A 72,089-nucleotide genomic window follows, 5' to 3' on the forward strand; every position below is an offset into this window, starting at 1 on the left:
ACTTGGATCCACCACGCCCGGCCGCCTTTTGTCTCCCCAGTGCCGATGTGAAAACGGCACACCAGTTACTCGTTTTGAGGCTGAGTCCCTCCCTCGCCACTCTCCCTCCCTCGCCACTCTCCTTCCCTCACGACTCTGTAGAGGACGTGAAACGTTTATGAATTTACCTTAGATTCGCGTGGTGGGTGTCGAGGCCTAGCACCGTGCAGAGCCTACCGCCTCGCCTGATTTTCCCACCCGGCTGACGCTGGGTACGGGTGCCGGTCCCCCCCCCTAGCGCTCGAACAATACTGAGTAATGGCTATTATTTAATTATTTACGGAGCCTATGAAAGTGGCGAAGGCGTGGCTAGCCGTTGGCAGGGGTGAACCGCCGTCCAATGAAACTGCAGCCCTTGGCGAAGGCGTCGCTAGCCGTTGCCAGGTCCAATGAAAGCGGCGAAGGCGTCGCTAGCCGTTGCCAGGGGCAACCGCCGTCCAATGAAAGTGCGTATGGTCCGAAATCCACACACAGACAGACAGACATTCACGATTTTATATATATAGATGTCCTCTCGGGCGTGTTCCCTTCCTCGGTTGCCACTTTACCGAAAGTCATTTCTACAAAGATTATGCGAACATGTTGGCCCTGATGTGGTTGTGGCTTTGCTTGATCCAGCCCCAGTCTTGCATCCGTACATCGATCCTGGCCCTTGCCTGCGAGCTGGGCGACACTGTTTGCTGCTGTCCCAGCTGCCCACGGAGTGGCTGGTGGCTCCTCCGTCTCCTCCCAGCGCAGGCGGCCGCTCCCCTCTCCTCCCAAGCGCTGCCCTCGACTCCCTCCCCTGAGACGCGGGGCAGAGGCAACAACAGAGACAGCGACACTCGCTGTTTGAGACCTCGCACTCCTGACCAACGATATCAAGCATTGCCCTTCACCACCAATAATGTAAACGTACATGAGGTAAAGGGGTAGCCCTCACAAGTACTTGTCCACTGCTAGCAGACAGCTCCTCTAGAGAGTAAATTGGCCGCCGGTTTTGTTTTCGTGCCATTTCTTAATGTTTTAAAATAATTTCTTTATGTGTTTTGCTTGGTAGTTGGGGTTTCATTTGCTTGGTACTGGCTGTATATGGGATTTGGTCCTCATATATATAATTAATGTACAGCGTTATGTGATGCTATTAGCATGAATGAGGCTTTATAACATTTAAGTATTATTATTACTCTTTCACGATGGCCAGATGTCCCACGCTTTAGCTCACCCCATGTGACCGATTGACTGTTGTGTAACCATTTACATTGCTGGGTGGACCAAGGGGATATTTTAAAACGTCTTCATTATTTACACTCGAACGCTGACGGTTTGAAACCGGCGAGCTCTTGATTGCAAGTCATGTAAAAACACTACACAAGGGTAGAATGCACGTTTGGCAAGACTTACAGGGTGATTGCAGTTTGACGCTTGTTTGACCGAGATCTTCAAATGGTGAGATATCTTGATGTACTCGCATGTATACGTACACAAACACTTGTCAGTACACTGCAGGATGAGGGCCACTATCACAGGTAACCTGGTGCCTCAGAGATCAGAGTTTTGAGCCGGCACCGCCAAGATCCTGAGTGAATATTTACGTTGCGGCTGCCCATGACTATATCGGCCACTTTATTAATATGCACACTTCAGTGACTTCTGTCACTGCACGGGGACATAAAAGGGACAGAAGTGAATGAGTGTGGTAATAATATAAACACAAGTTTTGCCAGGTTGAAATTAATTCCTTGAAGTACCAAATTAGAGTGGCTAAGATGCGTACAGTCACAATAAATATTGTTGGGCAGTTTCCAAGCAGAAGGCCTGATATGGCCTTGTGTCGCATCAAATTAAGTTGCGGGCTGGGTCGTAGGTTCCTCATCCCTTGCCCAAATGAAGACTTAAGCTCAACACTGGAACTCTTATTGCACGCATGCTTGTAAACAAACACCTTTACAAACTGTACCTTCAGATATCTCCATTTTGATGTTGTGAGCCATGCCATTGTGTTAAACCATTGGCCTGTTCCACAAATAAGCATTTCAAACAAATAAATAGAAAATTACCATTGTGTTAAACCATTGGCTTGTTCCACAAATAAGCATTTCAAACAAAATTAATGACCTTCAAAATTATACTCCAGTATATACTATGAATTGTCACTGCGAGGTTTGCTACTTGCAGAATTGCCCATCTGGTGAAAAGATTGCGCTGTGCCAGACAGGCGGTTGTAGTCGTATTCACCATAGTTTTCCATTTGTGTTGGCGAGCAGTGTTCAGCGTTGGTAAACACGTTGGTGGCATCTAAAGCAATAGCACAAAATCCACCGTGAACCCAAATTAATTGTATGATTTTGAAAACAGGTGTATGGGGAATTATTGCAAATGGTAGGGGAACTGTATTGTTCCGTTCAATACCAACACGAACACTTGCAGGGCAGGGTACGGAGACTTCTTTTTTTACTTCAGCCTCTTCTTCCCCCACCAATATTTATCTTTTTGTGTTTCACCCAATTCCCTAATCCCCCTTATCGCGCGTTTCTTTAACCACGTCTCTGGGCGTGATCCATTGTCCCTTGCGTGACTTGGCCGTGTCCCCAGATGACCTCTACACATTTACACGTTCCATATCATATTTTATCATTTTAATAAGGCATTGTAAATTCAAAATATATTAACTGTGGTGGGGTGGGGGCATGAACTTAAGAAAACTAAGCAAAAAAACACGTTTTTGTAATGAAAAGATGTGTTTAGAGGGACGTCACAAGGTGACTTGCATGGTATTCAGCTCACATTTTCAACAAATGAAACAGTACAGTATTTGCATGCAGGTACTACATTCCAGGTTGGCCACTAGTCTAGCTTCATACCTTGTCACGCAACAGTGGAAGGAAGCTGCAGAGGACCTGCGTTGCAATGTTTCTTGTTTAATGATTGCTATTAGTCTATAAACCTGCAGAGTAAGTTTATCTCAGACTACATGTACTTGTACTTTTGATAGACAGCGACAATGTTTAAGAGTTAAGTGTTTTACACTCATGGCCACGGGTGGTCCAGCTGGGGGTTTTCTGTACAAATGTTCAACGGCCACAAGGCATATGCGCTTTATTTTACAGTGACGTTCTCTTAAGCAACGCTGCATAACAGCGATATTCATCGTTAGGTTCGTGCTCCAGTAACACCATTTTGACACCAAGCTTGTAACGATGCAGCCAAAGCAAGTGACAGCAATGGCGCTGATCTCTGGCATCATCTTTCTTACGTTCATCTCAATGGTAAGTGTGTAATACAGTTTATACCCACTACGAGAAGACGCTTTCTGCTCCTCAGCTGCTCCTAATCTCTTTTGTTATCAAACATTGCCTCCCATCATCTCTCCAAGCCTCCGATCACCATTGACATAAATCCGATTGCAAGTGTCGCTATTTCCCTTCTGCTGCCCAAATGGTATTTTCTCTCTCAACTACCCGTGATTGTTCTCTATTGCTTCTCAGTGGCGCTCAGAAAATGGGAGGTTGCCACTTATATAAATATCAAAAAAATACACGATGTGAGGTCTTTCATTCTCGTTGGATGCTCCTTCAGTTTCGGCTAGCCTGTTTCTTGCCGTTAATGTTACAGATGTTTTAACTATTTAAGAACTAAATATTTCTATCTTCACTATTGTGTTTAATTGCATTACACATCTCTTTCACTGTCCATATGAATACTCTTAAGATATCATCCTAACCCGTGGGGCTCCGCAATCATCACAATGCAGGGCAAAACATAAATCTTGAGATAACACAGAATCTGAATATTTATTTATCTTGGAGGAATCCGATGAGCAATGAAGCTCTTTTTCACACATGTCCAGTACCTATAAGGCAGGTAACACGATCGAGAGTTAAATAAAATGTCTATGACTGATATAACATACGTAAAAAAAACGTAACAATAACTTTTAAAACCTAACAAAACCATAGAATCACAAACATTAGGATATTACATTGCTTTTGTATGTCAATGCTACATAGCAGGCTGTCGCACACCCTTTCAAGAAGCGGCAGCAAATCCATCGACAATGGAGCATATGAGTTTGTTTACGAGTGTCAAGATAGAACATCTGTCAAGCACAACTGGACATCATGTATCACTGACGTGTGTTAGGATATATATTGTGGAAAAGTCCAATAATGTTATTGTGCTTTATTCACAAAGCAGTCTTTCAACAACTGCCCTAATATTTGAGTTTGAGCTCCTCACATAGCCACGCTTTCGGCATTAACTTCTAGAGTTTGGCTTTTTTAGGTCCTTGGCTCTCTGATTTGGAACGTTGTGCCTGAAAACCTACTCTACCTGACCACTGAGATTCTCCCATTTCTAAAGAAACTAAAAACCTCCTTATTTCCTATGATGTGTTAATAAACTCGAGATATATTTTTCTGCAGCGCTCTGAAGCCCTTTGTTAAAACTGGTGCGGCTTAGAAAACGTCAAATAATAATCAACATAGAGTAATACCTCTGCTAATGAAAAAAATTAGTTCCATGACGTCACTTCCTTATCAGAAACTTTGTTACCAGAGGTAGATATAACAAAGGATGCATTGGGATGCGTTCCAAGACTTCAGAGAAGGCGGTACAATAGGATAACATGGCCGCACAATCGGCTTTACTTTGTCTGCTTGGTTTTAAAATGATCATTAAGGTGGACTGCGCTAGCCCTAACGAACGCACCTCCTTATGATCTGCATTTTCGTTTCCAAGGAGAGGGATTTACGTTGTACTTTTTGCCAAGTAAGGCAACTTGCATTCAACCAGGGGTCAACAACTTTTCAAGTAAGAAGAATAGCCATTCCTTTGGTTTTTGTCTTTGACCAAAATTGTTCGAGAGCCGCATCCCATGCAGAGCTACTTATACACAAACATAGCAGGTGACAAATTCTGACAAACAAAATATGATGGAATAAACTGCGTCTATTTAGTATGTGTCCCCCTGAGTTACTCTTTAACAATACTGGACATTTTGTCGTCACCAAGACATTCTATAGTGACGCATTCCCTGTCGTATTTAATACATCGCTAATTATCTTTGCATTAAATTACGTTTAAGATTTACTTTTTTTGTCAATAAACGGCTGCCCGCAAAGGGGCAGCCAAAGAGTTACAAGAGAGAAGCCAAAGAGCCGCATGTGGGCCCGGAGCCTCAGGTTACCGACCCCCTGCGCTAGATGGTCATTTGGATGATTTAATGTGGTAGTAATAAAATATTTTTGCCACTAGAAAAAAACGATCCAATTTTATCAACACGAGGACCTCGAGCTGTGGCGGGCCGGAGAGGGAGACTCTCGTAACTCTTTGTTGATTGGCTACTGATAATGTCATCAAACCCCACTCGGTTGAGTTCACAGGGCGCGATTGAAATGTCACTCTTTTGAATTGCTTTGCATGATTTCAGAATATATATTTGTTAATCTTTTTGCAAAAATATGGCGGTGAAGGGTCCCTCGACAGCCGACTTCGTTATAAAGGATCTTCGTTCCCAGAGGAGTCGTGAACAGATGTATTACTGTATACACTTTTCTATAAGGAAGTAATTGTGTTACACTTAATTAGATCTGTATAAAATATTAACACGTTGCATAATGCATGGTACAGTAATATATCATTGGTAGCAACATCATCAAATCAACATGAATATCAATATTAACATGATCGATATCATCCTCATCAACATTAGTTGGCCTATGGTCATAGCTGCAGCATTCACTTTTTGCTGCAGAGCCAAAACCCATGATCTGAATAATAGAGGTTTTTTGGGTTAGATCGTGTAAATATATGTGTCGTTAAACGCACCACCACCCGACACAGCCAAATAGTAAGGATTGTCACGTAAACAGAACATGCTAATTCGTCACTAGTGTAGAGGTGTAATTGCGCATGGCTACGAATGTTGTCGTGTGATTATGCATGGCCACGGATGGCCAACAAACACAAGGGGCGGGGTTACGGCCGTACACAAGGGTGGCGCTCGCACCGACGTCCGCATGTGCATCCCCCACGGGCCCCCCCTCGGGGGCGAGTCCTATAAAAGGTGATGAGCCAAAGGGCTCAGGAGTCGGGACTCAGCTTTAACCAGAGAAGAAGGAAGACCTGCTAGTATAGGCCCCGGAGCTCCCCTGGCTCGCTGTCCTTCTAAGGGCCGACCAGGGCAAGCCGGTGGCGTGGCCCCGAGAGCCCAGACGAAGCTGGTCTGGTGACTCAGGGAGCCGGGATCCCAGCTTAACCAAGCTGGGACAGATAGCCTCCCCTAGTCCCGTAGTGGAGGAGTTGGTATAGGTTAGAGGGGTTAGCTGTCGAGAAGTCCCTGTAGCCAAGTGACCTGTAATAACTGTGTTGGTGTAATAAATAAGTGTGCCTCCGATCCTGTCGTCAAAGCCTCCATATATACTTACTACATCTGGTGTCAGAAGTAAAACGTCCAACGATGGACACACGAGGGACGACACGTACCAGGGAGTCAGAGATGGAAGACGCCGGGGCCGAATCACCACCGGAGATGGCCGGGGTCGAATCGGAGCAGCCGGGGCCGAGTACGCCCGCGCCGCTACGACAGGAGGAGGGGGATGCGTCGGCCGAAGGACTCCAGCTGGCCCACTCCCGCCTGGCGGACCTGCTCTACGCCGCGGTCGCCGCGTTGGAGGAGATCACGCGGCTGGGGGCTGGAGGAGCAGCGCGGGTCGACGACGGCAGCCGACGCGGGGCGACGTTTCCCGCCACCCCGACGCGGCTCGCGGTCAAATTTCCCGCCATCTCTACAGTACGAGCGGTGGGCGGGGCCGGCCCGCGTCACGTGTCTGCTGAGCGCCAAGCACAAGCCGTGACATCATCAACGCCGGCCGGCGCGTCAACATCAGAGCGACCGGCGATGCCATGCTCACAGCCCGCCCACACTGTATCATCGGCGGGGAGCGACGGAGAGCGTTCTGCAGCCACGGACGCCGCCTTACAGCAGCGTCTGCCGCCTCTTAAAGAATTCGTCGGCGCTGACAGAGACTGGGGCGGCTTCAAGAGGCGGTTCATCGCTCATCAAGAGATGGCGAACTGGTCGGACGCCGAGGCTCTACGCGCGCTGCCAGCGATGCTGGACAACGACGCCCTGGCTACCCTCACCTCGGCGCCGAGGGAAAAGCGCGCCACTCTACACCTGGCGTTGCAGCTGCTGTCAGCCGTCTATGGGCCGCCTTCGGACTGCAGGCAGCTGTTCCACGATCGGCGTCGGGGCGCCAACGAATCACCCCTGGCCTTCCGGACGGCTCTCCTGGCCCTGGCGAAGGCTGCTTTTCCAAGGATGGACGAGGAAGGAGTGGATGCCATGGTGGCTGAGAAGCTGCTGCTACTCGCTGATGAGCTGGACGTCAACGTCCTGGCTCAGGACGACGCGGAGATGTCGTCCCTGCTGGTCGCGCGCCACATCCACGGGGGCTTGCGGTCCCTGCGCCGAAAGGCGGCAAAGGGGGCGGCCGGCCATGCCATGGCGGCCACCGCCCTCCCATCGGAGGAGGTCTGCGGGGTGGAGCGGCGAGGGGAATGGAGATCGGCGGCACCGCAGGCTCGGAATGGACCGAGCCGCCAGGAGCAGCCCAGGACATCTGGGGCGCTCACACGCTGCTACAACTGTGGCCTGCAAGGCCACGTTGCGTCAGGATGCCGGGCTCCCCGTCAGCGCGGGGCGACACCTCGTCAGGACGCCACGCCGTCTCCTCCCAAGCTCCAGCAGAGAAATACGGCGAGTCGCGGCACCTCACACGTTTGGCCCACGCACACATCCGACACACACTCACGCGCTCAACTAAACAGGGCTCCAAATTCCCCGTCCGTCGCGCGCGATTGTTCGGTAATGCGGCGAGCGCTCCAACCGGGTCAGTGGTCGGAGCTCGCCCATCGTGTCGTTGCTGCGTCGGCGGGATCATCGGTCGTGGTCGGTCACATTGATGGGGTAGAGGTGCGGATTTTAATTGACACAGGGGCATCGGCGACCATTATATCTGATTTGATTTATAACATCCTTCCCGTTCAAAGTCGTCCCTTGCTCCCTGTTGACGTGCCGTGCTATGCCGCTAACGGGGGCTCGCTGGGCATTATTGGCCAAATCCGCGCCACTATCTGCATTGGAGACATTAAATTATCCGGGCCTGTTTTGGTTTCCTCCTCACTCGCGGTTCCGTGCCTGTTGGGGACGGATTTTCTGGCCAAAATGCCCATCCGTATCCTGATTGACCAAGGGTGCATTGAGCTCCCATCGGGCCGACGCGTTACATTTTTGTCTTCCCCCACCACGGAGCGTCGGGCATTTGCCACCGTGCAGGCGCTCGTGACAAAAACTGTGCGCGTACCTCCGGGGGCTCAGATGCTCGTCCCTCTTAGGTTGCGTCGGCCGTTTGATGAAGGGGTTGCGGATCGGGGGGTCTTGTTGGGTCCATCTCGGGCCGGGGTCAATGGGCCCGATTTGCTCGCGGCTCAGACCATGGTGAGAGGGGATGGGGACCCCTTCATTGCAGTCCTTAATGTGGGATCGCGAACGGCCGTGGTTCCTCAAGGGACCGTGCTTGCACACGCAACGCCGGTGCCCTATGAGGAACCACTCGTGGGTCAGGTATCCACCGATCCTCCGTCGCGACCGCATTCGGACTGTGATGACGGATGGCTGGATGCGCTTTGCGCGGGTTCAGTGGACCTGTCCGACTCGCAGCGCGCGCAGCTGCGAGTTCTCCTGAGCGAATTTGCTGACGTTTTTAGTCAACACAAATTTGATATTGGTTGTACAAAATTGCTGCGACACCATATTGACACGGGTGACAGCGCGCCAATCCGCCAAAATCCCTTTCGGTTGAGTCCCGCCGAAAAGGATCATGTCAAATCGGCTGTTGATGACATGCTAGCCGCCGATATCATTTCCCCTTCCAACAGCCCGTGGGGCGCGCCGATCGTTTTGGTGAAAAAACATGACGGCTCACTGCGGTTTTGTGTCGACTTTCGGCGTCTCAACAAAATCTCTGTGGCAGATGCGTACCCGCTTCCTCGAATGGATGAGTCGCTCGACGCCTTGGCCGGTGCGCGATTCTTTTCCACTCTCGATTTGCTATCTGGATTCTGGCAGCTTCCTCTGGATGACGAATCGAAACCTAAGACTGCTTTTCGTACACCGCAAGGTCTCTTCCAATTTAACCGCTTGCCGATGGGTTTACATTCTGCGCCGGCAACTTTTCAGCGGTTAATGGAATTGGTCTTGGCAGGTTTGCAATGGGATTTGTGTTTGATTTACTTAGACGATGTCATCGTCTTTAGCAAATCCTTCGAGGAACACCTCCAGAGGTTGCGTGCTGTTTTTCTCAAAATGCGGGCTGCCAATTTGAAATTTAAACCACAGAAGTGCCATTTACTCCGCGAATCGGTGCGATATTTGGGTCACATTGTTGGGCGCTCGGGGATATCCACTGATCCCGCCAAAACGGAATGCATCAGCTCCTGGCCGACTCCCACCTCTGTGGGAGAGGTCAGGAGTTTCATTGGGTTCGCGTCGTATTATCGGCGATTTGTGGCTGACTTCGCTACGATTGCGAAACCATTGCATGCCTTGACGTCCAAGGGAGTCAGGTTTCATTGGGGGCCGGAGGAGGAGGCTGCTTTTCGCGCCCTCCGGAATGCTTTGGTGGGGGCTCCGCCGTTGAATTACCCGGATTTTTCACAACCCTTCTTGCTCGATACAGATGCAAGTAACACGGGCATCGGGGGCGTGCTGTCCCAGCTCATTGGGGGCGTAGAGCATGTGGTGGCTTACGGTAGTCGGGTACTGTCTCCAGCCGAACAGCGGTACTGCGTTACCCGTCGGGAATTATTGGCGATTGTTTATTTCATTCAGCAGTACCGTCCGTATCTGTACGGTCGGCGGTTCACCGTCCGTACAGATCATGCGGCCCTACAATACGCCCTGCGGGTTCAACAACCATCGGGCCAGTTGTCTCGATGGTTGGAGATTCTCCAAGACTATGACTTTGTCACCACATATCGTAAGGGTCTCCGCCACACGAACGCTGACGCCCTGTCGCGATTGCCACCCACTTCGGAGTGCGCGTGCCTCTTGGGTTCGGGGCGTTGTAGGCCTCCGAACGTCACCACCGATTCGGTCCTCGTGGCCGCTGCCGATGCGCCTTCGGTTTCGGGTCCTATCGAGCAAGAAGGGAGGGATTCGTTGCTGGGGTTGTCGGTCGCGGAATGGGGACGCCTCCAAATGGAGGACGCCTCCCTCCTCGCTCTGCGCCGTCGCGCCGGGGGGGTTGGCCAGGGGGTGGAAAACGTTGACTCGTGGGGGTTGTTCCAGGGTCTTTTAATGCACTGGGATGGAAAAACCCGGCGCCAGCGGCTCGTGGTGCCTGCTGCTTTAAGGGGTAAGGTGGTATGGGCTGTTCATGAGCGGCTTCTGCACTTGGGGGTTCACAAGACCTTTGCCACGCTCCAGCTAGATTTCTTCTGGCCGGGCATGGAAAAGGACGTGGGGGATCTCTTGGGGTCATGCACGCAATGCGCGCAGAGGAAGCCACCTGCTAGGGGGTCCAACCCTCCGCTGCAGTCCATAAAGGTTTCCCGGGTTAACGAGCTCGTCGCTCTGGACATACTTGGCCCATTTCCCGCTACGCCCAGGGGCAATAGGTATTTACTAACGGGGGTTGAATACTTCACGAGATGGCCTATGGCCTGGCCCCTGGCGAACCAGTCGGCAGCAGCCATCGCGGAGGCCTTTGTCCAGGGCTATGTCCTCGACAAGGGTGCTCCGGAACGGCTGCTTACTGACCAGGGTAGGAATTTTTCTGGTAAACTCCTACGTGAGGTGTGCGACCTCTTGGGTACGGAGAAGATTCGGACCTCTCCGTATCACCCACAAACTGACGGGATGGTGGAACGGCTGCATCGGACCATCACGTCCATGCTGTCCCAGCAGGTGTCGGTATCCCAGACGGATTGGGACCTCCGTATAGCCGGTGTGTTGCAGGCCTACAGAATGGCTCCCCATGCGGCCACCGGATTTTCCCCTTTCTTTTTAATGTATGGGCGCGAAGTTAACCCCCCTGTGGCGACCCAGCTGAAGCTCTCGGCGCCCCAGGCGAAGTCTAACTTGTCCGAACACGTTAAATTTAACATCGCTCAATTGTCTGAGGCGCGGGAAGCGGCCGTGCAAAATTCTGAACTCCGCCAGAAGGCGAACGAGAGGCTTCGGTTGGGGCGGGTGCAGGTGGTCAAATGGGAACCAGGGGACAGGGCGTGGTTGCACTGTCCTCAGGTGCCGCTGGCAACCTCGTCGAAATTGGTACGGCCGTGGCGGGGGCCAGTGGAGGTCGTGCAGGTTTTGCGGCCGCAATGTGTTCGCGTCAAATGGGGGAGGCGCCGGTGGTATGTGCACCCCTCAAGGTTAAAACCATTCGTCGCGCCGCCCCGTGGTTCACACACACACACGCATGGCCAAACGTGTGAGGGTGTCGCCGACTCCCCGTCGTCGCTGCACTCGCCTAACCTGACGCCAACTGTTCCGTCCCCAGGTGAAACAGGAGTGACGGGCCCACGCCCACCAACCCCTCCCGGAGGGGTCGGGGGTCACTCGGCAGCGACGCCTGACTCTCTTGCACCCGGACCGTCAACAACCGTCACTGAGCGTGCCAGGACGGGCCCTTGTGACGGGCCCGCCGCGAGAATGCGCGCCAAAACGCGCAGACTTTTGTGAGGTCGGCCGTTGGGGGGCCTTGCGGACAATGGGAGGGGTGGCGTCCGGAGTGTATATATATGTTGGTTTTGGGGTGTTTATTCGGGGAGGGTGCGTCGGGTTATTTTTTTTCTCTCTCTCTTCCTCTTGTTGTTCTTGTTAAAGTTCTCTTGTTCTTGTTAAAAATAATTTACGCGAGGCACACACACGGGGGTTCGTGAGGGATACACCTTTATTCTGATTTTTTTTGCAGCCAGGGACGGCTGCGAGCTGTACAGGGGGGGGTGATGTAGAGGTGTAATTGCGCATGGCTACGAATGTTGTCGTGTGATTATGCATGGCCACGGATGGCCAACAAACACAAGGGGCGGGGTTACGGCCGTACACAAGGGGGGCGCTCGCACCGACGTCCGCATGTGCATCCCCCACGGGCCCCCCCTCGGGGGCGAGTCCTATAAAAGGTGATGAGCCAAAGGGCTCAGGAGTCGGGACTCAGCTTTAACCAGAGAAGAAGGAAGACCTGCTAGTATAGGCCCCGGAGCTCCCCTGGCTCGCTGTCCTTCTAAGGGCCGACCAGGGCAAGCCGGTGGCGTGGCCCCGAGAGCCCAGACGAAGCTGGTCTGGTGACTCAGGGAGCCGGGATCCCAGCTTAACCAAGCTGGGACAGATAGCCTCCCCTAGTCCCGTAGTGGAGGAGTTGGTATAGGTTAGAGGGGTTAGCTGTCGAGAAGTCCCTGTAGCCAAGTGACCTGTAATAACTGTGTTGGTGTAATAAATAAGTGTGCCTCCGATCCTGTCGTCAAAGCCTCCATATATACTTACTACACTAGTACAGCACACCGGTGTGTTGGAGACCCAAGCCACAACATTTACAATCTGAGTACGAAGTTTCGCCAGTAATTACAACTAGCTTCATCCGGTGACAGCGACAGCCTGATGAAGTTAGTTGTAATTATTGGCGAAACGTCGTACTCAGGTTTGTAATTTTGTGGGTTGGCTCTCCAACACACCGGCGTGATGTACAAGTGACGAATTGGCATGTTCTGTTTACGTGACACACCTTACTAGTTGGCTGTGTCGGATGGTGGTGGGTTTAACGACACATATTTACGCGACCTAACCCAAAATAACCTCTTATGGATGACATTGGTCGCGAAAGCCTATGTGTTAAACCCATGATCTGAAGTTTAGCTTTTGTCCAGGAAATATGAAGGTCCATAGTAATATTTGCTTGGTCAAATCTTGTCAGTGCCACGGGCTGTGATGCTGGGTGTTCTGTAAAAAGGAACTGCATCATTAACATAGTTGAGATCAGTAAAGAGTCGGTCCCCAACAACCAATAATCAATCATTCATACTTTTTGTACCTAATAGAGCGTTCAACTACTGAGTAAAGGTTTTGGTAAGCCCCTTCTTATTCTCAGGTACAGAATACTGTGAGATTGGGCCTGCCACTTTATTACCTAACTGTAACTCCTCCTCCATCAGCCAGTTTCTTGGGCAGTCTTCTTCACTAATTTTCAGAGGGGGGCCACTTTCGCCGATAAGACATCATCAGTGTGAGGGCCGTCACATATTTTAAACGATTGGGTTTGACAGCACGATGGTGGGAGTTGTTTTCAAAATTGTGTATTGTCGGGGCCGCACGTCAGGGGCCCCACTAAAGGCCACCAGGGGCCACTCGTGGCCCGCTGGCCTTCCAATGAAGAACACTGATACAGGGCGATCTGGACTGGCTATCCAGCACAGTCGTAGCACCTGCACGTGTCAGAGTCCCGAACCTCACCCATCTCCCCTCGGCATCAGGAGAGGGGAATTATGTCATTCCTAAATGTAAACAATGCTCGTATTCTCGATATCAATGTTAACTGGACAGAGCCCAAATTATTATGGGTTTGATGGTCAAGAGTAGGTATTAACAATTAGTCGTTTTTTTTCAATTCTTATGTTTAAAATTTATTTTTCAAGTCGAATGTTTGTATGATTATTAAAGTATTACATTATTTTATTAGTTTTTCCTTCAGGGTAATACAACGAAATGTCACTGAAAAATGTAGGCATACAGTACAGACACGACAGTCAGTACAAGCAAGGCAGTACACATACAAAAGACAGTACAAACGATACATTGTGCGAAGCAGACAGTATATTAGACAGTAGAGACGAGGCTTAACAGGCAAGACAAAAATATATTGAATTGATATTGAATCACAATAATACGTAGAATCGCAGGGGATTTGGAGTAGAGTGAATCGTTACCTGTATTATTGAGGAGTCATTGTCGCATACACGTAGCTGTGTCCTGACTTTTGTTCTACTTTAATTTCATGTTAAGGTTGAGCATAATGAATGTGAAGATAAAGGACAATACAGATCAGTGAAGGGGTTTTGCTGCTACCTCTGTCCTGCAGGTAACCAAGCAAAGCAGTAACACATTGTGACTAACAATGCATCCACTGCGCTATGTGGTCATACGTTAGTTTATAGAGTGTGTGTTTTTCATGTAGACAATATAAGCGATTGATGATTGTATTGGTAAAGAATACCACGTTAAATTACGGCAATGCTTGCAACAGAGCATAAATATAGCTGGGAAGGCCAAAGTTGATCACCATCACCAATGGGCGAGGTTATATTGAATCAGCTGTTCAGTACTCCGCTGTGTGTTAATGCCCATAGAGAGTATTTGGCTGCTATAAATGTCCGTAGGATAAACTATCATTTGTGGCCAGGTCGCTTCTGAAAAATAGCTTAGTGGGCCATACCTAGTAAAAAGCAATACAAATCTGACATGCCTTTTTTCTTTGCTCAAATTAAATACCCTGTGACATTTATTACAGCAGACCATAGTGTCACATTAAAAGGCAGAAATAAATGTTTTGGAATTAATATGATTTGTATTAACATCAATTAGAAATTTCGATTTAAAGCTTTCGTGACTGCAGGGATTCATCTTCTTGGTTCTTTCGGTAAAGTCACGTAGAAGGGAAGTAATAAAATAATAAAAATAAAACATAATAAAACAATTCTCACGACGTTTCGGCCACAACGCAAGCAGCCGTCCTCAGGTGAAAACCAGGTCCGTCGAGGCGACAGAGTCTGAATAAAACAGCACACGAGCTTGGAGCATATATATAAGCTGGGCGCATTGACAAAGGAATTTGCATATCAAAAGGAATTTAGCATATTTATGGGAAATGCAGGAATGTGATTAGTACTGCATATGCATGTGCATTATGCAGGATTAACAGCATCAAAGGGAGCTGCAGTTACTGCTGCTGCAGCAGTTGCTGCTGCTGCTGCAGTTTCTGCTGCTGCTGCAGTTGCTACTGCTGCTGCTGCTGCACTTGCTGCTGCTGCTGCACTTGCTGCTGCTGCTGCACTTGCTGCTGCTGCTGCACTTGCTGCTGCTGCTGCAGTTGCTGCCTTATCCATTTTAATATAACACTATGTATTATTCTACCCACCCTAATGTGTATCATACTGCTATATGTTTACTGTACAATTACGACACCATACATTACTCTGCACACTGCACCATGCCAGTGAGTGGAACGCGGTCTGAAAATCACCGTAAACGTGAACACAATCAGTTAAGATCCGAAATGGTTTATTACGTCCTTCCAATGATTGCTAAGCCAGAATCCATCTTCTCGGTTGAAATTGTCTCTGTGTTTGTATATGTGGATCGCCTCATGAACGAATCTCTCATGATAGCCAGATGGCTTGCAGAGAACCTCTGTCTTGGAGAAGTCAATGTCATGTGAGCCCACTGAATTGTAACAGTGATCTGCCACGGCTGAGGTGTTTGTCCTACCGTGTTTCAGGTCTGCCTTATGTTCACGGATGCGGTCCGAGACATGTCGTTTGGTTTCTCCAATGTAACTGCTACCACAGAGGCAACTTAGTTTGTAGACGCCAGGGTACTGTATGTCTGGAACCACATCTTTTACAGACGGGACCAGATCACGGATTTATGTACTGTGTTGAATCGGACCTGGATCTTGTGTTTAATCAGGATTTTGGAGATCTTTTTTGTGACCCCAGCAATGTAGGGTAAGGTGATGGTCTTGAAAGGCTCCTCAACAGGATCCTTCTTGATGGTTGGAGTGATGGCTTTGCGGATTGTGTAGTCGGAGTAACCATTAGCCTTAAGAGCTTGGCGTACGTGTTTGAGTTCACTGGAAATGTGTTCATGGTCGGAGATGCATTGGGCTCTATGATATAGAGTCTTGATGAGGGAATTCTTCTGGGATGGATGGTGGTGGGAATCCGGTTTTAGATAAGCATCCGTGTGGGTGGCTTTCCTGTAGACAGAGTGGCTCATTGAACCATCAGGTCTCCTTTTGATTAGGACATCCAAAAAGGGTAGCTTGCCATCATTTTCGACTTCCATGGTGAATCTGATGGCTGGGTGTATGGAATTGATGTGGTCGAGAAATTGGTCTAGAGCAGGCCGGCCATGTGGCCAGATTGCCTTTGTCGGCTGAGAGGATGACATTGTCATCCTCTCAGCCGACAAAGGCAATGCCACTGTCATCATGGACAAAATAGAATACAACAACAAAATTCAAGAACTACTCAACGATGGCAGCTATACAAAAATAAAAAGAGACCCCACCAACAGCCTCGTCTCCAAAACCAACAACATCATTTCTGCTTCAACCGCATTAATTGATCAGACCAAACAGTTCTCGTTGAAACCTTCTGCAGCCAGGCCACCAAGATTGTACGGCTTGCCAAAGATACATAAAGAAGATACACCTCTTCGTCCCATTGTCTCTACTATCAACTCCCCCACTTACAAACTGGCTCGTTTTTTGTCCGAAATCCTACGGCCTTTCACTGGAAAAACCACCTCTGCAGTACTAAACTCTACTGACCTGGTATCGACAATCAAGGGGATTGCCCTGTCCCCAGACGACCTGCTTGTCAGTTTTGATGTGGTTTCCTTGTTCACCAAGGTGCCTGTGCCTGACACCATCGCAATCATTGAAGACTTGGTTCATCAAGGACTGAATGCTGGGGTACCCCCCCTGGTGAGACACTGCTTAACCAATACATACTTCACCTGGAATGGAACCTTCTACAAGCAAATTGAGGGCACCCCAATGGGCTCCCCCCTATCTCCGGTTGTAGCCAACATCTTCATGGAGAAATTTGAGACGGACGCCATCCAGACTGCCACTCTACGCCCGACCTTATGGAAGAGGTACGTAGACGACACTTTTGTCATCTGGCCACATGGCCGGCCTGCTCTAGACCAATTTCTCGACCACATCAATTCCATACACCCAGCCATCAGATTCACCATGGAAGTCGAAAATGATGGCAAGCTACCCTTTTTGGATGTCCTAATCAAAAGGAGACCTGATGGTTCAATGAGCCACTCTGTCTACAGGAAAGCCACCCACACGGATGCTTATCTAAAACCGGATTCCCACCACCATCCATCCCAGAAGAATTCCCTCATCAAGACTCTATATCATAGAGCCCAATGCATCTCCGACCATGAACACATTTCCAGTGAACTCAAACACGTACGCCAAGCTCTTAAGGCTAATGGTTACTCCGACTACACAATCCGCAAAGCCATCACTCCAACCATCAAGAAGGATCCTGTTGAGGAGCCTTACAAGACCATCACCTTACCCTACATTGCTGGGGTCACAAAAAAGATCTCCAAAATCCTGATTAAACACAAGATCCAGGTCCGATTCAACACAGTACATAAAATCCGTGATCTGGTCCCGTCTGTAAAAGATGTGGTTCCAGACATACAGTACCCTGGCGTCTACAAACTAAGTTGCCTCTGTGGTAGCAGTTACATTGGAGAAACCAAACGACATGTCTCGGACCGCATCCGTGAACATAAGGCAGACCTGAAACACGGTAGGACAAACACCTCAGCCGTGGCAGATCACTGTTACAATTCAGTGGGCTCACATGACATTGACTTCTCCAAGACAGAGGTTCTCTGCAAGCCATCTGGCTATCATGAGAGATTCGTTCATGAGGCGATCCACATATACAAACACAGAGACAATTTCAACCGAGAAGATGGATTCTGGCTTAGCAATCATTGGAAGGACGTAATAAACCATTTCGGATCTTAACTGATTGTGTTCACGTTTACGGTGACTTTCAGACCGCGTTCCACTCACTGGCATGGTGCAGTGTGCAGAGTAATGTATGGTGTCGTAATTGTACAGTAAACATATAGCAGTATGATACACATTAGGGTGGGTAGAATAATACATAGTGTTATATTAAAATGGATAAGGCAGCAACTGCAGCAGCAGCAGCAAGTGCAGCAGCAGCAGCAAGTGCAGCAGCAGCAGCAAGTGCAGCAGCAGCAGCAGTAGCAACTGCAGCAGCAGCAGAAACTGCAGCAGCAGCAGCAACTGCTGCAGCAGCAGTAACTGCAGCTCCCTTTGATGCTGTTAATCCTGCATAATGCACATGCATATGCAGTACTAATCACATTCCTGCATTTCCCATAAATATGCTAAATTCCTTTTGATATGCAAATTCCTTTGTCAATGCGCCCAGCTTATATATATGCTCCAAGCTCGTGTGCTGTTTCATTCAGACTCTGTCGCCTCGACGGACCTGGTTTTCACCTGAGGACGGCTGCTTGCGTTGTGGCCGAAACGTCGTGAGAATTGTTTTATTATGTTTTATTTTTATTATTTTATTACTTCCCTTCTACGTGACTTTACCGAAAGAACCAAGAAGATCAATTAGAAATGCATATATATTGAATAACGTGTTTATAGTAAAACGTATTGAGATGTAATATTTAATCAAACACGTTCTTTTCGGACCCCATAATTACTTGAACTTGTCCATTTCATAGGAGAGAGGTGGGTTGATGACTGCATTTCCGATGGCGACCAATCTTTCTGCACATCTTGCATGCGAGGGAAGAGCTACATGGAAATTGCAAACCGTGATCCTCAATGCAAAAAGTGCAGCACCTGCAATATTATCTGTAAGAGTTCCACATCAGTAGGTTTTATGTGTGTAAATAGATGTCATCCGAGTGTGTAGATGCATCAAAGGTTAATAAATCAATCTATGTTAATTAAAACACAACTAAATCGATGAGAAAGTGCGTTGGATCACCTTGCAATTCGTTAGGAAGTGGATTGTGGTGGTAAAACATTGTATTAAGAATATAAATATCTGTGAAATCCGAGGTTGGTTGAAGCCATGTTGCTTGATAGGCTGCACCCAAGATTCCATCTGTGAATGGACCATAGATGACAAGGGTCGATTCATGAGAAAGGTGGGCTGAGCAAAAACAATCTGAAGTTATTTTATGGAGTCACAGCACTCCAAGTGGGACTCGCTTTACTCCACAATTGGCTGGGGTTGGAGTTTGAAGAAATGGGCAGACAGTGGGCTCTAATCCTGGAGCTGATCTTTTATCTCAACTTGAGCAGGGTGGTATCCATCTTGTTGCTACATATGACCATCATATCACCAAATTCATGAGAAAGGTCCTCCATCTTAAATAGTAAAAAACATATGTCTGTCAAGATATTAAGTTGCTCGAATGAAGAAGACTGATGATGGCACAGGCAGTTGGAGCTTGCACTCCACGGTTGCACGGCGGGCCAGAATGACGACAAGATGGCCTGTCGAGTTTTACACCAATTGTCTCCAGAAGTTGCAGCAATTGAAAAGGCAATACACAAAGTGTAAATGTATCATAAGTTGGTAATGTAGGATAGTCTAAGAACAGGAACATTCTTTAATAATACGAAATACTAAAATTAAACCATTAAAAAAAGGATTACCGCACACACAGGAATCTTGAGAGAGAAATCATATACACAGATGACATCAGTGAAAGCTCTATCACTTCCTATTTTAGAGTTAAGATTAATATGTCCTGATTATTCACAACTCACTTAAAATGTCCACAATTACACGGTCAATAGGGTCCATGGCAGCATCCACTAAGCCACTATCTCCATTAAAACCATGAAATGCTGGCAGATTACAGGCAATGTCACCCGGATAAATTATTTTTATAGTTATTTTTTCTTATACGCACATCGCCATTTGATGCAGATAAAGTCACCTCATCGCGACTATGTTATTATAATTGCGATTATTGTTTGAGTTGACCTGCGGTGAGGCATGCATTATCGAATGCCATACTACAGGTAAATGTGACCCACTGTGATTATAATGATCAAATAATAACTCCTCTCATCCATACATTAGATGCAGAATCTTTATTTCCACTGAAGGAATCCGATCAGCTTTGAAGCTCCTTTTCATAGATGTCTAGGAGGGGCGGATCAGCAAGTTACAACAACAAACATTCGTTTATCAATTACCCTGTTCTCCACAGCCATCAAAGATTATACAAGTTCCATCGTATTACCAAATTGTAATGTACACTATGCTAAAGTTATGGCTATGTGGGACATGTTGCCAAGACCAACAAGTTTTGTACATTAAACAAACAGTACAGTACTGGAATTAAACTAAGTTTCCTTTTGTTCTCTGATCTGAAGATGAAGATGTTCAACAGGACTGTACTGTCACTAGCGACACTGTGTGTCAGTGTAAGGATGGATACAGTCGGCCTCATCCTTCACAGCCTTGTGGAGTTACATCAAACACAGGTGAGAAATGTCGTATTCGTCTCTAACGCCTCTGATACCAAGATATTCAATTAGGAGCGATTGGCATCAGGAAATGCACAAACTTGCAAATGTTAAAGAATTGAAACATCTTGGACGTCATTGAAATCGTGTCAGTAGGGCTGTTTCGAGTATTTATCAAGGTACCAGGCAGTGCTCCGTACTTGCCCCATCATTATGAATGTATTAACTGACATGCCACAACATATCGGAGAAATGTATCCACACAGATTATGTTTCCCTTACTACACGTGTGAAGTCTAAAATAGGTTATTCCTTCACCAAGGACCTAACCGTGAATATTTCAGACATTGGTAACTCCATACAAGACCATTAGTACAGCATTCCATTGTAACAATTAGCTAGTAATTGCTGAACCAAATGTCTATTTGCAGCAAGGAAGTCTAGAATCAGCCATTCCTAAAATATTTAGGGGGTACTGTTGATCGAAACCAGATCTACCATTGAAGATTAATGAAAAAATGTAAACTTTATCCAGAAACTTACAGACACTAGTTGGAGAGCAGATGTGCTTACACTACACATTCATCTTATACCTGCTTTACATTTGCACATCCGAGTCATGCTGGGGCCATGCCATGGCAGCGTGGTGATTCTCAAGAGGCATGAGTTACTTTTCCACTACACAAGTTGACCCATGCCACTGTTGTCACATGCAATTCTGGATATCAAGACGACGGTTGATGACGCGGTTACACTGAGTTGTTCTGACTGATATCACCCTAGTTGTGAATCAGACATGCACATACAAGTATACTTTACACAACACTCTGCGCTCCTCTTTGGGCTGAGAGGTACCACACCAACGAACATCTTAAACATCACAATGAGGATCGTCACCAGCAAAATAAAGTTAACTATTTTACTCTGGCTCTCTGTGCTATAGAACATGTCTCTTATAGACGTCTGCAAACAGCAAATAAATGTCCATGAATACAGCTGCATTTCATCAATCCTAACCTGCCCATCTAAGAAGCTCAAGAAATATATTAAACTACTGCTTGAGATCGTGCAAGTCAAAGTTTTTATATGTGAGCTTCAGCACATCAGAGAAATGGCAAAAGATTTGTGTGAACACTAATATGATTAAGAATCATTGGATTGCTGATCCCACTAAAAATAGATTTAATCTACCTTAAAAACAATAGTTTACATTTATACTCTTAGGTTTTTTTCGGTAAAGTCACGTAGGTAAAAAATTATAAAATAAAATAATAGTAAATGAAAATACATCAATTAAATCACGACGTTTCGGAGACAAGTCTCCGTCTGCAGCTGGGACCGTCACAGCTAAATTTACTGTATCAAGTGAGGAGAAATGCAAGAGACAAGATCTTAAATACAAGTTAAGGGGAGGGGGGAGGGGCTTATCTAAATGTGGTCGTCAGAGACTGGAACGGTGGGGGGGGAGGGGCGGAACTAGAAGGGAGGGTACAATTGGAGAACCTCAACCGGGGTTACGGCCGATGTTAGCCAATATTTTCATGGAAAAGTTTTAATCAGATGCCATCCAGACGTCCACCCTGCGTCCTTCCCTGTGGAAGAGATATGTGGATGACACTTTCGTCATTTGGCCACATGGCCTCCCAGCATTGAACCATTTCCTGGACCACATCAATTCCAGACACCCATCCATCAGATTCACCATGGAAGTGGAGAAAGATGGCAAACTACCATTCTTGGATGTTTTGTTTGAGAGGAGACCTGATGGATCCTTGGGACAGTCTGTCTACAGGAAGGCCACCCACACAGATTCCTACTTGAAACCTGATTCCCACCACCACCCGGCTCAAAATAATTATCTCATCAAAACACTATACCACAGAGCTCATTGCATCTCTGAACAACACCACGTGTCCAGTGAATTAAAACATGTACATCTGGCCCTCAAGATGAACAGATACTTTGACCGCACTATCCGCCAAGCTGCTTCTCCCACCATACAGAAACAACCACCTGAAACTCCGATCAAAACTATCACGTTGCCATACATAGCAGACGTGACCAAAAAAGATCTCCAAAATTCTGAACAAACATAAGATCCAAGTCCGATTCAGTACAGTACATAAAATCCGTGATCTAATCCCATCTGTGAAAGATGTCATTCCTGACTTGCAATACCCTGGAGTCTATAAACTGAGTTGCATCTGTGGTGATTGTTACATTGGGGAAACGAAACGTCATGTCTCTGATCATGTCCGCGAGCACAAGTCAGATCTGAAACACGGCAAAATTGAGTCTTCCGCCATTGCCGATCATTGTTACAACGCTGTGGGCTCTCATGATATTGTCTTTTCCGAGACCAAGGTGCTCTGCAAACCTTCTGGCTACCATCAAAGGTTAGTCCACGAGGCCATCCAGATATACAAACACAGACATAACTTCAACCGTGATGATGGGTACAAATTGAGCAATCATTGGAAATATGTTATTAACCATGTAAAAAAGATTTAACTACGCATATTTGTACCATCTTTATTGACATCCCCAGCGATTAACAGTACTGCTATTTTGGATTTGGCAGCCAACATCGGCCGTAACCCCGGTTGAGGTTCTCCAATTGTACCCTCCCTTCTAGCCCCGCCCCCCCCGTTCCAGTCCCTGACGACCACATTTAGACCACATTTAGATAAGCCCCCTCCCTCCTCCCCTTAACTTGTATTTAAGATATTTTCTCTTGGATTTCTCCTCACTTGATACAGTAAATTTAGCTGTGATGGTCCCACCTGAAGACGGACACTTGTGTTGCTTCCGAAACGTCGTGATTTAATGAATTTATTTTTATTTATTTATATTTTATTATTTTTTACCTACGTGACTTTACCGAAAAAACCTAAGAGTATGAATCCTTGCAGTCACGAAAGCTTCAAATCTAGTTTACATTTAACCAGAAGAATGTAAATCATGGTGGATCAGCACGACTACTTTCACAAGTAGAAATTGAAGACCATGGCATGCAATTGCAGAAACGTAGATCCATTGACCTCCTAAAATTCAAAACATGCTTTAAAGAAACCCACAAACCCATCAACTGAAGGCTTTTCATGCATAATTAATTTAGACGTAGATTTGTAAGTTGATATTCATTCAGACAGAGGAAAGAGATAGAATCGGAGGACAATTCTTCAGAATGACAACAGGTGGGAAAAATGGTACATCAACCTCGACAAAGATGTCAAGACATTATTTATATTATAACACGCGACTATCTTTTGCGATCAGAATTTCTGAATATTTACTCAAAGACAGCAATGTAGTAAAGCCCTTTGTCAAACGGGTGTTAGATATAGACCCGACCATGCCGTTTCAGTTGTGTGTATTGTTTGACTGTACGTCTCTACGCTGGTTCGTGTGAGTTGGTGAAGAGGGGAGGATCTGGGCAGGACCAGTTCAGATGCCAGTGATGCTAGCCGTGGCTGGTAACAAACTCACATTGCCAAGGTCATGGGACATTGCGCAAACCACTGCACCACCTTTGCACCCCCATTCCTACGTCAATCTACTGTGCTTCAAGTATGAAACTGGTTAATTTTCTTACAAAGTGGTAATGCGATGTTTATGTCATAACAATGAGCCAGCATAGCCGAGATTATGGATTGAATACCCCAAGCGCAAATGGTTGCAGGTGGATGGTTTGGAGGTGATACTAATTCCAACTTGCATTTTGCAGTTCATACAATTCATGCAGTTTCTAAAAACAGCTCAGCGCGAGTAAAACATTCCGAATATTATGGCGACATAGATATGAATTCAATTACTTGACCGTACCATCTGAAAAATCAAATACAGTGTTTTTCACACTGCAAGGCACCACTCTGAAGATCCCATTGGAGTTAAAATCAGGTTATTCTGTGTTTTTGCACAATTGTAAAAATATATGTTAGTATTTGTTTGTGGATTGTATGAAATCATCAAACGAAACCATAATTTTCTTGTACAGTACAAATGTTTGTCAATCCACAGCTGGATGAGGTCCTGTAAAAATTTCTACGACACATTCGACCACTAGTGAGTTGTGACAGCCAACACGGTGGCGTGTAGCATAGTATTGACAAGGCTCGATTATTGTAACTCACTACCCTACGAGACGTCTCGCAAAAACATTACCAAGCTGCATCGTATACACAATTATTTGTCACGTGTCGTGACGGGTACTGCAAGATCCGACCTTGTTCGTCCAGTGCTCGCCAAGCTGCATTCGATTCTGGTTACCGAACGAATAGATTATAAGGTCGCACTCATTACACACAAAGTGCTTGCCACAAATGAACCACAATATCTTGCTGATCTCGTCAAGGAGCATAAACCATCACACAAACCCCGGTCATCCTCACAGTGGCTTTTAGCGAGCCATCGAACAAAAACGGTCACTTCATCACGGGCTTTCAGATGTGCTTGTGCGGCTGTTTGGAATGCTCTTCCTTTCGATATTAGAAGACCACTGGACCTATGCACGTTAAAATGAGATTGAAAACGAATTTCTTTAGAACTGATTTTTGTGCTAAGTTTATTGTCCTTCCCACGCAACTCTTATTAGCACGGTTGGCTATGTACAGTGCGAAAAAAGTTCAACATACATTTATACATATGGATCGTGAGTGTTATTTTGCTAAATTGTACTACTTTAGTGAGCGGGGGTTGCTGAAGAGGGGTTGCATAGATTCACAGGACAACAACGAATCTTGCTACATTGTCCCCTGTTGCCCACCACAGCATGTTAAAAATCAAATATATATACTTTGATCCATCAGGCGTCGTGCATATTTACTTTATGAAGCAGATTCCTACATCAAAGCACATTTAGTGCGACACTGACCAGTTGGAACAATGTTTGTAGATAGCTCTCGTCTACAACATCTGGCTGTCTGGCATTTGTTTAACTGACGACACTGCTGATGAGATTCTGAAAGTATAAACCACCCCCAAGTTTTCTGCTTAAACACATGTTATGAGACAACATTACTCTCAAATGTAAATTGGTTGATACACTGGCGTAAAAGCATCGGCACTGGTGTCGATGTAACATTATTTTAGATGGTGATTTACAAGTCTTGCCATTTAAGTGTATATGTCAAAAAATATGCATGCTAAATGTTTGATGTTATCTGCCATTTTCTACCTGCAGAAAAAAACATTATAATTCCTACTGGAATTGTGATCTTCATTGTTCTGGTGGCAGTGGTGGCCTTATTGATTTATCGGAAGAAGAAATGCTTAGACCCCTCTGGTAAGAAACAGAGCAATTTATGAAATATGCATTGTTTAGTAAAGAGACCAATGTTTCCGATTAATCCATGAGTGGCCCAACTGTAATTCATTCGATAACAAATCATGGCTGTAGATTAATTGGAAGACTTCCCAGTACACATCATGAAAACTTGAAGGAAAATTGCAATGTCCAAGATAAGGCTGTGCAGTAATTCTGCTTATTACAATGTTATTGAGCAGCATTTGAATAATGCAAAATCTTGACTTAAGTTTCTAGTCAACAATTATTAATGTGATGAATCTCCAAATAAACACAACTACGTTTATTTATAATAACTAGGGGGAAGTACCCGGCATTGCCCGGGTCTTAAAAATATTTCAAAACTACTCTTAAAAATCTAACAGCAGTGCATACTGACTGCGGTGGTACCTGCTATGCTTGCAACAGTGCATACTGTGGTGGTACCTGCTATGATTACAGCAGTGCATACTGTGGTGGTACTTTTGCACTGCAGCAGTACATACTGTGTTGGTACCTGCTATGATTACAGCAGTGCATACTGACTGTGGTGGTATCTGCTATGATTACAGCAGTGCATACCTACTGTGGTGGTACCTGCTATCACTACAGTAGTACATGCTGACTCTATAGCAGTATTTATCGACTGTATAGCACAAAGCACTCACCTGATAGAGTGTGGTGAGGCCTAGTCCCGTGCAGAGCCTCCGGCCTCGCCTAGATTGCCGAGGTGGCACCTTGGCAGGCTGGGGCTGGGCTGGTACTCCTGCCCCCCCCCCCCCAGCCACGATCTCCCCGGCCGGTCTGCAGTAATATCTATGGCCTATAGTGGTAGCATCTAGCGACTGTATATAGTAGTAATAACTGAACGCATCGGGGTGGGGGGGACATCACACAGTGAATAATTAACGTCAGCGTTTAGTGTATTTTTATAGCATTTTTAATGCGAAAGAAAATGTCCCCTTCCTTCCCACCGAAGGCGTGTGACTTGGCATGGGCCGTTCCCCCCACCAAAGGCGCGTGAGTTGGTATGGTCGTGCACGCGTAATAAATAAATAAATAACAGGGAAGCGCACAAAAATCGCCCTAAATCGCTAATTAAACTAATTTAAAGTTGACGGATGTGAAAAAGGAATAGCGCTTGCTCACGGTGGGGCTTATGGCGTGGTATCTGGCTATTTTCTTTTTTTAACCTAAACCCCACCGTTGGAGAGCCAATTGCGCGACCACACACAAACCCACACACAAACCCACAAACAAACCCCGCCACAAACCCACACACAATTGTTTACTTTTATATATATAGATTGTATTGTGTTGATTTGTTTCAATATTTTCCTTGTTCATGCTTCACACTACTCATCAAAGTAACTGATGTCAACAAAATGTCACCAGACATCCTCCTAAATATTTAAAAGACACAAAAACATCGCACAACTACATGCTTTATGGCCACGCCAAACTTACCAATTCAAGAGGATCTTCAGAACCTCATAAAGTCTCGATTAAAATCATGCAACCCACTTTGAGATCGAATATAAGCTCTCAAAGTGCCCTCATTCAACCTTGCGTCCCGGGAGAGAGTCACCTGCAACAATGTCAAAGTCCCTAACAAGTCCACAGAAATAACTTACAATTACAATTTGCCTTGCAAATTTGTTTGTATTTAACTAAATCAGAACATCGAATGGCAGATGTGGCTATATTCTGCAATTACAATTTAAGAATAGCACACAGTGTGATTGCAGAAACAAATCTCAAACCTTGGAACAAAGAGTCTGGCACTACCCAATTTTATAATGCCCTGGTAGAATTTCAGATAATCATCAGGCTACTTTTGCAGTCGTTCACTGGTTCAGCAACCTCGACGTAAATGTTGCTGATCAGCTTCTACCCAAAGAAAGAAAATGTGTTACTCTACAATGTAATGTACATTGATAATGTCATCCATACATCTGCTACACATTTAGGACCAGAATTCCATCTCCATGAAACATTTGACACATTACCTTGGAGATTTTCCACATTACTAACGTTTAAACACAAAATCTAACTAAAATAAATATTAGTCAAGATATCAGACACAGTATGTTTTAGTCACAAAATTTGGTTGCTTAAAAGAACTTGCATCATACACAATAGGTTAATTCATATATAAATAAGTAATTGCTGTACAATTGTTTCAGTGGACATCTAATAACTGATAACACCATCATATAATCCCACACCTGTACTGCTACTATGATCACATGCTTTGCAATAATTTTATCATGTTTGTAGTATACTGACAAAGAGAGCAGGTTCACTTGAAGACACACTCCCATTATAGTAATAGCCATTACAGTACAGCACAAAGCATCATTAGCAATGCTTCTAGTAGATGCTACTGAGTGGACATGAGTCATGCTGTCTTCTTGTACAGAAACAAGTGAGGCTTTGCTTCTTCTAAGTGTGGAAGTGCAAAATGATGTCCTTGAGGTAAGTTAAGCAGCATCTGTTGGGGCCTGGCTGCCATAACATTGCATCACAGGAACGTATGTACTTTTGTGGAACTTACCACTGTCTAATTGTGATGTATAGACTATCCCAGAACTATCTTACCGCTACTTTTGGTGTGGTGGTATGGTCTTGTGGGTTGTGGTTTGTGGTGGTTGGGTTAGGTGTTAGTATGGTTAGCCAAAGCTGGCCGTTGTATTTCCCATCAGAAATCTCAGTAGTCTGTATGTTACCCTATTGTACTTGTGGGGGTCACTGTTGATTGTCCCTCTGCCATGGATTTTTATTCAATTCTATTCATCTCTTCTTTTTACTCTCTCGTTGCTCTTTTTTCACTGTTCAGCACTCCACTGTATGATAATTGTTTTTTTACCCTTTTATCTGGCAACAAAACTGACACCTTTTTTTTTACAAGGAGTCATGTTTGCATAGACCACAATACCTGCAGTCGTAATGCAAACAAAAAACACAACTCTGATAATGTATGCACTGTCCTTGAAGATGATTGGTCCACACCCGAGACAGCTTTCCTTAGAGGCTAGTGTCACATGGTGTTGGACCGGATGACGCCAAAAGGCGCACAACTCAAAGACAATGCACCATCAGAGTATGAGAGCTCGGGGTGTCAGTTTTGTTGCCAGATAAAAGGGTAAAAAACCAATGATCATATTTTTCTACTGGCAAATGAGGTGTCAATGGTGTAAATGCTTACCCCGAGCTCTCATACTCTGATGGTGCATTGTCTTTGAGTTGTGCGCCTTTTGGTGTCATCTAGTCTTTTTAACAACTTTTGTTTGCGTTATCCGATTCATATTGTAATAAATCCAATAACTGGCAGAGTACTATCTAACAAAAATTATCTACTATGAGACCTCCTTTACCAGTGGCAATATATAGTAATAGGGTTTTACCCTTTCCACAACACAAGCAGTCAAAATGCAAACAAAAAGAAAACTCTGATGATGATAATGATATGCACTGTCATTATCAACTGTCATTATCAACTGATAGTGCGCTGTCTTTGCACACAATCAACTTCAAGGACAGTGCATATCATTATCATCATCAGAGTTGTTTTCTTTTTGTTTGCATTTTGACTGCTTGTGTTGTGGTTATTGCAAACATGATGCCTTGTATAAAGGTGTCAGTTTTTGTACCAGTTGAAAGGGTAAAAACCTATTACTAAAAATTCAGAACCACTATAATATGTGCATAGAATTAATAGTGGCACTAGAGAAATTAATTTCAAATGGAGATTTATAGTCAGTGGTGGTAAGATCCGATAAAATCTTTGCAAAGTCAGTGAATGCTTTGGGTGTTCCTAAACTATTAGAGGAAATTCCAGCTTACTCTGACAGGGAAATTTATCCCGGAACATAAATGTTCATGTTTCATGAAGACACACCCAATATGTAAGCACTCCATTTTAGCAACTCTGGAGGAATGATGGAAAATTATACAAAAGTAGAATCTACAACCATAGAGCATGAAAACAAATGACCATTGTGGCTTCTTTCCCATGTGGACAGGAACCACGAATGCTCATTGAGAAGAGAATGAAGTCCAGTGATGCTGAAGTTTGGAGGCAATTCCATGAGTTGTTGCAAGAAGTGTATAAATCCATCTCTGAAAACACGTTCTATTTCTTGTATGAGATGGATAAAAAATATACCATTGACAAATACGTGTACTGGAAGGCTTACGAAAATACTGACATCTCAGCACGTGCAATTTTTATACTGAATTACTTTATTAATGCGGATGAGACAAAGTGCCAGGGGCTCCTAGAGATGATCCTTGCAGGACAGAACAAGCAAACACAGCTGCAGACCCTGCTTGACTCTGCCGGTATGTGGGATCTGATGGGCAACTGGGCCTCACTGTGGGACTTTTCTTCGTTAATCATGGATATCAATACGAAAGGATGAAAATAACTTTTTTGCATAGGTTACATTTTAAGTCACGTAATTTTCTGTTAGGTATGGTTTTAATATGCATTACAGGCAAAATAAGTATTTTAAAACTTGTTTTTACATAAAACTGAGGCAATCGTATTGTTACATACAGACACATTAAGTAATAGTTTAAATTGCAATATGATAATATAATATCACCCATGCTTCCATCTACATTTTTTTTTGCTGAATACGAGGCGTTATACATCGGGGATTGATTAACTGAATCTGGTTGTGAATGTCTGTTGACATGTTTCACTGGTTTCATTGCAGTCAAATGCTCTCCAACTCTTAATCCAAACACGGCACATAAAGAACTCAACATCTCAGATGATGGCAAGACAGCGAAATGGCTCGAGAGCCCTCCAGAAAAACCCGATCACCCAGATCGGTTCAAATACTGGTCACAGGTGCTGTCCTCTGAGAGTTTCTCTGAAGGATGCCACTTCTGGGTGGTGAATGTGGGGGACGTGGAAAACCTCCGTGTTGGTGTCTCTTACCAGAGTATTCTACGTAAACAACTAGACAGTGCATGCCTGATGGGATTTAACAGCAGGTCCTGGTGTTTATGGAAATACGAAAATAAATACAAGGCCTGGCACGACCAGCAGAGTACGGAGCTCGAAGTGGGTGAACATCCTCGCAGAATCGGTGTTGGCTTGGACTTTGATAAACGGGTTCTGTTATTTTACAATGCTGACAGCAATGAGCATCTACACACATTTTATGCTCACTTCTCTGAACCCCTGCATGTTGCTCTATGGGTGTGGGATGGGAAACTCACAATTGAGCCTGTTCACAATGATAACAGATTGATATGCAGCAGTTTGAATAATGTATCCATGGAAAATAATCAACAAAATAAAATTGCCATGCAGCTCCTCTTAGAAAAGTCTTAGAAAGGTACAGTATGTTAAATAACACTTTTGTTTTCTCTACCACATGCACTGATAACCTTTCTATCTAAAAAAATAAAGGTAAGAAAATATGTTACATAAAAGATACTTCTCCAAACGTAGTAATTCCGTCTTCAGATGTTTCAACATCCAAATAGTTTTTTTCCAATTATCTGATTATCAAAGACACCCATTTAATCCCAATGGACAAGCTGAGCCTTGCCAGCCAGTAACATTTGCATTATATGAAGGGGTACTATTTGAAACTTCTGAATGGCCCAATGTTCTCTTGCTTTGGACTGTAATTGGTCTGCAGCATAAGTCCATGGCTTTCCAAATATATGTGGATATCACAGATAATATAAAAGTTTTTCACCCATCTGCTGGTCCACCCACCCTCTTATATTCAGCACAATTGCAGATAATGAAACTGCCAATTTGAAGGCAAGAATGACAAATAGGTCTAACTGCATAGATAAGACAGTTACAAATAACTATAGTTATACTGTATTTCCACATTGTGCAAATCAGTTGCACTGAAGACCCACACATCAGTGCGACGGTGCCACTCTACACAATATCGTTTCTGGGCCGATTAACTTCCTGTGGATCCCTTTCTCATATGCTGCGACAAGGTACAATTTCCACATTTTGCGTTGCAGATTAACTCAGCATAATTTTCTACATTGTGTCGTGTACGTTTACACTGCATGCATACTTGATTGGTGCAAAGTTATATTAATGTGCCTGAGCCTTTGGTCTTGAAAGCAGCCCTGAAAATTGCTGGGTCGTTAGTCAACTTTCAAGGCATCCATTCTCTATCTGCAATTGTTATTGTATATAAAATATCTTACTTTTTTTGGGAGACACGTTCCTTCGGAGTGGGCAGGTAGGATCTTGGTTAGACAGCGCATTCATGCACGACAGACAGACAAATAATCCCTGGTGGGCAGTGTGGAACCTGTTGTTCCTACCTGTATTAAGCAATATGTGTTATCAGTTTGTGATTATTATTTATATATTTTAAACACGATATATGGGAAAGTAACCCCCAAAAATAATAACATCTCAGTCTCTGAAACCTGACATCAGGCAAATAACGTGATACAGCCTTTGACCACGAATTAATAGTGACAGCAAGCACGATGACCACATGCTGACCCTGTCAGTTCCATTGATGGCTGGAGTGAAGTTGCCTTCACTACTGTATAGCTGCTTATTTTGTGGATTAGTATTAAATTTGTAATTATAAATGTAACGGGTCCAACCCATTGTGTTGTATGAATTAATTGTGGTACAAGGGCCTGCTGAGTTAAGGGATGAACAGAGAGAACGCGATAGAGGGCGCATTGGCGTCGGTTGTTGCTGGGCAGAAGTGGACTCAGGCGCATCATATTTATGAGAGTCACAAGTGTTTTCCATTACGGTGAGCAGCATAGAGCTAATACTTTTGTTGTATCCAACTTTCAGGGGTAGATATCATTTAAGTCATGCGCGGTTCGTCCACTAGGGGTGTTGGGTCGCCACCCCACTAAGCAGCTGGAAATGAGAAGTTATTTTTCTAATCAATATACTTTTCTATAAATTTTTTGTTGGGTTTATTATTTTGTAAATGTAATGATTCTTTCAACGTGAATTGCCTAATGAAGATAACATTTTAAGATAACATTTTAAGTTGTAAACATAGAAACCGCTGCAACAAAATCTTATTTGTGCCTCGGGGAAGTCTCAGGGCAGCTGTGATTGCGATTAGCTTCACATTTTAGCCACGCCGTTTGAAACTTATTCAAGGCGGTGAAAAAGGCGCCCATGGTTGTAATTACTATGTCACAACGTTAGAGTGCACTGTGCAAATATAGCAGGTCACGGCTTTTGGCAGTGTCAAAGGGGTTGTGGAATGTGGACTTCAGGGTCATGGGTCAACATTTGAGTGCTTTGTTGTTTTGTTTTGTTTCGTATTTCTTATAAATACCTACCAACGGTCGGCATTTATAAGCAATACTTTCATGGGAAGGCCAATAACATGATGGGGTTTTTCTTAATTAGAACAACTGATTTTCAGAGGTCACTCAAAACAGCCCCACCTATTGGAAATGTCACGACTCGCCACTGCTATAAGTCATCCACAGCACAAACATCCAGAGAGCTCTGTCCTCGATAATTGGAAATGCACCACGAATATATGCAGGATGCACAATCTTATATCGCTTCCCACTTTTATTCACTAATGTATTCACGACTACACGACTATCAAATCAATTTATAATGTAAGTTAATAGAAAATACCTGAACGTAATATTGAGGGTTAAATATATAATAATACTGCAAGATTCTGTAAACGAAAATTGATGGACTGATGGTTGCAATAAATCAACACTGGCTCATAAATCTGCGTGTCTGTGTCATATTCTCATGTTAGCACAACCACTGCTTTCAACTCGTTCATACTGCAGTGTGTCTCACTGTAGCTATCACCCTGGCTAAGTGATTCCCATTTTCCGCACTTTCTTGCAATACCTTGATATGGGGTTATATTTCTGATGTCATTCGTATCTGCAAGTGGTTAACGGACTTCGTGTGCCTTGGTGCTTCCGATTTTACGCATATTTCCTGCCAGTGTTACGTGAATGGTGCATGACTTAAATGTTGTTTGCCTTGAATGTGTTTGCTACTCCGTCCGTTGCAACGTTCATCTGCTGTATTTATTTTCTTATTCCACCAAGTTCCTTCACGGGTCATTCTTGTAAAGCAACTTACGCCTGAATGTTTCTTACTCGTATCAACAAATAAAATCGATCAAATGAAATCATCAATCACAAATCTTTTCCCGCACCTTCCTGTGCATTCTTGGTTAGTTTATCCTTCTAAGCCTTGGCTGCTGTCAGAAATTCTGTCGTCTGCACTCCCATGGTGTACGCACTCACGAACTGCGTTAACAGCTGTTTTATGTAGCCGCCTTTGCCAACAACCCTCTATGATCCGATTATTTGCACCTTCAAGGGACGGAGCATCCACACTTCCACGACCCACTGTCTCGTGTTTATCGGGATATTTAAACAAAAGTGGTCGATATTCGTCAAAATGGGTTGCATATTGCCTTTAATGAAGAGAATACCTATTGGGAATAATTTGAGAATGAATACGCACACTTGCATACATCTGTAAGGGAAATATATGAAGACAATCCATATCACTTTGACTTCGTGGTTTTAAATGTAACTGGATATATTATAATTGAAAAAGTGTGATTGGAAAAGTGTTAATCAGCCATTCCCCAATGAGGTGTTTTCCATTGACTGAGTTCACCTATTAGCACCCTCACTCCACTAAAAACTCTCTCAATGAGCTTCTCAACCCGTTTACACCGTACCCCCCCAAAAGTGACACATCCTCTCGATGTGTCTGCTTTGTGTAGAAGGGTGGTTGGCGGTGCGTCACGTGCAAAACCACACCAGGAGAGCCCAACAATAATGCGGGTGCAACGCATTTTATGGAAACCGATGGCAAAGGGGACAACTCAACACGTGTGACCCATGCAATAATGTAGGGAAAATATATCAACGGTAAATTGCCACCGAGTCTGGAATTCGGTCCCATAATCCGATGGCATTCATTCTCTTTCCCCAAGCTAAATCCACGAGGCTAATCTACACATCTGTTTTGCCATGGTGCCTCAGGTGCCCTTATGTTGCCTTTCACAACACCCTTATGAGTAAGATATGTGTGTACAGTGTGCTCTCTTCCCCATGCTTAGTAAATGTGGGCCCGTTTACATCGATACCTGCACCAGCTATCAACATTCAGGTTGGCCTGTCGACGATTAACCCTGTGTTTAACCAGACTGGACTGTATGAAGAACTCTCGGATAACTTTCCTATTAGTGAGCTCCTCTGGAGGAAAATATGTACTGGCTCGGGCATTTAGCTTGACCAGCCATTGCATGTCCAAACAACTTCTATTTCGATAGAAAGAGTCGGGCAAATGGGCATGGCACAGGCGAGAGAGGAAATGGGCTCATGTGCTACATGATTTGGAGCAGATTGTACTTGGTGATGACTGGCACCTGTGGTGTAAATTTTGTGTATATATTTGTTTGAGTGCAGTCTGCATGAGTGTGTGGTCTGTATGGGTGTTTGTGTAAAATTTATAAATCCCCACACATGCTCACTCGCCCCCAACTGCAGGTGAGGAACAACACACATACATGCAAAAAACAAACTCAGCAATTTGTTTAGTTTGCGTCTGGGAACCACATATCTAAAACCCATATTTTCTTAAAGTGCTGATGGTTTTTTGTATAAAGCACAAAAACTGGGCACTTTTTTACACGTTTTTATGTTGCTGTTTTAAACGTATGGTTTCCCAGCCTGCACTAATTTTACGTAATGTTTTTTTTCTTAATTTACATACTGATTGCAGGCGGGGAACTGAGTTTTTGTGTGGCAGATATAGCTGTAGGTGGGACATCAACCATGACATTTCACGGGCAAATTCGCGTGCTGCATTCATTCTTGTCAAGTTATACCATCTACTTCGTGCAGGCTGTAGCAACAGCACGAAGACTGGCAGACACAATTTAGTCCAAAAAGCAGGTTACGTAGACGATGCTCACTCTCAATTATAATTTAAACAGAAATGTTCATGTAATAAACTCCTTTAAAACAGTTTTTTTTTAAACAACGGTTTTATTCACAACTTCGTTTAACTCACGCATCAATGGCGCCTGAGACACAGGGCACCTGCGTTTTGTGCGAGCCGATTCCACAGTTTAGGGACCGCGGCGTTTTTGACCTACACAAATACAGTACAGTTGAACCTCTGGTCACGAACGCTTCTGACCACGACCAAATCGGGTTCCGACCAAAAAATTCACAACATTTTTGAATCTGAATTTCGATTTAAAGCTTTCGTGACTGCAGGGATTCATCTTCTTGGTTTTTTCGGTAAATTCACGTAGAAGGGAAGTAATAAAATAATAAAAATAAAACATAAAATAATTCTCACGACGTTTCGGCCACAACGCAAGCAGCCGTCCTCAGGTGAACGGCTGCTTGCGTTGTGGCCGAAACGTCGTGATATTTATTTTATGTTTTATTTTTTATTATTTTATTACTTCCTTTCTACGTGACTTTACCGAAAGAACCAAGAAGATGTTATAATCTGGTCACGAACACAAACTCGGGTGGCGATCAAACACGGCCGCGGCCAATTTCCCCTTCTGCGCCGTTTTTTTTGGAAGCGCCAAATTTCCTGTTGTTTGTTTACAAACAACAGCAACCCACGTGTGGCCGCTTGCTCAGTCAGTCTCGCTTAGTAATCGGTCTCGGTAAGATATTAATTTTATGAGTGTAGTTATATTCCCTCATTCAAGCCGTAATTTAGAGAGCGAAAGTGCTGAGTTCGTAAATCGCTAACATAAGAACCCGTTAATCACTTATCGCATCATTCATACGATGATATTACGGTGAATGCTTCCAAAAACAATACTGTACCCAAATATTACTGTTAACTTACTCTTCTTGGTTCTTTCGGTAAAGTCACGTAGAAGGGAAGTAATAAAATAATAAAAATAAAACATAATAAAATAATTCTCACGACGTTTCGGCTACAACGCAAGCAGCCGTCCTCAGGTGAAGAATGAGACACTACCAAGCTAGGAGCTTATATATACGCTGCGTTGGAGGTGCAAGAAGAGCGCCTTAACAAAAGAATGTGCATATGAAGAGGAATTTAGCATATTCATGGGAAATGCGTAGGAGGTGGGTGGGGGGGGGTTTCAAAGTCATATTATGCCCATGCATTATGCAGGATCAGCAGCACCAAGGGGGGGTGCAGGGAGTATCATTAACAAAGGAAAGGAATGTTAATAGTATGTAGCTGCAGTTACTAAACAACCACGTAGAAAACTAAAGTATAAACTACATAAAAAACTAAAGTATAAACTTCATAGCACCATCAGTATACTTACTATACTCTACAATAAGCTGAGTTACTCACAGCAAGTAATACATTACAATTCTACGTCGTAAAAATTATATAATATGCTTCCATCTAAACTTTATTCTCTTACATCACACGAGCATACACCGTACTATATACTGCCATAGATAAACCCAACATTAAATTATATACTGTATTGCTATAAACCACACTATACCTTATACATTTTAATATAACACTATGTATTATTCTACCCACCTTAATGTGTATCACACTGCTATATGTTTACTATACAATTACGATACTATATATTACTTTGTACATTGTATTAAGCATATAAATGTTATACTATTTGTTATTATACACTGTACCATTGACCGTCGTGTCAATGGGTGAGTCGTGGGGGGGAAACTTGCAGCGGAGCAAAGAATCCATTCCCTGCGGAGAATACAATGCCAGTGAGTGGAAACGCGGTCTGAAAGTCACCGTAAACGTGAACACAATCAGTTAAGATCCGAAATGGTTTATTACGTCCTTCCAATGATTGCTAAGCCAGAATCCATCTGGCTATCATGAGAGATTCGTTCATGAGGCGATCCACATATACAAACACAGAGACAATTTTAACCGAGAAGAGAGTTAAGGGCGGAGAAGTCTATCATAATTAACCAACATACAACACTCCAGGGGAAGCGAGCAGCTCACAGCCGTCTTTGTCTTCCCGAGAGAAACGGCCAGAGCACACACACAGCGCCGGGAAATGGCCCTCATAAAAGTTCGTGGCGAGCGGGCGACGGCTCGAGAAAGGAAATCAGATGCCTATAAAAAAAATAATAATAAAACACACGCGCAGTGTGTTCCAACGACGGAGCACAGCCGTCTTTGTCTCCCCGCAGCACGGACAGCAAGATTTGCGCACGCGAGCAAATAACATTTCCCATAGGGAGATCAAACCACGATGAAATACCGTGAACACGGCTACAGCATGCCTTGAGTCACTTACAATCAAATCAGAATACTACTAAGCAGCAAAAGTTAGTCATTTTAACTTCCAAACCAAACGAAGCGATGAGAGACAAAGGATAAACGCCCAGAGCGGGGGAGGGGATTTTAGAGCTCGCTTAACGCGTAGGCTTTGCAACCAATATTAATCATAATCAAAGCCAAAACGTGAATTATGATTCTGCAACCTCGGTGTGAACGCGAATCGTCAGTCTTTTTTAGTTTGATGACTCATATGTGACGCCAGTTTGCGAGGAAGCCCCCACCCCTCCTTCCAGAATTATTGCGGGCAGCTGGATCTTGAAAAACCTTTCCTCCAATAAAGCACATACAGACACACACACGACACACACGGACGGACACACACACGAACGGACACACGCAGATGTGTCCACACACAAAAAAGGAAAAAGTTCCGGCCTTTGAACAACTCGAAAAAAAACCGAGTGGATTTTCCCGATATAAGCCGAGGCAAAATCCATTCAACTTATCTCTCCGGGGCAAGGGCCCCCATCTCGTCTCCGGAGCTCCGGCCCCCATCTCATCTCGACGCCGACTACGAAGTAGCTCTTCCGTCATCCAGAATGACGATGTTCGCGGGGTAGCGACGTGCATCGACAAGCTGAGGTCTGCACCACCTAAGAAGAATCGCCACACTGAGCCGCCGGGCTACGAGTGAAGCTGACGGAGATTCCAGCTATCACTCTCGAGCCAACAAAGACACCCAACGTCCACCCAGCAACGAACGAAGCATCGTTCATCGCCAGAGTGACGACCAGCGAGCAACCTGTAGGAAGGGCGGAGATCGCCAAGCGTCGACCAAGCGAGCAAAGCAGAGAGCACGAAGCAGTGGAGAAAGCCTGATCGAGCGGCTGTGAGGAGGACAGCGCCAACGCATGCGCCGTGTGTTCAATACGCACACACAGATCAACCAGCACCAACGAGAACCGACTCGTCACCCAGCAGTGGAGAGAGAGTCAAAGCCTTCCGAACGAGCGCCGCCGTGTCGTCAGCTACAGAGAACGGCCCGCGCCGTCAGTCACAGAGTACGGGTGCCTGCGCCAAGCACCACCCAGCGGACGCCGTTCATCATCTCCCTGCGGAGAAAGTCGCGGCTGCAACCCGCACGGGCGAGAGGAAATCTCCGAACCAGGGTCGTATCACCTCCCCCACTCACAACCTCAAGGAAGCACATACACACACACACATCTACTTTCCGCGGGGCATGCAAGAATTTATCCAAGAGACAATCCACCTATCTCACAATGGGACCAACCCTAGACAATCATCAGAAGACTAATTATACAGTTTAAACACCAGCTGGCCGTGAGGAATCATGGCCCTCTGAATAATTAATAATCCGTCGGTTATAAGAGTGTGAAGTTTTCTTACCTTTTTCGTTTCTCTTATCGCATAAACGACCAATAGATTCGTCGATGCAAACTAAACTCTCGAAATCCTCATTGCGAATCGACACGTTACAGAGAGAGAATATCGTGCCAAACCTGTTTCTTTGTCATAGAGTCTCGCCGAAGAATTAATTAAGGCAGAGCCAGATACGCGCTCACACAAACACACGCCCTCAAACCACCATTGTCTCAAACATTTCGTTAACAAATACAATCTTGCCGACGAATCGATTGACGTATGCTTCGCCTTCGTGGTACAATAAGTGCTTTTATTGCCGTCATATGAATATCGTTGCCTGCTTGTTTTAAAACTCGGCCAGTTGCCGGTGGTGCTCGATACATGGGGGAACTAATGAGATGTCTGGTGGAAAAGTAGAAATTACGGTTGTTAGAAGAGTGTTAGTCCTTCAGTTTCGTTAATTGCATAATCTCGCCAATGAATCTATTGACGTATACTCTTGCCTTTGCATGTTAGAGTATCACATGTTTGTTTAGAATAAAATTGTTAACACAGAAGTATCTCGAGTGTTTCTTTCCAAGTCCATGCAAAACTGTCTTATTCATAAGAACTGTATCCTGCGATGAGATATGAAATTGGAGACCTAACATAACATAAACACACTAAGATAATCAAAAAATGCTGAATCAAAGATGATCGTGTTATCCTGATTGATACAACTCTGGATAAACGAAACTAAGCTTAATTATCATAACTGCACACATTAACATAATCGCAAGCATCCGCATAAATGACTACTATTATCTCCGTGATTATCATAATGCATGCATATAATTACACATTAACATAATTTATTCTATTTGCCCATTTTTCGAAATTTCATTAATTTTTATTATTTTTTTATCAAATTTCATAATTACAACATATACAACAAGCAGACGAAACAATAATCTTGTTGAACGATTCTAAACCTTGACGCGGCAATGTTTTCTCTTTTGTTCAAGGTTTTCTCAGTGTTATTCAATGTTTTTACATTTAGTTTACTATTACACTGTGACTTCTATGGCATAATTAACTATTTTTGTGCTTAAAAATCTTTAAAAAACAATATTTATATACAGTTCGTAGGAGTCTTGAACGGATTAATCGTATTTACATACAATCCAATGGGGAAATTAGGTTCGAGTCATGACCAAATCGGGTTGCGACCAAAGTTATGGAACGAATTATGATCGTGACCAGAGGTTCTACTGTATATGTAAATAATAAGGCATCAATACAAAAGGTAAATTGATTTAAAGTAGCGAATTAATTGATTAATTGATGCCGACTTTGATACAGGCATGCATTGTCACCGGATGTGAGTACGTGTGAAAAATGTGGAATTGATTGGACAACGGGAAGTGGGCAAAATTTTGATTACAAGCTTTGACCACGACAAACAAAGGAATCAAGTTAAGTAAAACCGTTGAAATAATTTAAACAGAAATGTTCATGTAAAATAAATACATTTTGACAAAATTATGAGGATCACACATGATACGATGGGTACTTTTCACGTAATGTGCAAATTCACGATCAAAGAGAACACGTTTGTAGATTTACATCTCGCCATAGCTTCTGGTCAATATAATCAGAGCTTTTTGCAAGGACGTTCATAGCGCTGTAACAATAAAAGGTAAAGGTGCAGCCCTGAAATTTCTCGCGCATGCCACTGCTGCTGGAAGAGCCCCTTTATAGGGCATTTGGCCTCATCTTCCACGCTGGACAAGTGTTATTGGAAAAGGTGTGAGTACCCACCATTTATGATTCCCACAGGACCTGCCAACAGACTTACTGTCGTGTACCCATTTACACTGCTGGGATGACAGGTGGGGGAATTTAAGAAACGTGCCCAGTGTCTCACCCTATCATGCCCGGGAGATTGAACCAGTGACCGCTGGATTACAAGTGCTGTGACCAATACACCATGGCACCATCCAGCTGTAGCAATACCGGAATAATATTAAAACTGTACAGTACTTTATAAGTGTCTCTATATGTCTCCGTGTCTCTCTGGCTCTGTGTCTGTGTGTCTCACTGTCTTTGTGTGTCTTCTTGTTGGTGTCTCTTCTTGTTTCTGTGCGTGTATCCGCCCGACTTGTCTTCTTATAAAAGCAAGTGTCGCCCGCTCATTTGCTTTGATTACTGCGCATGTTTTGTCACAAAAGATGTTTTCCTATAAAAGGGTGATTACTCAAACATTGCGGATAAAATAGAGGAAAGGGGGCATGGATCGTCGGAGTCGAGGGTTAAAAGCGCCGTAGATAAGAGTTCCCCCGTTCAGTATTCATATGCCAAGTTAAAACATTTGCCAAATATAATTATTTGTCAGTCTCCAGCTCTCAACCCCTCTATCTCTCTGGCCAAACTGAAGAATGGTTATTGCCATAAACGTCACCTATTTTACTGACACTGTATTTTCTTGTAAGACCACTGTTATTTTGTTTGTTATGTATGTATACTGTTTTATTCTTTTTTAAAGGGAAGTCATGCAAGACCTGCAAGGTATGCAGCCGCACTTTCTTGCTCCAAATACAGTAATTTACTGGTGGTTAAGATGTCTTGCGACCCCCCAATTAATTTACCCTACAATGTGTTTCCTTTGCATGTTCATTTCTGCTTCAAATACATCTTACTGACAAAAATATGACAATTTAGTAGATCATTAAATGGTGATCACAAGACATCTGGACCACCACCCGGCACAGTGTTTCCAGTTTGACCACTTCTCTGAGGCGACAATGAAAAGCACGGAATGAGGAACTTGTAAAGGAGCTGCGGTCGCCGTGTTTTCTTGATTGCTGGGTGTCGTTAGTCTACAAACTGGCACGGTACATTCATCTTAATCTACATGTATTTTGAGAGACATTAACAGTATTTAATAGCTAAGTGTTTTACACTCATAGCCACTGGTGATCCAGCTGGGGTTTCTTCTGTAGAAATGTTCAAGTGCTACAATGCGTATTTGCATTATTTGACAGTGAAGTATCTCTAAAGCAAAGCTACATAACAGCGATATTAATTATTCATCGTTAGGTTCGTGCTCCAGTAGTACCATTTTGACACCAAGTTTGAACGATGCAGCCGAAACAAGTGGCAGCAATGGGGCTGATCTCTGGAATCGTCTTTTTTACGTTCATCTCAATGGTAAGTGTGTAATACAGTTTATACTCACTACGAGAAGACGCTGTCTACTCAGCTGCTCCTAATCTCTTTCGGTATCAAACCGTACCTCACATCATCTTCCCAAGCCTCCGATCACCATTGACATAAAGCCGATGGCTAGTGTCACTATATTCCTTCTGCTGCCAAATTGGTATTTTCTCTCAACTGCCCGTGATTTTTAAATCCTTTATATTAAGTTCGCTTGCTTGCTTAGGACCGTGCAAATCTTTCGGTCGTTTTTTAACCCACTTCCCGTGATCCAATCGAGCTGACATTTTGCACACAGACTCGTTGTGCATGACAATGCATTTTCGTGAGAAAAAAAAATTCCAAAATTTTACACTGTTTAGGGAAAAAAAATGTAATTACCAATTGTTTAATGCTGCCAGACAATCATCTGACCCATAGGTGGCAGCCATCTCTCAAGCCAGAGGAAGAGAGGACTCTAGCCGCCCCGATGCCACGCATATAAAGGATGTATAGTGAAAAACTTTGTTTTTACGGGTTTACTTGTTCTCCGTTGCTTCTCAGTGGCGATCAGACAATGGGAGGTTGACACTTATTTTGGGCTGCTCTCAATATCTAAAAAAAAAGATACACGATGTGAGGTCTTTTATTCTCGTTGGCTGCTCCTTCAGTTTCGGCTAGCCTGTTTCTTGCCGTTAATGTTTCAGATGTTTTAACTATTTAATAACTAAATATTTATATCGTCACTTGTGTATAATTACATTACACCTTTCTTTCAAATATACATATGAATAATCTTAAGATGTCATCCTAACCTTTGGGGCTCTGCAACCATCGAACACCGATTTGTTCGAACACCGAATTAATGTTCCCCATAAGAATGAATGTAAATTACATTAATTGGTTCTAGACACAAGAAATCTCTCATAAAGCATTTTTACACGAAGTTTACAGTAATTACATGCATAAAATCATAATAAAAACAAGAAACAATAAGTAAATGAAATAAATGAATAAATATATGAAATAAATGAACATTGAACTTCACTTTCCCTGTAGTAAGGAGAGTTTATGGCTTGAGTGGAAGGTAGTGAGGAGGAGGTGGTGGTATTATTGTTTGTAAGGGGAGTCCCCTTCTATAATAACGTCTGGGGTTCTTTCTCTTTTGTGCCTCTTTTCTGCCACTAACTGTGAGTCACTTGAGCTCTTTCTGACTAAAACTTATCTAAAGAGGTTTGTTTCTGCCTCTCATACGGTAAAACCTTTGTCTGGGTAAGCGTCATGCACGTTGGCCATACGCGTCTCAGCCGTACAGGTTCTTTCAAGTCGCGATTGCCCGTTTAACCTCCGAATTTCGTTGGGTTTCCGGGGCAAAAGATGCTCGAAAATATTGTTTGAACACCGATTTGTTCGAGTTCTGGTGCGTTCGATCTCCGAGGTTCTACTGTTTATTCATCTTTTGCAAAATAGGGCGGTGAAGCATCCCTCTCCAGCCGACTTGGTTATAAAAGATCTGCGTTCCAAGAGGAGTCCTTAACAGAGGTATTACTGTATTTACTTACCTTAAAAAGAAATAATTGTGTTACACTTAATTAGATCTGTATAAAATATTAACACGTTGCATAATGCATGATACAATGATATATAATTGTTAGCAACATCAATAAATAAACGTGAACATCAATATCAACATGATCATATCTACAGCATTAACCTTTTTATGCAGAGCCACAGTTCATCATCTGAAGTTAAGCTTTTATCCAGGAAGTATGAAGGCCCATTGTAATATTTGCCTGGTCAACACTTGTCAGTGACATGGGCCATGATGCTGGGTATTCTGTAAAAAGGAACTGCATCATCAGCATAGTTGAGATCAGTAAACAGTTTGTCCCCAGCAACCCTTAATCAATCTTTTATCCTTTTTGTATCTAAGAGATTTGCCAAATTCTGAGTAAAGGTTTTGGTTAGCCTCATTTCTCAAGTGTAGAATACTGTGAGAATGGGCCTGCCACTTTCTCTTAGCTAACTGGAACCTCCATCAGCCAGTTTCTTGGGCAGTGTTCTTGACTAATTTTCAGAGGGGGGCCACTTTCGCCGATAAGACATCATCAGTGTGAGGGTCGTCACATATTTGAAACCATTGAGTTTGACAGAACGATGGTGGGAGGTGTTTTCACAATTGTGTAATGTCGGGGGCCGCACGACAGGGGGCGCACTAAAGGCCACCAGGGGTTGCGAGTGGCCGGAGGGCCTTGCAATGAAGAACACTTATATAGGGCGATCTGGACTGGCTATCCAGCACAGTAGTCGCATCTGCACGTGTCAGAGTCCCAAACCTCACCCATTTCCCCTCGGCATCAGGAGAGGGGAATTATGTCATTCCTAAATGTAAACAATGCTCGTATTCTCGATATCAATGTTAACTGGACAGAGCCCAAATAATTATGGGGTTGATGTTCAAGAGTAGGTATTCATAATTAGTATTTTTTCAATTCTGACGTTTAAAATTTATTTTTCAAGTCGAATAATTGTATTATTTAAGTAATACATTATTTTATTCATTTTCCTTCAGGGTAATAGAACGAAATGAGACTGGAAAATGTCTGCATACAGTACAGACAAGACAGTACAATAAAAGCAGTACAATACAACAGACAGTACAAACGATACACTGTGCGAAGCAGACAGTATATTTAGACAATAGAAACGAGGCTTAACAGGCAATACAAAAATATATTGAATTGATATTGAATCACGATAATACATAGAATCGCATGGGGTTTGGATTAGAGTGAATCGTTACCTATATTATTGAGGAGTCATTGTTGAATACACGTAGCTGTGCTCTGACTCTTGTTCTACTTTAATTTCATGTTAAGGTTAAGCATAATGAATGTGAAGATAAAGGACAATACAGAGCAGTGAAAGGGTTTTGCTGCCACCTCTGTCCTGCAGGTAACTAAGCAAAGCAGTAACACATTGTGACTAACAATGCATCCACTGCCCTATGTGGTCAAATGTTAGTTTGTAGAGTGTGTGTTTTTCATGTAGACAATATAAGCGATTGATGATTGTATTTGCACAAAATACCACACTTTAAATTACGGCAATGCTTGCAACAGAGCATAAATATAGCTGGGAAGGCCAAAGTTGATCACCATCACCAATGGGCGAGGTTATATTGAATCAGCTGTTCAGTACTCAGCTGTGTGTTAATGCCCATAGAGAGTTTTTGGCTGCTATACATTTCCGTACAACAAGCTATAATTTGTGGTCAGGTCACTTCTGAAAAATATGTCAGTGGGCCTTACCTAGTAAAAAGATACAAATATCTGACATGCCTTTATTCTTTGCTGAAATTAAATACTATGTGGCATCATTTATTACAGCAGGCCATAGTGAAACATTAAAAGGCATTAGAAATAAATGTTTTGGAATTCATATTATGCTTTGTATAAACGTCATCAATTAGAAATGCAGACATATTGAATAACGTGTTTGAAGTAAAAGGTATTGAGATGTAATATTTAATCAAACGTTATTTTCTGACCCCATAATTACTTGAACTTGTCCATTTTATAGGAGAGAGGTGGGTTGATGACTGCATTTCCGATGGCGACCAATCTTTCTGCTCATTTTGCATGTCAGGGGAGAACTACATGGACGTTGCAAACCGTGATCCTCAATGCAAAAAGTGCAGCAACTGCAATATTCTCTGTAAGAGTTCCACATCAGTAGGTTTTATGTGTGTATATAAATCACTATGTTATATAAAACACAACTAAATCGATGAGAAAGTGTTGAATCACCTTGCAATTCGTTAGAAAGTGGGTTGTGGTGGAAAACATTGTAATAATAATATAAAGATCTATGAAATCTGAGGTTGGTTGAAACCATGTTGCTTGATAGGCTGCACCCAAGATTCCATCTTTGGATGGACCATAGATGACAAGGGTCGATTCATGAGAAAGGTGGGCTGAGCAAAAACAATCTCAGGTTATTTCATGGAGTCACAGCACTCCAAGTGGGACTCGCTTTACTCCACAATTAACTGGGGTCGGTGCTTGAAGAAATGGGCAGACTGTGGGCTCTAATCCTGGAGCTGATCTTTTATCTCAACTTGAGCAGGATGGTATCCATCTTGTTGCTACATATCATGAAATTAAAGAGAAAGGTTATCCATCTGAAATAGTTTAAAAAAGATGGCTGTCAAGATATTGAGCTGCCTAATGAAGAAGACTGATGATCGCACAGGCAATTGGAGCTGGTACGCCCCGGTTGCATGGCAGGCCAGCATGACAACAAGGTGGCCTGTCGACTTTTCCACCAATTGGCTCCAGAAGTTGTATCAATTGAAAAGGCACATGCACAAAGTGGAAATGTATCATAAGTTGGTAATGTAGGATGGTCTAAGAACAGGAAAATTCTTTAATAATACGAAAAGCTAAAATTCAACCATTAAAAAATTATGAACACACGCACAGGAACCTTGACCGAGAAATCATATACACAGATGACGTCACTGGAAGCTCTAGCACTTCCTATTTTAGAGTTTAGATTAATATGTCCTGGTTATTTACAACTCACCTAAAATGTCTACAATTACACAGTCAATAGGATCCATGGCAGCATCCACTAAGCCACTATTCTCCATTAAAACAATGAAATGCTGGCAGATTACAGGCAATGTCACCCAGATAAATTATTTTTTCAAGCCTTATTTTCTTTCTTGATTTGAAGCTTTCATGACTGCAGGAATCCATACTCTTTGGTTCTTTCGGTAAAGTCACGTAGGTAGAAAAATTAAATAAAACAATAATATATCAGGACGTTTCAATCGCAACACAAGCAGTCGTCCTCAGGCGGAAAAATAATCCAGCAGTGGAACCGCTGAACCAGCGAGAGAGCTGTTACAACAGGAGGTTATTTACGTGGCGATGGGCAAGCACATGTTTTACAGTAAGACCACGCGGAGACAGGATTTACTATAAGGGCTGTTGCCATGTATTAACACTGTAGCACACAACACTCTAAACTCACACCAGAGGTAGGTGCTCTCTATTCTTGGTCCTTGCCCTGGACCCCCGAACACTAAATGGTCCTACCCTCGGCTATCCCTTGGGGCTCCCTCGGCTATCCCTTGGGGCTCTCTCGTCTGGCCGGAGCGGGGGTTCATCCAACACCGCCCTGCGACAAGGATAGAGAAACCCTCTCGGCCGATCCTTACTGAATACTCGGAGCCCTGCTCTTGGCTATCCCCTTGGCTCTCCCACTCGTCTGCCTGGGATGGGGGTTCAGCCAACACCGCCCGGCGATGAGGGAGAGACCTCTTCCAGCCGATCCTTGCCCTGGCTCCTCACAACATGTCTGCCTTCGTCACGGGGTCTCCCTTAAGTACCCCTTTGGCGGCTCCTCCCTCTAGCTCAAACCCGCCTTTGTTCCCGAAGGTGCCCCCTTATAGCACCCGTGACATGACGTCATCCTCGGCTGTCAATTCGCTTGCACCTCCCTCTGTTCACCCTTCATGGTTGCTCATGCTACTCTACACACACAACACCACATGATACAGATAAAGTTACCTCATCACGACTATGTTATTATAATTGCGATTATTGTGTGAGTTGACCTGCGGTGAGGCATGCATTCTCGAATGCCATGCTACAGGTAAATGTGACTCACTGTGATTATAATGATCAAAGAATAACTCCTCTCATCCATACATGAGAATCAGAATTTTTATTTACACTGAAGGAATCCGATTAGCTATGAAGCTGCTTTTCACAAATGTCCAGGAGGGGCGGATCAGCAAGTTACAACAACAAACATTCGTTTATCAGTTACCCTGTTCTCCACAGCCATCAAAGATTATACATGTTCCATCGTATTACCAAATTGTAATGTACACTATGCTAAAATTATGGCTACTTAGGACATTGCCAAGGCCAAAATTGTATACATTAAACAAACAGTAGAGTACTGAAATTAAAGTAAGTTTCCTTTTGTTCTCTGATGTGTAGATGAAGATGTTCAACGGTACTGTACTGACACAAGTGACACTGTGTGTCAGTGTAAGGATGGATACAGTCGGCCACATCCTTCACAGCCTTGTGGAGTTACATCAAACACAGGTGAGAAATGTCTTATTCGTCTCTATAGCCTCTGATACCAAGATATTCAATTAAGAGCGATTGGCATCAGGTAATGTACAAACTTGCAAATGGTAAATAATTTACACATCTTGGACGTCATTGAAATCGTGTCAGTAGGGCTGTTTCGAGTTTTTCTCAAGGTACCAGGCAGTGATCTGTACTTGCCCCATCATTATTAATTGCTTAACTGACATGCCACAACACGTCGGAGAAATGTATACACACATGATATTTCCCTTACTACACTTGTCAAGCCTAAAATAGGTTATTCCTTCACCAAGGACCTAACCGTGAATATTTCAGACATTGGCAACATCATTGCATTGGAACAATTTGCTCGTAATTGCTGAACCAAATGTCTGTTTGCAGCAAGGAAATCTAGAATCAGCCATTCCCAAAATATTTTGGGGGTACTGTTGGTCGAAACCAGACCAACCATTAAAGATTTATGAAAAAATGCAAACCTTATCCAGAAAAAAAAGATTGCCAAAATCCTAAACAAACACAAGATCCAGGTCCGATTCAATACAGTACACAAAATCCGTGATCTGAACCCATCTGTGAAGGATGTCATTCCTGACATGCAATACCCTGGGTTCTACAAACTAAGTTGTGTCTGCGGTAGCAGTTACATTGGGGAAACGAAATGACATGTCTCGGACCGGGTTCGCGAACACAAGGCAGATCTGAAACACGGCAGAACCAATACCTCTGCCGTAGCTGACCATTTTTATAACGCTGTGGGCTCGCACATTATTGTATTTTTTCCGAGACCAAGGTACTCTGCAAACCTTTGGGTTACCATCAAAGATTTGTCCATTAAACTATCCAGATATATAAACATAGAGACAACTTCAACCGAGAAGATGGATATAAGCTGAGCAACCATTGGAAGGACGTTATTAATTCTAGATTTGAAGCTGTCGTGACTGCTCGGATTCATACTCTTTGGTTTTTTCGGTAAAGTTACGTATGTAAAAGATGAAATAAAACAAAATAATTTAGTTTTCATTTATTTTGTTTTATTTTATTTTTTACCTACGTGACTTTACCGAAAAAACCAAAGAGTAGGACGTTATTAACCAGCACAGCAGCCAGCTCCGCAGCCTGGATTTACCCAGGTTCCTTGCGCAACTGCCACTACGGCCTCTTTTGGATGGCTGCTTTTGTCACACATAGACACGACATTAATGAGCTAATCTCTCATTAACTTTAACATGCTATTCTCTGTTACACATAGACTGACATTAACTTGCTAATATGTCATTAACTTTGACATGCTTTTCTCATTAACTTTGACTTGCTAATCCTTCTCAAACTTATATAACCCCTTGCTTATAGCAGCTTTCTCACCATTTTTCGCCTGATGACGGACGCTTGTGTTGCGTTCGAAATGTCATTTATTTTATTTCTACCTACGTGACTTTACCGAAAGAACCAAAGAGTACTTATCCAGAAACTTGCAGACACTAGTTGGAGAGCAGATGTGCTTACACTACATATTAATATTATACCTGTTTTATATTTGCACATCCGAGCCATGCTGGGGCCATGAATGCCAGCGAGGTGATTCTCAAGAGGCATGAGTTACTTTTCCACTGCACAAGCTGACCCATGCCATTGTTGTCACATGCAATTCTGGATATCAAGACTGTCGATGACGCCGTTATACTAATTTGTGCTGACTGATGTCACACTAGTTGTGAATCAGACATGCACACACGAGCAGACATTACAGAACGCTCTGCTCCTTTTTGGGCTGAAAGTTACCACATCAATGAACATCTTAAACATCACAATGAGGATTGTCACCAGCAAAATAAATTCAACTATTTTACTCTGGCTCTCTGTGCTTTCGAACATGTCTCTTATAGATGTCTGCAAACAGCAAAGAAATGTCTATGAATACAGCTGCATTTAATCAATCCTAATTTGCCCATCTAAGAAGCTCAATAATTATATTAAACAAAATTTCGATTTAAAGCTTTCGTGACTGCAGGGATTCATCTTCTTGGTTCTTTCGGTAAAGTCACGTAGAAGGGAAATAAAATAATAAAAATAAACATAATAAAATACAATTCTCACGACGTTTCGGCCACAACGCAAGCAGCTGTCCTCAGGTGAAAACCAGGTCTGTCGAGGCGACAGCGTCTGACGCTGTCGCCTCGATTAATCGCCTATATTAATCTAGATGGTACATCAATCTAGACAAAAATGTCAATACATTATTTATTTTATAACACGCGACTATCTATTGTGATGAGAATTTCTAAATATTTACTGGAGCTGGACAGGACCAGTTCAGATGCCAGTGATGTAAGCCGTGGCAGGTAACAAACTCACATTGCCAGGGTCATAGGACATTGCGCAAACCACTGCACCACCTTTGCACCCCCATTCCTATGTCAATCTACTGTGCTTCAAGTATTAAACTGGTTGATTTTCTTACAAAGTGCTCATGCTATGTTTATGTCATAATAATGAGCCAGCATAGCGCAAATGGTTGCAGGTGGATGGTTTGGAGGTGCTACTCCTTCCAACTTGCGTTTTGCAGTTCATACAATCCATGCAGTTTCTAAAAACAGCTCAGCGCGGGTAAAAATTCCGAATATTATGGCTACATAGATATTAATTAAATTACTTGACCGTACAATCTGAAATAAAAAAAATCAAATAGTGTTTTTCACTTTGCGAGGCACCATTCTGAAGATCCCATTGGAGTTAAAATCAGTTTTTTCTGTGTTATTGCACAATTGTAAAATTGTCGTAATTTTGTGGATTGTGTGTAATCAACAAACGAAACCAACATTTTCATGTACAGTACACATGTACAGCCCTTGTGTCAATCCACTGCTGGATAAGGTCCTGCAATTTTCATATCAGGGCTCTACGACACATTTGACCACTATTACAGTGGCGTGTGGCATAGTATCGACAGGGCGCGATTATTGCAACGCACTATTCTAGGATAGGTTTCGCAAAAACATTACCAAGCTGCAGCATGTACAAAATTCTTTAGCATGTGTCGTGATGGCTACTGCAAGATCCGACCATGTCCGTCCGACGCTCGCTGAGCTGCATTGGCTTCCGGTTGCTAAACGAATACATTATAAGGTTGCACTTATTACACGCAAAGTGCTTGCCACAAATGAACCACAATACCTCGCTGATCTCGTCAAGGAGCATAAATCATCACAAACTGCGGTCATCATAGTGGCTTTTGGCTATCGATCGAAAAAATACGGTCACTGCATCGCGTGCTTTCAGATGTGCTTGTGCAGCCAGCCGTCTGGAACGCTATAAAACTGTACCATGCTGGTTTTGGGGGGGTTGCTGAAGAGAGGTTGCATAGATTCAAACTACAACAACGAATCTTGCTACAATGTCCCCTGTTTCCCACCATAGCATGTTACAAATAATATATACTTTGATCCATCAGGCTTGATTGTGCATATTTACTTCATGAAGCAGATCCCTACAGCAAAGCTAATGTAGTGCGGAACTGACCAGTTGTAACAATGTTTGTGGATAGCTCTTGACTACAACATCTAGCTGTCTGGCATTTGTTTAATTGGACACACTGCTGATAAGACTACAATTATAAACCATCATTCTAGTGGTGAAGTTTTCGTGACCGCAAAGATCCATACTCTGGTTCTTTCGGTAAAGTCACGTAGGTGAAAAAATAAAATAAAACAAAATACGGCAGAACTAATTCCTCCGCCGTTGCTGATCATTGCTATAACGCTGTGGGCTCTCATGATATTGTTTTCTCTGAGACCAAGGTGCTCTGCAGGCCGTCTGGCTACCATCAAATATTTGTTCATGAAGCCATCCAGAAATATAAACATAGACATAACTTCCACCGAGAGGATGGATACAAATTGAGCAATCATTGGAAATATGTTATTAACCAAGTAAAATGAACTGTTCATAGTTGTTACATCTTATTTACCAGGTTCTAGTCTATTTTACCGAGTTAAATGCATCCTCAGCGTTTAGCAGTGCGGCTATTGCTTTGTTTTGAGCGCCATCAATCTGTTTTGGCTGCAATCGTGTCGCTGCTTTGCTCTCCCCCCAGCGCACCTCCAGGCACCGCATCCTCTTACTTCTCGCCCCCCCCTCCCCTGCCCAGTCTCACGTCCCAGTCCCACGTCCCAGTCCCAAGCACACATGCAACGCTCCCTCTCCCCGACCGCCCTCTCTGACTTATATAAACTCCTTAACTCCGGCATCTCTCCCTCTTCAGTAAAAAATATTCTTGCTGTGGTTGTCACACCTGATGATGATTGCTTGTGTTGCAATCGAAACGTCGTGATTTAGTTTATTTATAATTCTAAACCATCCCCAAGTTTTCTGCTTAAATGCATGTTACTAGACAACATTGCTCCCAAATTTAAATTGGTTGATGCACTGATATAAAACCATAGGCACTGGTGTCGATGTAACAATATGTCAGAGAGTGATATACAATAGTCTTGGCATTTAATTGTATATGTCAATAAATATACATGCTGAATGTTTATCTTTGCCATTTGCTGCCTGCAGAAAAAAACATTGCAATTCCTGCTGGAATTGGGACCTTCATTCTTCTGGTGGCGGTGGTGGCCTTATTGATTTATCGGAAGAAGAAATGCTTATACCCCTTTGGTAAGAAAAATTAGAGCATTTTATGTAATTTGCATTGTTTAATAATGAGACCAATGCTTCTGTAGTGGGTTCCACGGAGACTGGAGACGATGTCTTTAGAGGCAACACGGTTTATTGTAATTCTTTAACAGAAAGCCCCCCTTTACTCCCACTACCTGGGGAGGTATGGCCTCTGGGCTGACGTGCCCTATCACTGGGGCTACGGGCTCTGAGTCCTCCGGCTAAGGGTGCCCTAGGGGAGGCTAACTGACCCGACCCAGCCAAGGTGCGGGTCTCGACCACTGGTCTGTGCTCAGCCCCGGCCCTTAAAAGGACGTCGGGTCCCGAAGTCCCAGGGTCCTAGCCTAGCTGGCCTTCTGTCTTCGTCTTTAGACCACTGCCTCGAGCCGTTCTGAGGTCTGTCCTTTATACACCCCTCGGGGACTCTCCACCCCTGGTACCGCCCCCTTTTTGGAACCTTCCAGGGGGCTTTGGAATAACCTCCCAACCCCTCACCTGGGGTCGGGGGTGAGAACTTGGCCTCTCAACAGCCCGGCTCTCTCTCTCTCTAGCTCAGAGTGGCACCCCCTATAGACCCGTGCCCGCAACTACAGGTAAGTATACACAGGGGCGGTGTGTTCTATATATTTCCGACGATATATCACCCCCCCCCCCCATGTAGCATTTAATAAAAACCGGCCAGAATGAAAAATTAGTCTGTCTGCTCTTAGTTCTTTCGGTAAAGTCACGTAGGTAAAAAATGAAATAAAAATTAATAAAAATAAAACAATAAAATCACGACGTTTCGGAGGCAACACAAGTCTCCGTCATCAGGTGGGACCGTCACAGCCAGATTTGCTGCATCAAGTGAGGGAGGGATTCAAGATGCAAGCTCTTAAGTACCAGTTAAGAGGGGAGGGGAGGGGGGGAGGGGCTTATCAGAATGTGGTAGCCAATGAATGGAACGTATCGGGAGGGGGGGGGGGGCTAAAAGAGGGACGGGGTACTCGTGGTCGTGGTCAAGGACGTGTTTGTGCGCAAGTCACTGTGGATGTACATAATAGAAAAGGAACGAAAATGCCCATGTTTATACCAGTGTTGGCTGACAATAAAGAGAGTACTGTTAAACGCTAGGGATGTTAATACTCGGTAAAGTAAAATAGTGCTCTAATTCCATCTGGTTGAAGTGTGAGGAGGGAAAAAGGGTTTGAGACGCGACAGGTGCACGTTCCAGCACCGCTTACCATGTTGGACTTTCACACACTGAGGCTGGACGACCCACACAATGTCCACCGGGCCCCTCCAGGGCTTCAGCAATTTGGGCGATGTTGCTAAGGGCACCTGAGGGAAATGGAGCCAAGCCCTGTCATTCGCAGTCCATTTATGGCAGGACATGCGGAGGCCACGCAGTCGCTCATTAGCTAACTGGCGAGCCTCAGAGGTTTGTTTAGCAGCCTCTTGCACCTCGACCAACCTCCAAACATTGGATAGAATATGTTCGGCAATAATGGACTTAGGGAAGGGCTGCCTAGTGCGCAATTGAATGTCCACGGGAGGGTTGACCTCCCTGCCGTACATCAGGTAAAATGGGGAAAACCCCGTGGTCGCATGGGGTGCCATTCTGTAGGCGGCCAAAACACCGGGTATATGAAGGTTCCAATCGATCTGCGACTCGCACACTTGGTGGCTCAACATAGAGGTAAGCATTATGTGGAGCCACTCAACCATACCGTCAGTTGGTGGATGGTATGGTGATGTGCGAATTTATGTGTGCCTAGCAGGTTGCACACATCCCGTAGCAAAGTTGAAGAAAAATTATTCCCTTGATTGGTCAGTAGCCGTTCTGAAGCACGCTTATTCAGGACGTAGCCCTGGAGAAAGGCCTCTGTGACGGCCGCTGCCGATTGGTTGGGGAGAGGCCAGGCCATAGGCCAATGGGTGAAATACTTCATCCCAACCAAGAGGTAATTATTACCCCATGGAGTGACGGGAAAAGGGCCCGAGATATCCAGCGCTACAAGTTCATTCATGCGGGATACATGAATGGCCTGCAGAGGAGGACACGACAGTTTAGAAGGAGGTTTCTGCCGAGTGCACTGGGGCAACCTTGCAGAAGGTTAGCGACGTCCCCTGCCATGCCCAGCCAGAAAAAATCCAGTTGGAGCGTGGCAAGGGTTTTATATCTTCCCAAACGTAAAAGGCGCTATTGAGCAGCCCACACAACCTTCCCACGCAGGGACGTGTGCACGACTAGCTTGTCCTCTTGGTCGCTGCCGTCCCATCGCATGAGCAGGCCATCCCTTGTGCCAAGGGAGACCGGGCCCTCGGGACCTGCTCGCTTTTGAACCTCGCTGGCTCGATGGCGCATGCTAAGGAGGGAACCTTCCTCCACTTGGAGGCGGCCTCACTCGTCAGAGCTGAGGCCCAACAAAGCATCCTGTGCATCGGCCACAGTGGACGCCGGAGGGGGATCTACCACGCCCTTGGCCGCTGCAGCGACAGAAGGAGGCGCGTCATCGACGGGCTGCTTGCAGTGGCCCGATCCCAAGAAACAGGCGCACCGTCCTGAACCATGCAACTGCGATAGCGCATCGGCGTTTCCGTGTCGGACTCCCTTACAGTAAACAACGGTAAACGAATAGTCCTGAAGGACTTCTAACTAGCGGAAGAGTTGTCCTGACGGCTGATCAACCCGGAGAGCATACTAGAGAGCTGCATGGTTGGAGCGGACGGTAAAATGCCTACTGTACAGGTACGGTCTATACTGCTGTATGAAGAAAATTATAGCCAATAGCTCTCAACGGGTGACGCAGTATCGTTGCTCAGCGGGTGATAACACTCTACTGCCGTAGGTGACCACACGCTCCACGCCATCAATGACTTGAGACAATACCTCCCCTATGCCGGTATTGCTAGCGTCCATGTCTAGAAGGAACGGTGCCCAAAAATCTGGGTAACTCAGGGGAGAGGCATTGACCAGGCCATTGCGGAGTGCATCAAACGCGGCTTGTTCCACTTCGCCCCAATGGAATTTTGCCCCCTTGGCCGTCAGAGCATGGAGGGGCTTCGCGATGGATGCAAAGCCCACAACAAACCACCAATAGTAAGAGGCGAATCCTACAAAGTGGGGGTCGGCCAGGAACACACGCAGCAGGTTTTAGCAGGATCTGTGGCAATTCCGGATTGGCTAACAATCTGGCCGAGGTACCGGATAGAGCTCCGCAGCAGAAAGCATTTCTGCGGCTTGAATTTTAGGCGTGCCGCGCGCATCTTTTCAATGATGACGCGCAGCCGGTCCAGGTGCTGCTCAAAAGTCCGGCTGAAAACGATCACGACATCTAGATAGATTAAGCAGGTCTCCCACTAGAGCCCAGCGAGAACTAGCTCCATGAGGCGCTGGAACATCGCTGGGGCTGAGTGGAGACCCATAGGCAGCCGGTTGAATTTGAAGAGCCCCTGTGGGGTGTGGAATGCCGTTTTGGGTTTCGAAACATCCTCCAGAGGCAATTGCTAAAATCCCGACAAAAGGTCGAGGGTAGAAAAATAACGTGCACTGGCCAGGGCATCGAGCGATTCGTCCATCCTGGGCATGGGGTATGCGTCGGCTACGAAACCTTATTAAGACGGTGGAAGTCAACGCAAAACCGAAGGCTACCGTCTTTTTTTTTAACGAGGATGATCGGTGCCCCCCAAGGCCTGGTGGAGGGGGAAATGATATCCGTTGCGAGCATATCATTAACGGCCACCCGAACGTGCTCTTTCTCGGCGAGGCTGAGATGGAATCGATTTTGCCGAATAGGAGCTGCGTCCCCAGTATCGATGTGATGACTGAGGAGGTCGGTGCACCTAATGTCAAACTTCCCTCTGCTAAAGACGTCCGAGAAGTCTCTGAGCAACGTGCACAATTCACCCCTTTGGGATTCCGACAGGTCAACGCAACCGGCGCACAGGGCATCAATCCATCCGTCATCGAGGTCCGAATGGGGGCGGGCTACACGAGCATCTCCGAGTCCCCCAGGAGCACCGGTGTCACATGAGCGAGCACCTTGCCCTGGGAAATGACGGTGGTATGCAAGCCCGCATTAAGGACCTGGATGAAGGGTTTTCCCTCCCCAGGAATGAGTGTCTGTGCCCCAATCAAATCCAACCCACGCACAGCTGTGTTGGAGGGCATTAACAGAACATCGTTAGCGAGCGCGTGCGAACCGAGGGGTTTTCGCAACCGAAGGGGGACAAGCATTTGCGACCCAGGCAGGATACGGACCGTGTGTGACGCCAATGCCTGCACAGTCGCACAGGCCGTACGCAATTTGGATGGAGAGGGCAAGAAGGACATGCGCCGGCCGGAGGGGAGCTCGATACAGCCCTAGCTGACCAGGATTTTAATAGGCATTTTGCCCAAAAAGTCTGTGCCGAGGAGGTAAGGGACGGCAAGGGTGGATGAAACAAGAATAGGGCCGTTCAATTTGATATCGCCAATCCGAATTTGCGCGTCGATCCGTCCGACTATGCCCAACGAACCCCCGTTAGCGGCAAAACATGGAACATCAACAGGCTGCAAATAACGACAGGTTTCGGGCAGTATGTTAAAGATGAGGTCAGAGATGATGGTCGCCGACGCACCGGTGTTGACCAACATCTGGACCTCGATCCCCTCTATGAAGCCAATTATAGCAGAGGAACCTGCAGCCGCGGCGACCACCCTGTGGGCCAACTGGGACCACTGACCCGGTCCAAGCGCCTGATCGTTACCCCAAGTACCCGGCTCCCCACCGCCCAACGCATGGCCATCCCGAGGAAAGTGATGGTGTGCGTGTGTGGCACGTGGGGGCCGAGAGTATGAGGTGTCGCGACTTGCCTGAGCCTGCCGCGGAGTCGAGGGCGATCGCTGCTCCCGTGTCCGTGATCCGAGGTTGCCGCGATGGGGAGCCCAGCAGCTGGATGATACGTGGCCCCGCAGGCCGCATTTGTAGCAGGTGACGGATGACTCGGCAGAGTGTGGAGCCTTCCGTTCCTGGCGGTGTGGGTCCCGCCGAGGTCGTTGGACCTCCAGCCACTCGCAGAGGACGAATCAAAGGCCCGGTCAGGAAGTTGCTCCTCCTCGGAGTTGCAGGCGTCGGCCGGGCCGGCGCAGGTGGTGACAGAGGGCTCCCGCTGCAGCAAGAGGTGCGCATGGATTCACCGTGCAGCTCGCAGGGAGGAGAAGTCGTCGGCCGGCGGCATTACAATGCGAAGCTCCTGAGCCAAGCTCAGGAGCTTCTGCAGCACCAGCGGTCCATGCGAGGGTAGGCGGCCCTCGCCAGAGCCAGCAGCGCACTGTGAAACGCCAGAGCCGACTCCGAGTCCGCCCTCCTCCGGATGTCGGAATGGTGGCGGGAGTCGGATGGCGGTCCATAAATCGCTTGCATGTGCCGGAGGGCACTCTGCAATGTAGAGCGGTCCTCCGGTGGGATGGTGATGAACGCAACTACAGGTAAGTATACACAGGGGTGGTGTGTACTATGCATTTCCGACGCTACACTTCCACGAGTGGCCCAGATGTGATTCATGAGACAACAAATCAGGGCTGTAGATTAATTGGAAGACTTCCCAGTGCACATCACAAAAACTTGAAGGGAAATGGGCAATGTCCAAGATAAGACTGCAGTAATCCTGCTTATTACAATGTTGAGGAGCAGCATTTGAATCATGCAAAATATTCACTTAAGATTTGAGTCAACAATTACACTGTGTAACAAATTACTTTAGTTTGTTCCTTGGTAGTAAGTGTAATTTCCTAATTGCTTATGCCTCAAAAGTACGGAAAATTGCTATTATTCTCCACATACTTTGCTTTTGTGACCATGACAATGATATTTAGAAATTTACCCATTTTCCAGAACATTCTTGATAGATTCAGCGCTGAGTAAACTTGGAGTAACTTCTAGAACATTCTAGAACTTTCCAGTAATATAAATAGTAGTATAAATACAGGGGCCTTAAGACCACCAGTTCAGTTTAGTTCAAGCTGCCTAAGTGGATACATATCTGCATTTTTCTGAGATGGCATCAAGAGGCTGCAAGCATCCAGCAGACGCATTTTCCTATGTCTGCCGCCAATTTATCAAGACAAGAGCGAAAAAGTACTCTGTGGAAGCATCTGCTAAGATGTGTGAGGCCTACAAGGCATATTTCGGCATGCCTGTCGGGGATCAAGACAAACCCTGGGCACCTCATTTCACCTGCGAGCAATGCAAAAAACTCTGGAAGGTAAGATGGACAATTGTTGCTCGGAATTTGATGTTATAAAATTTGTTTAAAAAAATGTAATTGTAAAAGTTTTAATTTTAAAATGTTTGACAGTTTTCAATGTTATTGAAAAAAATATCATATATGAAAAATGTTGCGAGAATCTCTTACACATTAGTCATGGGTGAAATTCACTGACCACTCAAGCAACTGCTACTTCTGCATGGTGGACCCTTCCAAACGTCGCACTGGCAAGAATGCACCTGCTATCATGTATCCGGACATTCCTTCATCCATCGCCCTGGTTCCACACTGCCATGAGCTCCCCGTACCCACTCCTCCGGAGAGAGAGCAGCCGTCTTTAGAAGAGAGCAGCAAGTCAGAGAGCGAGGAAGACGTTGTAGATCCAGATGACAATTTCAGAGATGGAGCTGAGGAGAGAAACCCATACTACCCCAACCAAAAAGACCTCAACGACTTGATCAGAGATCTTGTTCTCACCAAGTCCAATGCTGAGCTTTTGACGTCTAGGCTCAAGCAGTGGAACTTGTTGGATGAAAGTATGCAAGTCGCAGAACAACGTCAAGTGGGAGCCACTGGCGGACTCCTGGAAGGTCCTGATGCCACCACTGTACATCAAATTGGGCCTTATGAAACAATTAGTCAGAACTGTAGATAAGGAGTTGGCAGCCTTCAAGTACCTTCAAGTACCTTCAAGACTTCTTCCCTAAGCTGTATGAGGCAAAGGTCAAAGCCGGTGTCTTCGTCGGACCACAAATAAAGAAGATCCTGGAGTGCAATGAATTCCCCAAGAAGCTCACTAGTAAGGAGAAATCGGCTTGGAACAGCTTTGTCGTCGTGGTTCGTGGCTTGCTGGGCAATCACAAGGTCGAAAACTATGTGGAGCTGGTTTAGACTCTGGTGAAGAACTACGGCACAATGTAGAATGTCTCTCAAAGTCCATATCCTTGACGCTCATCTTGTTAAATTCAAGGAGAACATGGGAGCGTACTCGGACACGCAAGGCGAGCACTTCCACCAGGATATACTGGACTTTGAACACCGCTACCAAGGACAGTATAATGAGAACATGATGGGAGACAATTTTGGGGCTGATTCGTGAAAGTTATTTACAGTATAATCATCAATCTAAAAAAACTACTCACTTCTAAATCTTTCGTAGTAATTTTTGTCTTACTTTAGTATAAATACATGTTAATTTTGATTCATATGTTGTTGTTTTTTTACTTTATGTGAACGAAAAAACACAAATTAGCCCGTATTCTCTTTGAAAATAGGTACATTTCTAAATACAGTATCACTGTCCTGGTCACAAAAGCAAAGTTTGTGGGGAATAATAGCCATTTTCTATACTTTTTAGGCATAAGCAATTACGAAAAAACACTTCCTACCCACGAACAAATATTGTGTTTATATAGTGTTATGAATGTGATGCCTCTCCACATAGACACCACTATGTTTGTATAATAATTGTATTGTGTTAATTTGTTTTAATGTTTTCCTTGTTCGTGCTTCCCAAGACTCTTCAACTTAACTAACATCAACAAAATGTCACCAGACATCCACCAAAATATTTCAAAGACACAAACATCACACAACTATACATGTGTAGGGCTGTTACAGAGGGTCTGTTGTGTAGGGCTGTTTGCATAGGGGCTAACGGAAAACAGACACAGTGGGCGGGGTCTCCGTGAGCACACGGGGTGGTGCCCGCAACGACGTCCGTACTGGACGGCGTGAGGGGGGGTTTCGATCCTCTAGGGGGGTATAAAAAGGGTTGAGCCAGAGAGCTCGGGGCTCAGTCTTAGAGTAGTTAAGTGAAGAGAGAAGACCGGCCAGATAGGCCCTGGACTCCCCCTGGGACGCCGCCCTTGTAAGGGCAGTGCAGGCTGGAGCCAGTGGCGTGGTCCCGGAACCAGAGTCAGACCTCTGGGATTCCGGGTACCGTAGCCCGACTGACCAGTGTCGGGCCAGACAGCCTCCCCTAGCCCGTTAGCGGAGGACTCGGCTAGGAAGGCTAGCTAGGGGTGAATTCCCAGTTGTACGGGTGAGGGGGCCGATACATCCCTCCAGTATTGTAAAGCCATTGTGTAAATAAATACGTGTGCCTTACCCCGTTGTCCACGCGTCGTCAAGAACACTTCATCTGGCGTCAGAAGAACCAAGAACATGGACACGCGCCAAACAGCTCGAGCCAGGGAACAGCAGGCGGAAGACGCCGCCGAAATTGTCGAGCCCGAGATGGCTCTACTAGACGACGTGCAGCCGGGGCCGGACGCGCGCTTACCGGAGCGTCGCCATGAAGAGGAGCAGCGGGGAGACAACCTGAGGCTGGCTCACGAGAGGCTGGCGGAACTGCTCTACGCCGCTCCCGCTACGCTGGAGAACATCACACGGCTGGGGGCTGGTGGTCCACCGCGGGCCGAGGGGAACCGGCGTATGGAGCGCCTTCCCGCCATTTCTGAAGATTTAAATTTTGAATTTCCCGCCATCGACGCAGCGACCGCTAGGGGCGTGGCCAACCTCAACCTGGGGTCCGACATCGGCCGCGCTGGGGCTGCCGCATCAACGACGGAGGAGGGCGCGTCATCAAAGCTGCGACAGGCGATGCCATCTGCCATTCGCGCCGAGACGCAGCCGAGTCGGGGAGGCAGCAGCCCACGAGACTCCACGGCAACCGCTGCACTACACCAAAGGCTGCCCCCGCTTAAAGAATTCGTGGGCGCAGAGGGCGACTGGAGCGGCTTCCGAAGACGCTTCCTCGCCCACCAAGAAATGGCTAAATGGACAGACGAAGAAGCTCTCAGCGCCCTGCCGGCGCTCCTGGACGGCGACGCGCTTGCCGCCCTAACATCGGCACCAAAGGAAAAGCGCTCTACGTTACCGATGGCGCTGCAGCTGCTGGGAGGGGTCTACGGACCATCGGCGGAATGCAGACAGGAGTTCTACGACCGCAAGCGGGGAGAAAAGGAGTCGCCCCTAGCGTACCGAACGAGCCTCCTGGTGATGGCCAAGTCGGCCTTCCCCCGGATGGATGACGACGGCATCGACGCTATGGTAACGGAGAAGATACTCCTCCTGGCCGACGATCTTGACATTGCTGTCGTCGCACAGGAGGACGCGGAAATGACATCGCTCCAGGCGGCGCGGCTCCTCCACGCAAACCTCCTGTCGCTTCGGCGCAAAGCCAGCAGGGCATCGGCGGGGCGTGCGGTGGCTGCAGCCACCCTTCCGACGGAGGAACTCTACGCCGTCGACCACCGACGGCAACAGGCGACGAGTGCACGGCCGGGCCAGGACGGGTCGGGCCGTTCCGACCATTCGTCACCTCCGACGTCGCTCCCGCGGTGTTTTAACTGCGGCGTCCGGGGCCACGTCGCCTCGGGGTGCCGCTCTCCTCGTCAGCGCGGGACGACACCTCACCGGGACGACGGGCCTCATCCCAAGCTCCACCATCAAAAACCGGCGAGTCGCGGCACCCCACACGTTTGGCCCACACACACACCCGTCACGCACTCAAACACCGCGACGAGAGGGGGGCCGGTATCACGCACCATCGCACCATCACGCACCACTCCGGGTACCCATATCGAACCCGGCCAGTGGTCCGTGCTGGCCGATCGTGTGGTTGCCGCATCGTCGGGGCAGTCGGCCGTTGTAGGATATATCGACGGGGTGGAAGTGCGCATCCTGGTCGATACGGGGGCATCGGCGACTATTATTTCGGAATTAATTTATAACATTCTCCCTGTCCGAAGTCGTCCTTTGATGCCAGTTAACATACCATTCTATGCGGCTAACGGGGGCTCACTTGGCATCATCGGACAAATTCGTGCCCAAATTTGTATCGGGGAAATAAAATTGTCTGGGCCGATTTTTGTTTCTTCCTCGCTGGCGGTTCCGTGCCTGCTGGGGACGGACTTCCTGGCCAAGATGCCGATTGTAATTTTGATCGACCAGGGGTGCATAGAGCTTCCATCGGGCAGACGCATGGCGTTTCTGCCATCACCGGTTGCGACTCGGACGGCGTTCGCGACGGTGCCGGCGTTCGTGGAGAGAACGGTACGCGTTCCTCCGGGAACGCAAATGTTGGTACCCTTGAAACTTCGGCGGCCCCTCGTTAAGGGTGCTGGGGCACAAGGGGTACTGTTGGGACCGTCTAGGGCCGGGGTTAGTGGACCTGACTTACTACCGGCCCAGACCATAGTGAGAGGGGATGGTGAACCCTTCATCGCGGTCCTAAATGTGGGCTCGCGGACGGTGGTGCTCCCACAGGGGACCGTGCTTGCTCACGCAACGCCGGTGCCGTGTGAGGAACCCGCCGTAAATTCCGTCAACACTGTCCCTGCGTCGCGACCGCGTTCGGACAGCGATGAAGGGTGGCTCGAGGCGCTTTGTGCGGGATCGACGGACCTGTCCGATTCAGAGCGTCGACAACTTAAAACATTACTGCGAGAATTTTCCGACGTTTTTAGTCGAAATAAGTATGATTTGGGTTGCACTCACTTGCTGCGTCACCATATTGACACGGGTGACAGCGCGCCAATTCGCCAAAATCCGTTTCGGTTGAGTCCCGCCGAAAAGGACCATGTCAAATCGGCTGTTGATGACATGTTGGCCGCGGACATCATTTCTCCTTCCACCAGCCCTTGGGGAGCGCCGATCGTCCTGGTTAAAAAGCAGGACGGTTCGTTGCGGTTTTGCGTTGACTTCCGGCGTCTTAATAAAATTTCGGTTGCCGACGCATACCCGCTCCCTCGGATGGATGAATCGCTTGACGCCTTGGCGGGAGCGCGATTCTTTTCCACACTAGATTTACTTTCGGGATTCTGGCAGCTTCCTCTGGATGATGAGTCAAAGCCTAAAACTGCTTTTCGTACGCCGCACGGCTTGTTTCAATTCAACAGGTTGCCGATGGGCTTACACTCGGCCCCGGCAACTTTCCAGCGTTTAATGGAATTGGTTTTGGCTGGACTGCAATGGGAGTCGTGCCTCATTTATTTGGATGACGTTATCGTCTTTGGTAAAACTTTTGATGAGCATCTCCAGAGGTTGCGGGCGGTTTTCCTAAAGATGCGGGCTGCTAATTTGAAATTTAAGCCCCAAAAATGCCATTTGTTGCGTGATTCGGTGCGTTATTTGGGGCACATCGTGGGGCGCTCAGGTATTGCTACCGATCCCGCCAAAACGCAGTGTGTCAGCTCCTGGCCGACTCCCACCTCGGTGGGAGAGGTCAGGAGTTTCATTGGGTTCGCGTCGTATTATCGACGGTTTGTTGCTGATTTTGCAACAATTGCTAAACCCCTGCACGCTCTAACATCTAAAGGGGTTCGTTTCCACTGGGGTCAAGAGGAGGAGGCTGCGTTCCGCTCCCTTCGGGACGCCCTGGTGAAAGCCCCTCCCTTGATCTACCCTGACTTTTCGAAACCCTTTTTGCTCGACACCGATGCGAGCAACACGGGTATTGGGGGTGTGCTTTCCCAGGTGGTTGATGGCGTTGAACGGGTGGTCGCGTACGGTAGTCGGGTGTTGTCTCCTGCGGAGCAGAGATATTGTGTTACCCGTAGAGAACTGTTGGCAATTGTTTTTTTCATCCAACAGTACCGCCCATATCTGTACGGTCGGCATTTCACCGTCCGCACAGATCATGCGGCACTACAGTACGCCCTGCGGGTCCAACAACCATCGGGACAGTTGTCACGATGGTTGGAGGTTCTCCAGGATTTTGATTTTGAGACCACTTACCGTAAGGGCGTTCGCCATACCAACGCGGACGCTCTGTCACGCATGCCAACCACCTCGGAATGTGCATGCCTCCTGGGGTCGGGACGTTGCAGACCTTCAGGGGACGCATCGGTCCCGATCCTGGCAGCCACCGACGACGACGAGCCACTGCCTGATAATTCGATCGAACAACAGGGAAGGGATTCCCTGTTGGGGTTGCCCGTCACTGAGTGGGGGCGCCTCCAAATGGAGGATACCTCCCTCCTCGGGTGGCGTCGTCGCGTCGGGGGTGCTGGCCGGGTGAAAGGTGATTCGGGTGCATGGGAAATGGTACAGGGTCTGCTCATGCATTGGGACGCAAAATCACAGCGACATCGGCTGGTCGTCCCTTCGGAGTTGCGAGGCAAAGTGGTGTGGGCCGCGCATGAGCGCCTGTTACATCTGGGGACTCTAAAGACCCTTGCACTGATACAACTAGATTTTTTTTGGCCTGGTATGACAAAGGATGTGGGGGATCTTTTGAGTTCATGCCCGCGGTGTGCGCAATGGAAACCGCCGGCGCGGGAGTCTAACCCGCCTTTACAATCAATCAAGGTGTCCAGAATAAATGAGCTTGTCGCACTGGACATCTTGGGGCCATTTCCCGCCACCCCCAGGGGCAATAGGTATTTGCTGACAGGAGTTGAGTATTTTACGCGCTGGCCCATGGCCTGGCCCCTTGCCAACCAGTCGGCAGCAGCCATCGTGGACGCCTTTGTTCAGGGATACGTCCTGGACAAAGGTGCTCCGGAGCGGCTGCTGACCGACCAGGGTAAAAATTTTTCCAGCAAATTACTTAAACAAGTCTGTGACCTCTTAGGCACAAAGAAAATTCGGACCTCCCCGTATCACCCACAGACCGACGGAATGGTCGAGCGCCTGCATCGCACCATTTCGTCAATGATGGCACAGCAGGTCTCAGATTCTCAAACTGATTGGGACCTGCATATTCAGGGGGTCTTGGCGGCATACCGGATGGCACCCCATGCAGCTACGGGGTTTTCCCCCTTTTACCTTATGTACGGTCGCGAACCCGACCCGCCTGTTCGCGCCCAGCTGCAGATCCCCGACCCGCAAGGAAAAACTAAATTGGCTGACCACGTCAAATTTAATCTGGCTAAATTAACAGAGGCGCGGGATGCTGCGAGGTTGAACTCGGACCTCCGTCAAAAGGCGAACGAGCGCCTCAGGTTGGGTCGGGCGCATGTCATACAGTGGAAACCGGGGGACAGGGCATGGTTGCACTGTCCCCAAGTACCCCTGGCTACCTCCCCTAAGCTGGCGCGGCCGTGGCGGGGTCCTGTGGAAGTGGTCGAGGTCTTGCGACCACAGTGCGTGCGCATTCGTTGGGGGAAGCGGCGATGGTTCGTGCACCCCTCTCGGTTGAAACCTTTCGTCGCGGCACACAAACCCACTTCACACATGCGTGGCCAGACGTGTGGGGGGTCGACCGACTCACTAGGTCCGTCTCCACCCCGCTCACCTAATGCCTTGCCGGCCGTGCCACCTCCAGGTGCATCGAGACTGACGGGCTCACGCCCGACCACCCCTTCTGGGGATACCAACAGTCACGAGGCATCAGAGGAGGCCTCGCTCCCGGACGGACGATTACCATCTGACGGTCCGCCACCCGGGGTTTCCCCGTGTGAGGGGCCCGCCGCAAGGACACGCGCAAAAATGCGCAGACTGTTGTGAAACCGCAAGGACACGCGCAAAAATGCGCAGACTGTTGTGAAACCGCAAGATGTGTAGATATGTTGTGTTCATTGTGTGTTGTGTGGGGGGGGGTGTGTTCCCTGCCCATTGAATTCACATACGTGGTGCTCACCTGCTGTTGTGTGTATGGTGGCTTCGCTGCAAATTGTATATAGTTTGTTCTTACGGTATCCGTATTTATTCGGGGGGGGTGCGTCGGATTGTTCCCTTTCGGGGTTGAGGGTTTTGTTGTTGTCATTGTTGTTGTTGTTGTCGTTGTTGCTGTTGTTTCCTTCATGTTAGTGTTAAAAAACGTTTTTTAAGGCACACGCGGGGGTCCAGGGGTTAAATAACCTTTATTGAAAGTTGTTGCAGCCGGGACGGCTGCGAGCTGTACAGGGGGGGGTGATGTAGGGCTGTTACAGAGGGTCTGTTGTGTAGGGCTGTTTGCATAGGGGCTAACGGAAAACAGACACAGTGGGCGGGGTCTCCGTGAGCACACGGGGTGGTGCCCGCAACGACGTCCGTACTGGACGGCGTGAGGGGGGGTTTCGATCCTCTAGGGGGGTATAAAAAGGGTTGAGCCAGAGAGCTCGGGGCTCAGTCTTAGAGTAGTTAAGTGAAGAGAGAAGACCGGCCAGATAGGCCCTGGACTCCCCCTGGGACGCCGCCCTTGTAAGGGCAGTGCAGGCTGGAGCCAGTGGCGTGGTCCCGGAACCAGAGTCAGACCTCTGGGATTCCGGGTACCGTAGCCCGACTGACCAGTGTCGGGCCAGACAGCCTCCCCTAGCCCGTTAGCGGAGGACTCGGCTAGGAAGGCTAGCTAGGGGTGAATTCCCAGTTGTACGGGTGAGGGGGCCGATACATCCCTCCAGTATTGTAAAGCCATTGTGTAAATAAATACGTGTGCCTTACCCCGTTGTCCACGCGTCGTCAAGAACACTTCACATGTATAGTGTCTTACTCACACCGACACGTTGTAAAAAGTCACCTGCTTACACTTTATTCACCTGTTCTTGCGCTAGTTATATGCACTCCTATAACTATCCGAATGGTTACATATACTTAACTTCTCCCCGCTCTTATCTATTCTGCACCTCACTTATCCTGTACTCAGCAGCTCTGCTCTCAGCGACTCCGCACACAGCAGCTTCGCACCCAGCGACTCCGCACACAACAGCTTCGCACCCAGCGACTCCGCACACAATGACTTCGCACTCAGGAACTCTGCACACAGCGTCTTCGCACTCAACGACTCCGCACACAGTGTCTTCACACTCAGTGACTCTGCACACAGCAGCTCCGCACTCAGCGACTCTGCACACAGCAACTTCGCATCTCCACCGCTGCCCACACCTACGCTTTCTCAGACCCGCTCACCCGTCTGTCCCGGGCAGGAAGTTCAGCCAACACCCGCCTGGCGACGGCGTGAGGGTTGAGGTCCCATTGATGGCTGGAGCCGCAGCGGCGAGATGTCTTAACTCTTGGTTCCCGGCAATAACTCCCCTCGCTCAAACACACTCCCGCTTATATCACCCTGCTCATCCCGAGTCCTCACGTGCTTCCAGTTAAGCTGCCGCTAGGCCAGCACCAGTTGTCCCATTAATCTCCTATCATCACCTCCCATCTCCAAGACGCCAACCTCCGGTCACAGCGTAGCACCTATGGGAACCTCATTTGCCAGTAAAAATATGATAATAGTTTTTTTACCCTTCTATCTGGCAACAAAACTGACACCTTTTTTACAAGGAGTCATGTTTGCATAGACCGCAACACCTGCAGTCATAATACAAACACAATACATAACTCTGATAATGTGCACTGTCCTTGAAGTTGATTGGTCCACACCCGAGACAGCTTTCCTTAGAGCCTAGTCTCACATGGGTTGGACCAGATGACGCCAAAAGGCGCACAACTCAAAGATAATGCACCATCAGAGTATGAGAGCTCGGGGTAAGCCTTTACACTATGGGAACCTCATTTGCCAGTTAAAATATAATTGTTTTTTTACCCTTCTATCTGAAAACAAAACTGACACCTTTTTTACAAGGAGTCATGTTTGCATAGACCGCAATACCTGCAGTCATAATACAAACAAAACACATAACTCTGATAATGTGCACTGTCCTTGAAGTTTATTGGTCCACACCCGAGACAGCTTTCCTTAGAGCCTAGTCTCACATGGGTTGGACCAGATGACGCCAAAAGGCGCACAACTCAAAGACAATGCACCATCAGAGTATGAGAGCTCGGGCTAAGCCTTTACACTATGGGAATCTCATTTGCCAGTAAAAATATGATAATTGGTTTTTTACCCTTCTATCTGGCAACAAAACTGACACCTTTTTACAAGGAGTCATGTTTGCATAGACCGCAATACCTGTAGTCATAATACAAACAAAGACATAACTCTGATAATGTGCACTGTCCTTGAAGTTGATTGGTCCACACCCGAGACAGCTTTCCTTAGAACCTTGTCTCACATGGGTTGGACCAGATGACGCCAAAAGGCGCACAACTCAAAGACAATGCACCATCAGAGTATGAGAGCTCGGGGTAAACCTTTACACTATGGGAACCTCATTTGCCAGTAAAAATATGATAATTGGTTTTTTACCCTTCTATCTGGCAACAAAACGGACACCTTTTTACAAGGAGTCATGTTTGCATAGACCGCAATACCTGCAGTCATAATACAAACAAAAGACATAACTCTGATAATGTGCACTGTCCTTGAAGTTGATTGGTCCACACCCGAGACAGCTTTCCTTAGAGCCTAGCCTGTTGCCAGATAGAAGGGTAAAAAAACAATTATCATATTTTTACTGGCAAATGAGGTTCCCATAGCGTAAAGGCTTACCCCGAGCTCTCATACTCTGATGGTGCATTGTCTTTGAGTTGTGTGTCTTTTGGCGTCATCTGGTCCAACCCATGTGAGACTAGGCTCTAAGGAAAGCTGTCTCGGGTGTGGACCAATCAACTTCAAGGACAGTGCACATTATCAGAGTTATGTCCTTTGTTTCTATTATGACTGCAGGTATTGTGGTCTATGCAAACATGACTCCTTGTAAAAAAGTATCAGTTTTGTTGCCAGATAGAAGGGTAAAAAAACAATTATCAGCGTAGTACCTGTTTGACCTCGGTTGCACCCGCTTAACTGTGCGTGCGCACCGCATATTTCTCTCCTCTATACATGCTTTATGGTAACACCCAAATTACCTATTTAATAGAACCTTCAGATCCTGGAACCCACTTTGAGATCGAGCATAAGCTCTCAAAGTCCCCTCATTCAACTTTGAGTCCCAGGAGTGAGTCACCTGCAACACTGCCAAAGTCCCTAACCAGCACGGAATCACTGTGTCCACAGAAGAAACTACCAATTACAATTTGCCCTGCAAAAAAATGTCTGTATTTTATTGAATCGGAACATCGAATGGCAGATGTGGCTATATTATGCACTGAAAATTTAAGAATAGCATGCAGTGTGATAACAGACACAAATCTAAAACCTTGGAGAACATAGTCTGGCACTACCTGCTTTTAAAATTCACTTGTAGGATTCCAGATAATCATCAGGCTATTTCTGCAACCGTTCACTGGTTCAGCAACCTCGAAATAAATTTAGCTTCCATCCGTACAAAAGAAAATGTGTTACTCTACAATGTAATGTACATTGATACTGTCATCCAAGTGTTGTGCCGTAGAACCATGCGGAGACGAGGAATGCTATAAGGGCTGTTGCCATTTATTAACACTGTTACATTTGTAATAAGAGCCCGCCACGTGGCCGGTGGCAAGTAGAGGTAAGCGATGATGCAGTCTGGATTCCAGGCTCCCCACCCAACCAAGAGTCCTCTCACTGCATCTCCTTATATTGCTTTCGGCGGAGCTAAGCTCCGCCTCTAGCCACGCCCCCTTGTGGAACCTTCCCGATGGTTCCCGTACATACCCACGAGCTCCGCTCGTTACCTTTGGCCCAGATGGAACCCTTCCTTTTGATCGGATATTAGTTACCCAGCAGTGAATATGCAATTACCCCTCATCGTTCCTTAGATGGCGTTCTCTCATTACACATTCAACACTTTAAGCTCACACCAGAGGGAGGTGCTATCTATCTTGGTCCTGACCCCGGACCCCTGAACACTCTCTTGTCCTTCCCTCGGCTATCCTTTTGGGGCTCTCTCTCTCGTCTGGCCAGAGCGGGGGTTCATCCAACACCGCCCGGCGATGAGGAGGGAGAGACCTCTTGCAGCAGATCCTTGCCCTGGCTCCCCACAACGACCACACCTTCGTCACGGGGTCCCCCTTTTTGGCGAATATATCATATAATAATTTAAACCGTCATGATGGGTACAAACTTAGTAATCATTGGAAAGATGTTATCAACCATGCAAAAAAGACTTAATTACACATTGTTGGACCATCTTATCTGACAGGCACTATTTTACTTTACTTTATCGAGTGTTAACATCCCCAGTGTTTAACAGTACTCTCTTTATTGTTCAGCCAGCACTGGTATAAACATGGGTATTTTCGTTCTTTTTTATCATGTGTATCAACACATGTCCACGTACACTTGCACCCCACACTCTCTTTTGGCCTCCCCTCCCCCTCTCCGTCCAATACGTTGGCGTGTGCAACAATAGTTGCTTGCGCACAACCACGTCCACGTCGCCGACTCTCGTGTACCACTTCGTGCATTCTTTTGGCCCCGCCCCCCTCCCCCTCCCGATACGTTCTACGTAGCACTTCGTGCCTTCTTTTAGCCCCGCCCCCTCCCTCCCGATACGTTCCATTCATTGGCTACCACATTCTGATGAGCTCCCCCCCCTCTCCTCCCCCCCTCAACTTGCATTTAAGGGATTACATCTTGAATCCTTGCCTCACTTGATGCAGCAAATCTGGCTGTGACGGTCCCACCTGATGACGGAGACTTGTGTTGCCTCCGAAACGTCGTTATTTTTATTTTTATTGTTTTTATTTTTATTAATTTCATTTTTTACCTACGTGACTTTACCGAAAGAACTAAGAGTATGAATCCTTGCAGTCACGAAAGCTTCAAATCTAGAATTAAGGGAAGGAATGTTAATAGTATGTAGCTGCAGTAACTAAACAAC

General features: G+C 46.0%; 2 protein-coding genes across 6 annotated transcripts in view; both read left to right on the forward strand.

The window, feature by feature from the left end:
- The first annotated feature begins 2,874 nt into the window (after positions 1 to 2,874).
- On the forward strand, positions 2,875 to 33,426 carry LOC133359179 (tumor necrosis factor receptor superfamily member 6-like). Of its 3 annotated transcripts, XM_061577595.1 has the most exons (8): positions 2,875 to 3,287; positions 14,081 to 14,156; positions 18,605 to 18,739; positions 20,280 to 20,390; positions 25,555 to 25,656; positions 28,079 to 28,134; positions 29,682 to 30,000; positions 30,381 to 33,426. In XM_061577595.1, exons 1-8 carry the CDS (start codon positions 3,219 to 3,221, stop codon positions 31,004 to 31,006), a joined length of 1,494 nt encoding a protein of 497 aa, XP_061433579.1. In that variant the 5' UTR covers positions 2,875 to 3,218; the 3' UTR covers positions 31,007 to 33,426. The 3 variants fall into 3 exon arrangements, with proteins under 3 accessions (XP_061433579.1, XP_061433580.1, XP_061433581.1); XM_061577596.1 differs by lacking the exons at positions 29,682 to 30,000; positions 30,381 to 33,426 and having other exon boundaries at positions 28,079 to 28,762; XM_061577597.1 differs by lacking the exons at positions 28,079 to 28,134; positions 29,682 to 30,000; positions 30,381 to 33,426 and having other exon boundaries at positions 25,555 to 26,005.
- Positions 33,427 to 42,142: 8,716 nt separating this feature from the next.
- The window catches only part of LOC133359181 (E3 ubiquitin-protein ligase TRIM62-like), a 36,825-nt gene continuing 6,878 nt past the window's right edge, over positions 42,143 to 72,089 (forward strand). Inside the window, exons 1-6 of one of the 3 annotated variants that reach the window (XM_061577598.1) lie at positions 42,143 to 42,502; positions 43,958 to 44,029; positions 45,367 to 45,442; positions 46,070 to 46,204; positions 48,505 to 48,615; positions 53,185 to 53,286. In XM_061577598.1, the coding sequence (XP_061433582.1) occupies positions 42,434 to 42,502; positions 43,958 to 44,029; positions 45,367 to 45,442; positions 46,070 to 46,204; positions 48,505 to 48,615; positions 53,185 to 53,286 (565 nt within the window). In that variant the 5' untranslated portion in view covers positions 42,143 to 42,433. The remainder of the gene's footprint in view (positions 42,503 to 43,957; positions 44,030 to 45,366; positions 45,443 to 46,069; positions 46,205 to 48,504; positions 48,616 to 53,184; positions 53,287 to 72,089) is intronic. The other 2 variants (XM_061577600.1, XM_061577599.1) reach the window with 2 other exon arrangements.

This window comes from Lethenteron reissneri, chromosome 64, assembly GCF_015708825.2.
Source record: "Lethenteron reissneri isolate LAM-NWPU_2019-01 chromosome 64, ASM1570882v1, whole genome shotgun sequence".
NCBI lineage: Eukaryota > Metazoa > Chordata > Hyperoartia > Petromyzontiformes > Petromyzontidae > Lethenteron > Lethenteron reissneri.

Bases quoted from the DNA above. Each gene is read 5' to 3' on its own strand.
- LOC133359179 (XM_061577595.1), top strand. From the start codon at position 3,219: ATGCAGCCAAAGCAAGTGACAGCAATGGCGCTGATCTCTGGCATCATC. The intron at 3,288-14,080 runs GTAAGTGTGTAA...TTTCATGTTAAG, and splicing joins TTCTTACGTTCATCTCAATG to GTTGAGCATAATGAATGTGA. The intron at 25,657-28,078 runs GTAAGAAACAGA...CTTCTTGTACAG, and splicing joins GAAATGCTTAGACCCCTCTG to AAACAAGTGAGGCTTTGCTT.